A 71,908-nucleotide genomic window follows, 5' to 3' on the forward strand; every position below is an offset into this window, starting at 1 on the left:
CTCATTACTGTTACTGGGCAGATTGACAATGACTTCCTGCCAAAGCTCTGGCTTAGCTGCAATGTAAAACCTATGACTTCACTGGCTTTAATTCCTCTGGCGACATTGATCTTTTCATCTCACTTTACACCAGTGAATAGTTTATCAGATCAATTGTGATCCACTCATGACGTTATTGGATAATTATAAAAAATAAAATGTATGCTCCAAGTCAACATTGATATGGATGTGTGTTTAAATTATGTCTTTATTGATTCCTTCATCTGCAATAATACAAAATTAACTGAGAAAGCTGGTGTCTACAAAGCTAGATAAGCAAGCTGTCATATGACTCATTGACAATTAGTTGACTGACTTTGATGGAAGCATTGGCTGGGATGTTTCTTTTCAAATGCGATTTATTTCATCCTTTTCTATTTTCATTTGTCCTAATAGCATAACTTTCTCAAACGTTTGTCTACCAGGAGAAAACAATATGGCTCCCGAGTTTCGCAGCCGTCTAAGGCACTGCATCTTAGTGCTAGAGGAGTCACTACAGACCCTGGTTCAATTCCAGGCTGTATCACAACCGGCCGTGAGCGGGAGTCCCATAGGGAGGTCGTCATTGTAAATAAGAATTTGTTCTTAACCGACTTGCCTAGTAAAAAAAAATATGTTTGTAAATACCTCATCAAATCTATTGGAAGTACAACTACAGCACTTCTATAGATTATACTAACACTTTAAAATATTAAGTTTACTAAATTGTATTTGGCCAAAGTCTGCTGTATGTTCCTATAAATAGGAAACGTGTCTATGAATAAACCCGATTGTCTCGTGTTCAACGCCATTCTCTCAATATCCTTATACATGGGGACTTGTTTTCCAGTGCATGAGTGAATGGGTTGTTTTTAAGAGCGCTGTTGGGTACGGAGGGAGGGTGTTAAGCCTCTACCCACTTCCTCTCCTTCCACACAGAACTTAATAAAAGGAGCACAGGGGGAGGGAGAAAGAGGGAGGGAAAGGAGGATTTGGCCCAAAGCGCAGAAGGTGAGACTGCCTGTGCGAATTCACCGGACGCACAGGAAATGGAACCTGACAGTGAAAAGGAAGTGAGGTAGCTGTGGGGAAACTCAAACAGGAACAGAGAACAGTGTATGAAGTAGTGTGAGATTGGGACGAGACTGATGTTTAGAGTTTTGAGTACGAAAAGTGACAGAGAATTGCCGTTTTTTGGGGAAATCAGGCTTGACAGATCCCATCTAGGAAAAACAAGTCCAAAGTTTGATTGATTCAGCCTTTAAAAAGTGTTTTGAATCTAGAGAGAATTTACTGATGTTGCCACTTTACTTAGCATGCATCAATATCTGTTTTCAAGCCCTTGATTAGAAAAACATGTAATACTGTTCTCGGTTGTATACGGCGTAGCTGGTTAGTTTCAGATAGTATCTCCTTAGCTTGTGTTTTCAATGACCATATGGGGTATTATATCAACACACATTTGCAAACACACACACACACACACACACACACACACACACACACTTCTATATGATAAATGTCTCTGCATGATTCAAACAAATGTACATACATTTTGGATCCTTTAATCCCTAGTTTAACACATTATAATTTTATGATAACTTCATCCATCAATACAGCATGTTCCATTAATTGGGCTCTAAAACAGGACCTGTAGTGCAGTAAGTGCCGCAGTGGCTCAGTAGCCTGATGACTACCATCAGTCATTGTGTAAGATTCATTACAGAAGTCATTATTTGGAGGCCCGATATAAAAACAGCCCCATGTTACTTATTAACCAACAGCTCCAACTTCTCATGCTGAAAAACATTGATAAAGGCACTGTTATCTTGTTCCAGGCCCGATCCTATCTGCCGGCTGCCCCTAGTGTAATCAAGAAGCACAATGGGCCATAGATTTCCTTCATTCAGGCGATGGACTTTTGCTGAGCTCTGCCAAGACCAGGCCCTGTGTGTGTGTGTGTGTGTGTGTGTGTGTGTACAGTGGTATACATGCAGCCAAGGCCTCAGGCTGTTGCCTATACCCAATGTTTTATATTGGAACAGAGTCCATTGTGAAAGAGGGAGTGTTGTTGGTTTAAATATCCTCTAGAAACACCTTGAAGAGTGACAGGCAAGAGAAGCTGAAAAGCACATGGTGAGGACAGGAGAGAAGTCACTGGGAAAAATAAACTATTTTAGGGTAGATAAAATTGTCTATTTCTTGGGTGCAAAAGAGATTCCAATGTATTGGGCCCATAGTAAAATGGGTGATGCTGAGCAAAGGAACTCGTAATGACGAATATCCGGTCTACATTTAGTCTCATATGGTTTAGTTGGAAGTTTAGAATGCTCTCAACATTCAAAAACCTTTAACGATGATTTTTAAAATCTATTTTATCCATCTTTATTGGACAATCTGGAAATAGTAAGTGATACTTTATGGTTCCCAAACAAATTTACTTTCAAGTGAAATATATTTCTAGTCTGTTGTGATAAATTACAAATAGCTAACTATGGCCAGCCAGAAGTTTGTTTATGCAGTCATCCTGGCCGTGTCAAGTTTACACTAGTTATTGCAAAGACAATAGCTTCAGACTTTTCCCACATGTTGTTTCCACCAAACTACTACACCTACCACATCTTCAGTTTTTCCATAGGCACTTTCCCCCCCTCCCTAGTGAAGTAGGTAATGAATGTGTTGTCCTGGGCTCTTCCCCCATGGTTAGACTCTGGGCTGCTCAGACTAAAAGCATTATTATAGGTTGTTGAGATTACTGTGGTATCAGAAACAGCTGCTTGTAATAAAACACAAGATGGAGGATGAAATGTGCACAGGCTGGGTGAAACCTCTCGTAACAGTAAAAGTATCTTCCTGCAACTTTGCAGTGAAATTCGCTCAGACTGAAACAGGGGGACTTAAATTTGAGTTGAGTTCCTCACAGCAAATGTAACAGAAGTTGTTATCAACAGTGATTCCTTTAGAGATTTTTGCTGTCAATTTGAGTCTGAAGACTAATTCAAACTTGAACATGTTTGATTTCCCTAAACTCAGAAAATATTCTACAGTTAATTATCCCTAAACTGTTCAACTGGGTATAATTTGTCTGTGCAGGATTCCTTAAGTGACAGACAGACAAACTACTTTTTCATATACACTTGAGGATGTGCACCTTCAAAAGAAAAATGTCTCTTTCAAGTAAACAAACACATACATAAAATATTGACTATATTTTCAGGAGGGGAAAAAGGCCAGAAGCCGTGAAAACACTCAAAGGTTTGCGAAACACTTACTCTCCTCTCACACATCTGTACACCAACGTTCTCATAGGAGGACTGTGTAACACATGACCAATTAAAAACAGAGCAAAGAGGGAGACCCAGGAAAAGACTGCAACATTTAACACAGAGACTGAAAAGTAGGTGCATTGCATCCTGGAATCTCTACCGTCTGAGATTAGAAATCTTAAGCATATGAAACAAAACGTTAACAAAGAACTTTAAAAAAATCTGTCTTCAAAGCTGATAAAAATAAGGGCAGTCGTAAAACATTAAAAACAAATAATTATAATAATTTCTATGCAAACTCACTCATACTGCAAGCATTTGAACTGTAGTAGGCATCTAAATAGAATATGACAACAGTTGGTCCATTTAGCGGTCATGAGTCAAGACAACTTGTGACCTGTTATTTTTCGTATAACAAAAAAATAAAAATAAAATCAGCCATCACTTTCTCTGCAGTATTATAGGCTCTGCCATTTCCTCTAACCTGAATTGTAGATTGTCATTGAAACAGAAAGCCCATAAGGTTACCTTTCAGAATAGCTAAAAAGCTAATGAGCATGTCTCAGCTTAGAATGACAGGGGCCAATTCTAAGACTAACACTGTGCAATAGGAGACCCAAAGCCAAGTTGCCATGGTTTTTGATCAATTTGTGGCATTGTTGACATAACCCTGCTGAACTGACAGTCCAACTGGCTGAGAGCTTTTAGATAAAGCCAATTGAGATCGAGATTAGTTACTGCATCTTACGTTCAGCTTGCAAATGCTTAGAAGTGGACTGCTCAACAAGACTACTACACCCCCCAAATAAAAAGGAGAATTCGGGGTTGGGTCAATTCTATAAGTATTCAGTGTAGAATTGTGCACACCACACACATTTTCTTTAAACACCAACAGAGCAAGTCTATGGGACACTACAGAAGGTAATGAAAATATAAATAAAATGTTATGTCACATACCGGATAGGTGCAGAGAAATGTGTTGTTTTTACAGGGTCAGCCATAGTAGTACAGCATCCCTGGAACAAATTTGGGTTAAGTGCCTTGCTCAAGGGCATATTGGTAAGATCCCCCTTGTCGGCTTGGGTATTCAAACTAGCAACCTTCCGGGTTAGTGCCACAACTCCCTAACGGCTAGGCTACCTGCCAATGCTATCCAGTGTTCAGATTGGCTGGTGTTAAATCATGCATGGTAGTAAAAAAACAAAAAACACCTAATATATAAAAGGCATAACTTTGGCAATAACACTGAAGGTAGAAGTATGTACACGAGGGGGTGTCTATGAGAAACTTGGCGTGTTTGTAAGAAAGACCGTGACTAATGGTGGAATGTGTGAGATGATGTCTAAGAACTGTCCACGTGAAACATGCAAAGTGCCAAAACATTAGCACTGTAGGCCTACAAGTGATCACTCCCACCCCTGGATGTCTACAGTGCTGCTAGGATTGGATCTCAAACTACTACAGACATGTAGTGGGTGGAGCCAAGGTAGATGCCACATCCTGCTTGTCAATTGAGGAACTTCCCTTCCAAAAAACAAAAAATATAAATTTGGCCACTGGACTTTAGCAATACATATGAAAAATGCGTGCTTGTCAGGAAACAGATGGGCTCAATTTCCACCATGCACTACTTATAAAGGCATTATAATCGTTAAAGGCACAACACTTTTAAAAGGGCAAATGCACCACTTCCGAGTCAAGAATAAAGAAGACCTGTTTGTTTGCGTTATTGCAAGATCAGTATCACACTTGTGAGACGGTCTTGTTAGAGAAATATGAAATGTTCGGACAATCCCTTGCTTGAGACGGAGACAAAAATGGGAAAATCCGTATCCGCCAGTAGCTGATACCTCCTATGTTTAATCAAAGCAACCTAAAAGCCCACAAATAATCCCATCCAGTCCCCAGTGCTGAGTGAGAATCCAGGGTACTTTCCCCTCTTCATGGCAGGAGTCATGTCCCATTTTAAACTGGTGATGGAGGCTGAAAGGGATTCTGGGAAATAAAGTCATTGTTTTAGATCTTTGTTTTTTTATTCTGCCATTTGCGGTGGTCATTGTGGGCCTAAGTGCAATATGCAGAGTTGGTCCATGCAGGTTGGCTTGAGGCTGGGTCCGAGGAAGGGGGAAAATGAGGAACTCACATCGAGTCTCTGGATTGGTCCATATGTCTGAAACCGCAACAAAACCTCATGTCATTGGACAACAGCAGTTTCCGAATAAAAAGTCTAACCTTGTTGAATAATATCAGACCCCCCCCAAAAAATAATGATCTTAAATCCACAGAGTATGTAGTTAAGTGTTTAAAACACGTTTTCCTAGAACTGAGGATAAGTTCATTGTCAACTTTTGGGGAAGTACAAAAGATAGTGAAAGCCATCCATTCACATTGCTTGACAAACATCCACCCCATCTAAAATAAACAACACTTTCAGCTGGACTTGCCAAATTTTCCCCAGAATTTCGTCATTTATTTAACCCCTAAGTATTATCCAGAGTGAGTGTGTGTGCACAAGTGTGTGTACTGGAGTATATAGAAGGTACTTACTGGCTATAAGAGGCTGCTTCTGCCATTGGTGCTGGGTCCTTTGGACCTCATCTGTTCCTGGACTGACCCTGACTGCAGAAGAGACAAAGTCACACAAACATCACTCCCTGGTAGACTTCTGTAAAATACAGGGGAGTATCAGCCAGCAAGAATCGGGGATATTGACAATCTGACCTGCTTTCTGGTATTATATGACATGTAGTCAGTCGTGTCACAAAAGTGCTATTAAAAGAGTTGGTTGACAGCACCTTCATGATACTGTGACAACACTGTGGTTGCTAAGTAAGTGCCCTTTGTTCAATCACAACGATATGTTGATATTTCATATCCCGAATGGGAACACACTGTAGCCCCACAATCCCAAGCAGAAGTAAATAGTTGATGGATAAACTAGGTGTGTATCAAAGTATCAAAGCTTCATTAATGTTTTTGCATGCGTAAATACAAACTAACTTTGCAACATTCAAACTTAAAGCAAACCTGTAGTGGGAACACTGACGGCACAGAAGGTGAGGCAGTGTCAAGATTACACAGAGATGTTTCATAATGGCATTATGTAATCATGCTGCACAAGAAGATATAGGCAGCAGGGGGAAAAAAAGGTATACCCAAACGCACTTTAGCCCAGCTTAAACAAAAGGCAGCCGTGTTTGTCTACCACACCTGTTTGCACTGTTCCAGTGCATTGACTCCAATTAAAATGGGCCTTCTATCACTATCAGGGTTTTGACATTGTTTGCAATGAAGCCGCTGGCTTAGTGCAAACACAAAACATATACACGACTCTCATTTGGCATTAAAAGCTCATGAATGCGTTTAAAGGTAGTCAATGCTAAGCAAACAAGACTTGGTCACTGGTGAGTTGACTTGATTTTCAGCTGGATGTCAGAGTTCCATTTCATCCAGGCACAGGAAGTAGCTCTTGTTTTGGGTTCCTGTGCTAGACGATTGGGGGATCATTTACCAGTGTTGCGGGACACAGAGTGGGCCTTTCATTTAGCAGCCAAGGCCTTCCAGCTGAGTCCCCTGTCACTGTCCCTTCTCTGTGTGCCCTCTCCCAGGGAGGGAGGAGGGACTGAGCAATAGAACCTAGGGAACGTCACAGCATGAAGTGGTAGGAACACTTCTGCCTCTTGCACAGGCTGAGCCTTGTTCAAAAGTGGGCAGGTGGTTGGCTGGCAATGGGCCAGTTAACTGAATGTCTATTAGCCAACGAATGGGGGTGTGACTAGTGTAGCAGTTAATGTATCAAAGCTTCATTAGTGTTTTTGTATTAATTGTTGTCCAAAGAAAACCTCTGGACAAAACCAGTTACCTTGATTGTAACATGCTGCAATTATGTTTTACGCAATATCCTCCATTTCACTCGATGATACAATTTTGCTGCAGACAAGACTTGATCCAAGTGTTGAAATAACAGTTCAGGTATGGTGCAAATTAAACTAATTTGACATGTAATTTGTGTGTAAAGCAAAGAACAAATAACAGAAGTATTCACTATGGGCAGCCCAACGGCAATTGTTAACAGATTGATCGGTCAAGATCACTGACTGACGCATCATTCTTCTAAAACAATGATTACGAAATGTGTAAAAGGACGATTTTCATTAAAGGAGCCAAAACCTTATACATACCGGCGGCAAACCTTCTGCCATCTCCCCAGAGCCAATGTGTGTGAGGTGCATAAAGTTTGTGGGCTCTCCGATCATGCTGCGGTCAATCTTCCTCCTCCTCTTCTTCTGAAACAAATGCAGGAGGTCAGTGACCAGTGACCTATAGTAATTAAAAATATGGCTAGACAACTGCATAGGACAGTGGCTGTGCAACCAAAATGCAATTTTCATTCAGAAGATGCTCTGAAATTATAACAAACATGCAATTAACTGAACAATGATCTACCATTTTTCTGTCTCCAAATAAGCAGCTTGTACTATTAGAGATACAGGAGAGGAACGCTTATTTGGTTATATATGTATACCATGAGGTGGTTTTTGATCATGGGATGAAATACTATAGAACAAACAGAAGTTTATGCTGGATAGTAAACCATGTCGAAAAAGCCTCTGAGAAAAAAACTTCCAGAAGTAATCTAGCGGGAAAATTAAAAAGTCATTTAAACAAACAAAAAAATTAAACAAAAAGTGGCTTTATGTATAACAAGAATAATAAATTAATCTTCTTGCGATGCGTAAGCCATAAAAAAATTAAAGGCTTTTTAATTTGTCACTATATGAATTAGTTTATGCAGACTGGCAGATGCCATATCCATTGACCATCAACCTTTGGCTATTTTAAGTGCTACATAAGCAACTTTGACCGATGTTTACATCAAAAGAAACAAAAAACATGCTGCTGACCAAAGGTTAAACCCCAGTCATACCGTATTCTATGAGCTAGCGATGCAACTAAAACAAGGTAGACCACTGTGTGGGTGGCACGTGGGGGACTTTTCTTCTTGACGTCATCTTGAATTCTGAGGATCTGTTGGCGCATGCATACATACCCAATGAATCAGGCATTTCACCCACCCATTCTTGTTGCTACATCGTCATTGCAGAGGAAAATCAGGTGTCATTCCCACAGACTCAAAGACAGCCTTATGACCATCTTAGCAAGCATATTTTGCTACCAAATTGAGTCAGTGAACACCCAGCAATGCCAGCAATTGAAATCAATGAACATATGTAATCAAATCTAGGCAGCATAAGGTAAATCTATACTCTTTTGACATTCTTTGTTAAATCAAGTAGGAACATCTGTGTATATCGACTTCGAAGTATCAATACGGCAACATTACAAGGCATACCCAAATACCCAGCTGGTTGGCATCCACTGAAGTTGCAGCCATGCAGGCCATGAGTCATACCAAACCTCAGAAATAAGCCCTGGACTATAATGTCGCTTAATTGGGAGGAATGCCATCCCGTGGCTGATTGATGGATGTCTAGCTAAATTGGTCAGCTGTGTGTGCTGCAGAAGAGAAAGTCGCTTAGCAACTTATTTTAGGGGATGCCTTCAGCATATGTTGTGTATAGCAACCACTTGGTGTCAGTAACCCTTTGGCATAGGCTATGCTTAGAAAAGTGGGTAGCAATTACATGACTTACATGTAGGAAGTTAGGCATACCCCAACTACCAACATCTCATGAGAATATCAGTAAAAAGGGTCTCAATAGTCTTCTTCCAATATTGACACGCCCCTACCCTTTCGAGACAGTTACATGTAAATCCTTGCCTGTGTTTATTGAAAGCGATGTCTCTGTATTGTCCTCCCCCCACAATAGAACAAACACAGGCCCTAAAAATAAAAGAGGACATGGGACAGAGGCCCAGACCGCATCCTCTCTCCTGAGCCGCCGGGTTTCATTGTTGGTGAGTGGGAACGGACGGACACAACCCGCCATTACGCAACACTCCCTGCAAAACCTGGGCCAGGAAAGAGCGAGGGTCAGGAAGGGTACCGCCCTGAGGTCAAGGGTCAGTGGTCGCTTCTGGAGAGCGAAAGGGAAGTTCTTATACTTTCCAGTGAAACACTGATATTTTATGTCATCAATAGGACCTCTATTCACCCCTATAATGCGCTCTAGAATTCCATAAAATGTTTTGCTTTGAAACATCAAGCTACTATAGGTCCAGGCATTATACTTCTCTGGACAGATCAATACAATTGTTAGGATCTCCACATCAAACAAGAATGTAAGATAGTAAGGACATGCTTATCTATACAGTGCGTCCCCATATGATGCCTACATTACTGATGGACACAACTACGCATGGTCAATAGGGCATTCGGAAACTATTCAGACCCCTTGACTTTTTCCACATTTTGTTACATTACAGCCTTATTCTAAAATGGATTAAATAAAATAAAATATATATAAAAATAAAAAAATCAAACCTATGCACAATTCCCCATAATGACGAAGCGAAAACAAGTTTTCGAAATGTTGGCAAAAACAAAAAAAAACAAATCCCTTATTTACATAGGAATTCAAACTCTTTGCTATGAGACTCAAAATTGAGCTCAGGTGCAACCTGTTTCCATTTATCATTGTTGAGATGTTTCTACAACGTGATTGGAGTCCACCTGTGGTAAATTCAACTCATTGGACATGATTTGGAAAGGCACACCTGTCTATATAAAGGTCCCACAGTTGACAGTGCATGTCAGAGCAAAAACCAAGCCATGAAATCAAAGGAATTGTCTGTAGAGCTCCGAGACATCATTGTGTCGAGGAACAGATCTGGGAAAGGATGCCAAAACATGTCTGCAGCATTGAAGGTCCCCAAGAATATAGCAGCCTCCATTATTCTTAAATTGAATAAGTTTGGACCCACCTAGACTCTGAGAGCTGGTCACCTGGCCAAACTGAGCAATCGGGGGCTGAAGGGCCTTGATCAGGGAGGTGACCATGAACCCGATGGTCACTCTAACAGAGCTCCAGAGTTCCTCTGGAGAACCTTCTAGAAGGACAACCATCTCTGCAGCACTCCACCAATCAGGTCTTTATGGTAGAGTGGCCAGACAGAAGCCACTCCCCAGTAAAAGGCACAAGACAGCCCACATGGAGTTTGCAAAATGCACCTAAAGGACTCAGAACCATGAGAAACAAGATTCCCTGGTCTGATGAAACCAAGATTGAACTTTTTGGCCTGAATGCCGAACGTCACGTCTAGAGGAAACCTGGCACCATCTCTATGGTGATGCATGGTGGTGGCGGCAGAATCATGATGTGGGGATGTTATTCAGCAGAGGGACTGGGAGACTAGTCAAGATCAAGGGAAAGAGGGTTCCTTGATGAAGAACGCTCTGGACCTCAGACTGGGGCAAAGGTTCACCTTCCAACAGGACAACAACCCGAAACATACAGCCAAGACAACGCAGGAGTGGCTTCGGGACAAGTCTCTTGTCCTTGAGTGGCCCAGCCAGAGTCCGGACTTTAACATCTCCCCAAACGCAGGTGAAAGGGAGAGAAACTCCCCAAACGCAGGTGAAAGGGAGAGAAACTCCCCAAACGCAGGTGAAAGGGAGAGAAACTCCCCAAACACAGGTGTTTGAGAAAAGTTGAGGCTGTAGTTGCTGCCAAAGTTGCTTCAACAAAGTACTTTTAATTTAAAAAAAAAATATATATATACACACATATGCTTTTTCATTTATTGGGTATTGTGTGTAGATTGGAGGGGGGGGGGCTATTTATTTCATTTCAGAATAAGGCTGTAACGTAGGAAAATGAAAAAGTCAAGGGGTCTGAATACTTTCCAACTGCACTGTATAGCACAGGCAACGTCTTTGTTGAACATGTGCTATGGGTCAGATGGTCAGTGAATTTTAATGGCTGTAATTCACCCTAAGTATAGTGAGTGTGCAATAAATCAAAGATGGCACTCCTTCAAGATATCGCTCATGATGTGGATGCCACTGAACTGCAAGCTATAAAACGTCACCCGTTTAAAGACATCAGCCGGTAAGTGATTGCAGATGGAGTCTGAAAAACACCAGAAATACATCAGCCTTTGCCAACATATTTATTGGACTTTGATGCATTTAAAAAAGGATCCCCCATAACATCTTGGCGTAAAATCTAATGGGTAAAGAGGTCTTTCGGGCAGTGGTTCACTTTAGGCTGTTCTAAGCATGCATTTAAGACTCCAAAAATATTTGTTTTCAAGTTCTAGTGTGGTCAGAGTAAGCTTGCTTGGCTGCCTGGGATGCCCAAACCTTGCCTTTGGGTACTATACTTGCAAGGCTTGCCAGGGACCTCCACAACCTCAAACATATTGTGGCATGAGAGGGTTGAATAGAAGTGGTCAGGGTCTAATATAGAGCATGCTTGTGGAGTATAGTCCATAGTCTATTACTAGTCTCTATACAACTATTAGATGAGGAATTTTGTGAAACCTGACATAGAGAACGTTTTATACAAGACTCTACATGAGTAAATAAGAGGCAGCTGGCCCAGACTCACCGGTGGGGGTTTGGCCACCACGCAGCAGCCCATCTTGTGCCAGAACTCGCTCATTCCCGGGCTCCGCCGGTTCAGCGCCCTGCTCTCTGTCGCCGCCTTGCAGGCTGGTGAAGACAGGTAGCCCCTGTGACCCTCAATCTTGGGATAGTCCTGGTGCATCCAGATCCCTTGCATCAGATAGCCAAAGTGGGTCAATCCCCAAACCCAGCACCTGCAAAATATCAGGTCCTGATTCTCTCAAGACTCCCGGTGTCTTAATCCTTCTTCTGGTATCCAGTCAGATTACAGTCCTTAGGGTTTAATCTGTTGAGACAGGAGTTTATTAAAATAATAGCCAATGTAATGTGAACATGGTCCTACTAGTTCATTTTATTTTGATGCAACATATCACTGAACCTACTAAGGCAGCGCCGTACCGGCATACTTTTTACTTGATTCTGCCCAAACCAGCGTCTTGAACAGTGTTTTTCTTTTGCACCATGTTAAAATAATGCAATTCTTTGAGAGTAAGTCTTCCTCCTACTTGGGCCCCACCCCCCCCACCCTCTGGTCCAGGTTCCAACCGAAGGGAACACAATCAGGCATAACATGTCTAACATATTGCTTCACAAACAAGTGACAAGTACATTAGACATGGGAAAGACATTCCAAGGGTGGAAAACATCTAAGCATCCTCCATTCGCCTCAAGGTTGTTCCAGTCTCGTCCCATGGAAAAGCCAAAACAACACCCCCGGAGGTCCATCCCTGAAGCCATTTATATTCCCTCTGCAGTGTGAAAGAAAGTTCTGCCAAGACCATTACACTTCATAAAGTTGGTTTATACTACTTAGTGTCGTCGTTTATTGCTATGTTTAAGATCGTCACTGATGATCCGTTAAGCCAAATTAGAGCTGCAGCTTTTTTTTTTGAGAGTAGTGGTTACCGCTTGCTCTGACGATTCGGCTTCTTTCTACAGGTTGTTTTTCACCACTGGGTTTGGACTTCAGTTTCCTTTGGGCCCACTGCCGATCATTTGATTACCCTTTTCATAATGACATGGCTCTCGTCCAGCTCGGTTTTATCATGCCCAGAGGCTGTGTGAGACAGGGTGGAAACTGTTAAGGAATGTGTGTGGTGGAGTCTCTCTCTCTCACACACACACACACACACACACGATACAAAAATACTGTAGAAATAACCTCCTTCAAACATTAAAATTAGCACATTGTTCTGGAAAACATTTGGGCGGGGCAAAGTAAGATTAAAACTACACCGTGTGGATTGCTTGATGGCATATTGCTGGCATATGGGCACCACCGTGGTTTTAACAGGTAAGCTACTCGCTTGACACTACTTCGAGTCAACTGGCCGCTCACGGTATAGTTCCCTTACTAAAAAGACTATTTGGTTAACAGTCATCAGGGCAGTCAGAAAGTTAGTATCCTGAAGTACAGTAAAAGCATCGGGTTGTAGAAGATGGGTGTCAGTGGACGTGGAGAAGTTCTCAACCCCCATGGATGAGGTGGAAGTCTGCACACACACGTATGATGATATAAGGGGCGTGGATGGACGGCAAGGCAGGTACTGCCAAAAACACTGGCCCATCATTATAATCACCAAGGCCCTCCAGGCTGGCACAAGTCAAACAGGACACAGGCATCTGTAGAGTAGACACTAGTTGAGCCATCCTTGCTCTGTGGGGTTCAGACAGGCAAAGTCTGGGTCGAACTTCTCTCTACATTGACCTCTTATCGTATTCCCCTGAAGCAGGTGCACTTAATAATTATAGTGAGGACACACACAGCATTGTGAGAACACCGTACTCGGAAGGAGGGCTAGAACTGTGAACTGTCTGTAGGACAGAACTGGGGCTCAGAATATCTCCTGTGGCACACTATTTAAAAGGAGAGGAACCTCATGACCAAGCTTCCCATGATTCACAGGACGACAGAGGAAGAGGGTGGGGGGGGGGGGGGCAAACTCAGTGCAGTTGAAATACTTGTCCCGTGAGGTAAGGATTAACAGAAACTCCCGCTTTGGGCTCATCTGGTCTCTGACAGTATGCTCATCATCTTGTATAAATAAACCAGCTCTCCAGAGATCTGGAGCCATCTCGTTCTAATTTGAGGTTTCCCCCGAAGAGCAGCCTAACCTCTTCAGAAGAGTGCCAGTCCAGTTCTGTTGAATTACAGTACTGTACTACTGGAGTTGTACTACTGGACTTGGACAACTACCACTGGCAACCATGTGGGAACTGGGAATCCTTCTGGGTCCCCAGAAGAGATTGTTTCCCCCAACCCAACTTCTTGTCATCTTAGCATTAAAAATGGCCAAGGTGGTTTTTCAGACCATACAAAATGTACAAATGGTTGACAGTTTAAAACAGTTCATAACCCTGCCAGGATCCCTTGAGACAATGCCCCTTTGGTGGCAAAACCATCCATCAGCCAACCTTCTACGAACGCATGTGTCTTTGTATTGACAGAGTGAGAACTCAAAGTACAGTGAAAACTGAGGTTGTATTTCAAAGTCAACTCTGTCCAAAACACACACGATGGAATCCTCCTGCCCTCACTCACTGGACTCCGTGTCAGTCTACATTAACATGATCCTTAGTGCAGCCAAGGCGTCCCTGTTATCTGTGCTGAACAGGCAGAAAAGCCAAAACAAGAAGGATGACAAAAGAAGCACTGTGAGACTAACCTTATTAAATGACACTAAGCGTGACATGACAAACACCACAATATAGCTACAGTAGCATGTGATGCATCATGAATCCCATTTTCAGAAGTTCTCACCTAACCCAGTTTCTCTCGTGAAAGGGGAAATTGATTAAATTATTGCCTTCAAGAAAATACGTTTTCAGAAAAGTCAACAACTTGACCTTTCTAAGGCAGAATAACTGCTATTCTCAGTATAGGTTTGTTCATGTCATTTCCTCATGGGTAGGCTGACAGTGATGCTACTTCCTGCTAACAACACTGACATGGCAAAAAAAATTCCTCAGACCTGCCCACATACTCCCCATGTAAGATATATGTGGCTAAACACATTTCATTACAGCCCCTTCTTCCAAATAGTCAGAATGAACAGCAGATTTATATAAAAACACCAATGGCTACCACCATCCTATATTCAAAAGAGATCCTGCTATAACTTGCTGGGATTTAGTTAATTGAGAAACAATACAACAGACAAGCGATACTGATGAAAAAAGATGTTGAACCCTGACTAAAGACCAGCTCACAACACACACCAAGGCTAGTAGAGAGTAACCTAACAATGCGATAACCAATTAATTGATCCAGCTCTTAATAGCGCTACATGTGAGCTGGCAAAGGTACTGTAGGGTTTCATACACTGGTCGTGACCCTCAAACCTCAACTCGTTCGAACGATATCTAAAGCCTTGTTCAAACTGCAAGCCTTAATGCTCAAATCAGTTTTGGAATAACTGACTGTCCAAATAGTTAAATAAAAACAGCAAGTGTGTGTTCAAACAGCAGTCGTTTGCTGACATGGCTATGCTTGTTGTCATATACTGAACAAAAATATTTTAAAAAGCAACATGCAACAATTTCTACGATTTTACTGTGTTACAGTTCATATGAGGAAATCAGTCAATTGAAATAGATTCATTAGGCCCTAATCTATGAACGTCACATGACCGGGCAGAGGCACAGCCATGGGTGGGCCTGGGAAAGCATAGGGCCACCCACTTCGGAGGCAGGCCCAGCCAATCAGAATGAGTTTTTCCCCCACAAAAAGGGCTTTATTACAGACTGAAATTTAGGAGTATTTCTTCAGCTGTCCAGGTGGCTCTTCTCAGACGATCCCGCAGGTGAAGAAGCCGGATGTGCCAGCAGCATACCACCCTGCATACCACTGCTGGCTTGCTTCTGAAGCTAATCAGGGTTGGTCCAGGTCAGTTCCTGGATGGGGAGACCAGATGCTGCTGGAAGTGGTGTTTGAGGGCCAGTAGGAGGCACTCTTTCTTCTGGTCTAAAATAAATATCCCAAATGCCCCAGGGCAGTGATTGGGGACACTGCCCTGTGTAGGGTGCCGTCTTTCGGATGGGACGTTAAACGGGTGTCCTGACTCTCTGAGGTCATTAAAGATCCCATGGCACTTATCGTAAGAGTAGGGGTGTTAACCCCAGTGTCCTGGCTAAATTCCCAGTGTCCTGGCTAAATTCCCAATCTGACCCTCAAACCATCATGGTCACCTAATAATCCCCAGTTTACAATTGGCTCATTAATCCCCCTGCTCTCCCCTGTAACTATTCCCCAGGTCGTTGCTGCAAATGAGAACATGTTCTCAGTCAACTTACCTGGTAAAATAACCGATAGATAAAAATGTGGAGGTCCTGGGCTTGCGTGATTACATATGGTCTGCGGTTGTGAGGGCAGATGGACATACTGCCAAATTCTTGAAAATGACATTGAGGCGGTTTATGATAGAGGTTAACATTAAATTCTCTGGTAATAGCTCTGGTGGACCTTCCTGCAGTCAGCATGCCAATTGCACCTTCCCTCAAGACATCTGTGGCATTGTGTTGTGTGACAAAACTGCACATTTTAGAGTGTTGTTTTAATGTCCCAGCACAAAGTGCACCTGTGTAATGATCATGCCATTTAATCAGTTACTTGACATGCCACACAAGTCAGGTGGATGGATTATCTTAGAAAATTAGAAATGCTCACTAACAGGGATGTAAACAAATTTGTGCACAACTTTTAAGAGAAATAATTGCCGAGATCTTTTCTTTCAGCTCACGAAACATGGGACCAACACTTTCCATGTTGCATTTATATGTGTTCAGTGTAGTAACAACAGGTGTGCGCGCAGTGGTGTAGGCCGATTGGTGGTGGTGCTCGTGCTTCCTATCATTCAGAAGTTATGTAGCAAGCTAAGGTGACACCAATGCCGGTCATGGACGTTTACCAGTTGCATTGAATGTTCAAAATCATTGTGTAAGAACAACTTTAAAGCCTCAAAAAGGATAAGATCTAACTTTCAAAACTAGTCATTTTGGCTAACCACAGCAGACAACTAGCTAGCTGTTTAGCACATGCGCTAATTTGTTTGTAAACAATTAACAAGCTACCATCTCACATTCTTGTCAAACTGTCAGAGTAGCTAGCTAGCAAGCAACAAAATATGCCAAATAACTCTAAATCACATTTGACCGTTCAGACAAGTCGCATGGCCAGGAATCAGATTTTTAAAATGTGGACTTAAAACCACCTACGAAGGTGGTTTGAAATATGTTTTGAAATGTCAGATTCCATGTGGCTTTTGGCCGTTCATATTTCAGGAAAAATAACAGATTTGAATATGCACAAAAAAATTAGATTTGAGTTACTTCAAAATGCCAATGTGAACAAGGCTTATTAGCAACAACTGCATTGAGACTAAAATGCTCAGTATTATGCCCTTGTTAGCAGGTTCTCTGTTGTAAAGTGACAATCTGCAGTTGAAACAAAGCGTACTACCTGCCACTTGATCAGTAAAAAGCTGAGGGATGGGGCTGGAGTAAGGTAAACAATCAGATTTCATAGACAGAGCATCCATGTTATCCACAGGTAAAAATCTGTCGTTCTGCCCATGAGCAAGGCAGGTAAACCCACTGTTGCAAAGAAAAAGCCATATCTCGGATTGGCCAATAAAAAGAAAAGATGAAGATGGGCAAAATAACACAGACACTGGACAGAGGAACGAGAAGGCCAGCATCCCGGAGTCGCCTCTTCACCATTGATGTTGAGACTGGTGGTTTGCGGGTACTATTTAACAAAGCTGCCAGTTGAGGACTCAAGAGGCATCTGTTTCTCAAACTAGATAGTCATTTACTTGTCCTCTTGCTCAGTTGTGCACCGGGGCCTACGACTCTATTCTGGTTAGAGACAGTTTGCGCTGCTCTGTGAAGGGAGTAGTACACAGCGGTGTACAAGGTCTTCAGTTTATCGCATGGAATAGCCTTCATTTCTCAGAACAAGAATAGACTGACGGGTTTCAGAAAAAAGTTGTTTCTGGCCATTTTGAGCCTGTAATTGAACCCCCAAATGCTGATGCTCCAGATACTCAACTAGTCTAAAGGCCAGTTTTATTGCTTCTTTAATCATCACAGCAGTTTTCAGTTGTGCTAACAATTGCAAAAGGGTTTTCTAATGATTAATTAGCCTTTTAAAATTATAAACTTGGATAAGCTAACCCAACGTGCTATTGGAACACACGAGTGACAGTTGCTGATAATGGGCCTCTGTACGCCTATGTAGATATTCCATGACAAATCTGCCATTTTTAGCTACAATAATCATTTACAACATTAACAATGTCTACACTGTATTTGATCAATTTGATGTTATTTAAAAAAATGGACAAAAGTGCTTTTCTTTCAAAAACAAGGACATTTCTAAGTGACCCCAAACTTTTGAACGGTAGTGTATGTAGCAACTCCAGATGGCCCCTTTAATGGTCACAAACAGATGACATGCTCAATAGCTACACCCCTATAAAATAAACGTTTGCAAATTAACTAGTCCTGCCAGCTACCTACCTACCAACTAGGTCAAATATACACAGTGAGCCACATCCAAGAGAAGTGGAAAAGGAGGGGAGTGGTCTTTGACGGAGGAATTACAATGAGACCTTTCATGGGGTCTGGTTAAAACTTTCCAACTGGTTAACGGCACCTTTTTAAAAAATTGTCCGACGTCAGTTTTCAAGCAATGGCTTAAGAACAACATGGCTCTTTCACGGAATCCAGTGCACTGCCATCCACGATTATACAGATGGTTCAGGTGTTTATATTTTCTTTGGAACGCTGAGGTCTTTGGGACGGTTGCTTTAACAAATAATATATATTTTAAAAATTTGAAATGCATCTGTGTAGTGATACCCGCCTGGCAGTAAATTAAAAGCAGGTAGGCCTAAATTGATATAGTAGGTGATGATAGGTCTCTTCAAAATCAAGTTTGATGTTTTCAGGTCTGAAAGAGGTCTAGTGTTGATGTGTCCATTGTCCACATTATCTGTTTTGTAGTGTGCAACTATGTTTCAATTTCAAATGAATGGGGAGAGAACCATTAGTCCATACCAGGAGTTCTCATAGTGCTCTGTCCACCCATAATGAGTTACCGGTAGGCCTACTGAAAAAGGTCTCCAAAGTAGGACACTCCCCTCATGAAAAGGTTAAGTATGGTCTATGTGCACATGAAAGTTTCACTTACAGTATAATTTGAAACAAACAAAAAAATTAGGTAAGAAGTAGGTATTGGTCTGAAGCCAAAAAAAGGTAAGTCACATGAGCACTACATTGCCTACTTCACCCATGCTCTACCAAGGTTTTCCAGCAAACAGCTTTTACTTACGACAGTAGATCTGCTGATATATTGTACTTCAAACAATGTGCAGGCAAGTTGCTTTGGATTCAAACCTTCTCAAACAGCCTACTTCATACTCTTAGAGGTGCTCCCACAATAATGTGATTTGTACTACATACAAGATAAAGAATTGTATTCTTCCTCTACTTTATTATATGAAAGCAAGCTTTGCTTCTATACTTACAAGACCATCTGGCTTGATTGAGTGAGCTGTTTTGTCTTGTAGTAATGTATGTGGTACGTGCCTGTTATTTTCCATTTAAAGAAATGGTAATTTATTTAAGCAATACATGTCACTAAGAAAAATATTTCATAAACAATCACATAAATTTACAGTCAAAAGGTGTGCAACATAACAAGTGGTTGTGTGTTGGACTGTCACTCAGCTCTATTCGCCTCTATCTGCATTCCTGATGTCTGTAACCATTAGCTAATCTGTGTAATATTGATTTAGGCTCAAAACCACTTGTTTTGCAAACATGGTCCTGTTTTATCAATTGCTGTGCTGATCAAGGGACAGTTCAACGTCAAATAAATATGCATCTTAAAGTTGTTTGTATTTGTACTTATTTTTGTAGTAAAGATGGTGACACTACAATAAAACACATTTAGAACTACAATATGTATTTTTTGATATATGCCTACTGCCTAATGATAGATATACATTATGTTAATATCAGGACACTAAAGTAAATTATCCTGCTGAAGAGTATTAATTTGGCTGTTTGAGGAGGTTTGAATCCTGAGAAACCTGCCTACAAATTGTTTGAAGTATAATAGACCAACAGTTATTGTAGTAAGTTGTGGAAAATATTGGAGATCAAGAAAAAGAAGGAGCAAGCGCTGTGTGTATTATTGTGTGAAAAAAAAGCAGAATTTGAGAAATTGTTTATCCGACATGATTTGAACACTCAAACAGGCAACACAAGCTGGATCTGTCTTATTTCTGGATAGACAGAGATAGCCAGGCACATTTAACAGTTAGGCTATTGATTATAGACCTAATTAAGTTGGAGTTCACTCTCGCTCGCTTTTCTTAAACAATTAAGGCAACGGCGGTTCTCGTCTCCTGACTCCATTGCTGCCTCCACCCGCATTGTTCTCAACATCAATATGCTAAGTAACTTCGCTATTATGCACATTGCAACATGGTCTAGGAAAAGGCGCCAATTAAACACCGCACTGATGTTTCATAACCGCGGACAGCGTCCGCTATCCAATTTGTTATTCATTTATATTTTTATTAGTGTTGCACCATTGTGTAATATAATGATATACAATTTCAGTAGCACGTCTTAAGAGTGATGGACTGTGCCATCCCCACCGCAGGGTAGGTAGCCTAGTGGTTAGAGTGTTGGACTAGTAACCGAAAGGAACCCCAAGCTGGGGAATCCCAAAGCTGACAAGGTACAAATCTGTCGTTCTGCCCCTGAACAGGCAGTTAACCCACTGTTCCTAGGCCGTCATTGAAAATAAGAATTTGTTCTTAACCGACTTGCCTAGTTAAATAAAGGTAAACAATCGATTAGTACACTCAAACAGGCGCAAATCAGACCGATGTCTTGCACACCATGAAATGTAGATACTTTAAAAAAATGTTTAATTAAAAGTTGCTACTGCTCAACTGGCTTAGATATGATGGTATGGAGATTTGAATTTAACATTGAGCTTCAAATTGATTATAATACAGAAAAATGCAAAAAAATGTTCTCTTCACCCCCACTACCTGTCGCTAACATGACAGTGTACATTAATGTGTCCTAAACAAAGGAGCAACTTCAAACATTCCTATCTGCAACAAGGACAAAGTAAAAATGTACAGGAAAGAATGCAGTTAATGTCACAGTGGGATCCTCGACCTCCATGACTCAATGCAGCTAGTTTGACATTTCCTGCCATCTTTGTTGGAATTATCAACCCAGTGTGCGACAGGTCATAGGTTACACCAGAGTTCCACACTAGCAGGGCTAACGTAGACTCCCCATATGCCAGGCTCAGCTGTGCATGTTGGCTGTTCGGATCACCTCAGACATGAACTGAAAACCCTAACAAACTAAAGACACAGAATACTCATGGCTTTGCATAAAGTTTATATACTCTTTATACTTTACTGCTACCATATACTTAAAGTTTCCTATTATACCAAAGAGTAGAAACAACAGTAGAGACAACTTCAAATCCAGTGGTTGGAATTTGAGGTGACGTAAAGTAATAGTAAACATAACTGGATTCTGCACGGATTGATTAAGACATTTTTACAATCATCCACTGTGTAGCAATCCTCGCTATATGAGAAACGTTACAATTCCCACCAAGTGGACTATACCTATTGGAGCGATGCACTAGGTGTTTGTCTTTCACGCCAGCGACCCTGGTTCACGTTCCTGCCGTTCGCTACAATATTTTCATGCTGAAGAACTGAACATTGAGGTTGGAGCAGAGAGTACTGAAGGGGAGCCAAATCCAGCACTGACCAACGGGCTTTCCCATAATGGAGAAGCAATAGTCTGAAACCATTTCCAGTCTCATCCTAAAACTATGCCCTCCTGAAAATAGACCACAATGGCTTACTTTACCCCATGCATTCAACCGACTTTGAGCCACTGTCGCCAGCCTGACTTCCTTAAGTCTTAGACCTCTAATTTGGGACTGCCCAGAAATGTTTTGTCGAGTCATGCACAGGCTATGCAATTTGTCAAGCACTCTTCTTTTCAAGGAATGAATACTCAGTGTCTAGTTTAAAACATTCAAATGTAAGTCAACAATACACAACAGAACATTGAATGAAAGCTGAGAGAGGGCTTGAATTACTCAAGCCCTTGATCATTACTCCATTCCATTACACATAAGAGTCATTGGATGAAGGCATCTTCTGTATGGAGGAAGTTTTGTTAAGAGCCCTGACACTCAGTCTGAACATTAAACACACATAGTTTGTGGTACGGTTTGGAAGCATAAAAATGACCTTATCTTTCATATCAGCGACAAATAATAATAAACCACTACTGGTCAAAGGTTTTAGAACACCTACTCCAAAGGTTTTTATTTTTTTTAAAACTATTTTCTACATTGTAGAGTAATAGTGAAGACATAAATTATTAAATAACATATGGAGTCATGTAGTAAAGCAAAAAAAAGTGTTAAATCAAAATATATTTTATATTTGAGATTCTTCAAATAGCCACCATTTGCCTTGATGACAGCTTTGTGCACTCTTGGCATTCGCTCAACCAGCTTCACCTGGAATGTTTTTCCAACAGTCTTGAAGGAGTTCCAACATATGCTAAGCACTTGTTGGCTGCTTTTCCATCACTCCATGGTCCAACTCATTGCATACCATCTTCATTTGTTTGAGGTTGGGGGGGGATTGTGGAGGCCAGGTCATCTGATGCAGCACACCATCGCCCTCCTTCTCGGTCAAATAGCCCTTACACAGCCTGGGAGTGTGTTTGGGTCATTGTCTTATTGAAAAACAAATGATAGTCCCACTAAGCGCAAACCAGATGGGATGGCATAGCGCTGCATAATGCTGTGGCCATGCTGATTTAGTGTGCCTTGAATTCTAAATAAAATCAGACAGTGTCATGAGCAAAGCACCCCCACACCATAACACCTCCTCCCCATACTTTACGGTGGAAAAATACATATGCAGAGATCTGTTCATCCAAACCACATCTCACAAAGACACAGAGGTCGGGAACCAAAAGTCTCCAATTTGGACTCCAGACCAAGGGACAACTTTCCACCGGTCTAATGTCCATTGCTCATGTTTCTTGGCCCAAGCAAGTCTCTTCTTATTGGTGTCCTTTAGTAGTGGTTTCTTTGCAGCAATTCGACCATGAAGGCCGGATTCACACAGTCTCCTCTGAACAGTTGATGTTGAGATGTGTGTTACTTGATCTCTGTCAAGCATTTATTTGTCCTGCAATTTCTGAGGCTGGTAACTCTAATGAACTTATCCTCTGCAGCAGAGGTATCCCTTGGTCTTCCTTTCCTGTGGCGGTCCTCATGAGAGAGTTTCATCATAGCGCTTGATGGTTTTTGCAACTGCATTTGAAGAAACTTACAAAGTTCTTCAAATTTTCCAGATTGACTGACCTTCATGTCTTAAAGTAGTGATGGACTGTCATTTCTCTTTGCTTATTTGAGCTGTTCTTGCCATATGTAATTGGTCTTTTACCAAATAGGGCTATCTTCTTTATACCAACCCTACCTTGTCACAACACAACTGATTGGCTCTGAGACATTAAGAAGGAAATAAATTCCACAAATTAACTTATGCCAACACACCCGTTATTTGAAATACATACCAGCTGACTACCTCATGAAGCTGGTTGAGAGAATGCCAAGAGTGTGCAAAGCTGTCATCAAGGCAAAGGGTGGCTATTTGAAGAATCGCTACATTGTGGAAAATAGTAAAAAGAAAAGAAAAACCCTTGAATGAGTAGGTGTTCTAAAACTTTTGACCGGTAGTGTTGACACCATCTTTTTGGGTCAGTGTTCCCAAACAGCTAAATCTCCATGTTACAGCGGGTTTTAATTAAAGAATACCACCTATGCTAATTAGCTATCTAGCATGCGCCTAACACCTGTGTGAGTAATGGAAGAAGGCAGCCAGAAACGTGTTAACACTGAATAATACTGTCAGTTGCAACTGTGCTAAAGGCAGTTTAAACAGGGTACAGAAAGTGTATATTTTGAATGTGTTAAATTATTTTGAAGTGATATAAAAAGTCAAAGGCTTTAGGTTTCTAGAACCGTATCATAATTGAGAATCGATTCATGTTTAGAGATGGAGTATTTGGCTGTTTTTCCAACCAGAGCCAGTCTACCTCTGAAAATAACATTAGGTCCTTTGACCTTAACGAGTAACGGTAGGCTCTTTAAGTGTACATCTTGGCTTAGGCGACTAAACTCCACCGCGGAGGAAGTTTGATATACTTTACCAACACTTCCTTCCCCATGGAAAACATAATTTATCCTTCAAATAGCAACGACTTGAGTTTGATAGAATCAGGTATTTTAAAACAATGAATCAATGTTGAAAATATCAAAGTGCAGGCAGATCTAGATTCTAGGCAACATTAACAAAATTGTCTCTGGGTTTGGCCAACTACAACCCCAATCAGTTAGAGTAACAATGACCACGTACCCACTTTCATTGACATAGTTAGTAGGCTAGCCTACATGAAGAGGAAACTAAATAGCGGCATACGTTTGGAGCTATCTTACCTCCGTTCTTAAATGTGCCCAAACAATTTGGATAGACAGTAGCAAAAGTATCCGTTTGATGCCTTTTCAAACACCAACGTATAGCACCGACCGCACGTATGCTGTTTCTCTCCGTTTTTGAGGTGTGGTTCCAAGTTGTTCAATCAGGAAATTCAGATGTTTTAAAATACTTGTTCAAAGGCATATTCTTGCCGGTAAAGTCAAACAGCACCCCTTATGGACATAAACGCACTTTGCGTTTTGAAATTTCCTTCGTGTCATCATAAAGTCAACACTGCAACCTACAGGGCAATTGCAGGTATAGGCCTATTCTTACCATTCAATCCAATCCTATTTTCAATAAACCTACGCCGTATGTAGTGGACTGAACATGGACCCAGGATGTGCCTATTTATGCTTTTCATAATATCATATGATGATATAGCCCAACGTTTATCAGCAAATTGTCCAACTTTATTAGCCTAGGCAATTACATTATCGGTATTGCCTTGATCATTATTGGTCGATTTTCGCAAAAATGACTGTATTTTGCCGTAATTGAATAGCAACCCACATATTTTTTTTATGTACAAGAATTGCATTTTATTAATGCACAATAATTAGTTAAGGCCTATTTGATTTGATTTGAAGTTAATAAAACAGTAGGCCTATTTGATTTTACGTCACAAAAACCCAATGCACGCGCAGTATGTCGTCACAACGTGTGGGCGTGGCTGGTTCTGAAAAAGCAAGATTGTGCACGAGGATTTTACAGCGTCGCCACAGCACTCGCACGAGTGTACGGTTTTTTATTATACCCCAGTGGAGAGTACCCAACGACAAACAAAGAGGAGCCTTGTCAGCCAAGATTTCTCAAGACGTAAGATAATATTTTCTTTTCATTGCATTGTTGAAATGTAAATTGATATGTTTTTTAATTGCTTTTTCATAATTTTGCCGCTTTGTCAGTGACCTACATTAGTGATATGGTGTTGCATTTAGTGCACCTGTGCTGGATAGTGGATACAAAATTACATGTAGACTAAACTAACAATATTGAATGTTGATTTTTTTTTAAACAATTTTTATATAGCCTGTAATAGTAATGTTAGAATTTTTATTTATCTTTCCCAGTAGGCATAAGAAAGAAACTAAATACAATAGCCTATAACCTAATATTGCCCATGAGGCTGGCAAGGCCGGATAGCCTGATAAAAATCAGAAATGCACACAATTAAAAACGGGTAAGCTCCGAATTGAGTGTCAATGGATAGATAGATAACGCTCTACCGTGTTTTATTTTATGCTTGGCACATTATCTCAGATATTTTTAGGACTGCATGACCCAGTTTCTGGAATAGTCTCCATCGTTCGCACAGATGACATTCTGTCAAAAACGGAGATGTCATGTGTGAATCTATATTTACATGATTAAAGAATAACTGTCAAAATGGCTTGTAATTTCTCAAGCCCCATAGGCGTCAACCGCTCCGTTGAGGCTTTTATGTCTACTTAATATGGTGAATTTTATCTGTAGCATACTACTGTATCTCTTGATATGATATATATTGGTGTCTTATTGAGGACGGGTGACGCTCTCAGTCAGTATTTGACCGTTCTACACAATATTATGACCTAAATGTTGATTTCATGCTACAGTAATGGCATTTTAACAACAGGCTCTTGTCTGTTGTCCATTTTCACTATGTGCATTTTACATTGAATTGCTGTATAATTTTTTGTGTTTAACTGTGTTTAACCACAGAAAGTGTAGCCTTATTGTATAATACCATTAGCCTTTATTGTGTTATCATTTGGTTTAGGAAATTCACCATTCACATTTTCTTTCAGATCTGTTTTGCAGTTGTAAACAGGTAGCCCATTACTGTAAATATAATGTTGAGGGTGCCCCAAAGCCTAAAAATAAGATGTTTTAAAATAGAATATATGTGCCCTTGTTTGCACTCTTGGGAAACCTATATTTATGTGGTCACAATTAACTAGGTAATGTTCAAAAAGTATTACACATACAGTACCAGTCAAAAGTTTGGACACACCTACGCATTCCAGGGTTTTTCATTATTTTTTAAAAATTATTTTCTACATTGTAGATAATTGTGAAGACATCAAAACTATGAAATAACACATGGAATAATTTTAGTAACAAATCAAGATATATTTCGGATTCTTCAAAGTAGCCACCCTTTGTCTTGATGACCGCTTTGCACACTCTTGGCATTCTCTCAACCAGCTTCATGAGGAAGTCACCTGGAATGGATTTCAATTAACTGGTGTGCCTTACTTTGTGGAATTTCTTTCCTTAATGCGTTTGTGCCAATCAGACATGGTAGGGGTGGTATACAGAAGATGGCCCTATTTGGTAAAAGACCAAGTCCATGGCAAGAACAGTTGAAATAAGCAAAGATAAATGACAGTCCATCATTACTTAAAAACATGAAGGTCAGTCAATCTGGAAAATGTCAATAACTTTGAACGTTTCTTCAAGTGCAGTCGCAAAAACCATCAAGCACTGACAAAATTGGTTCTCATGAGGACCGCCACAGGAACGGAAGACCCAGAGTTCCCTCTGCTGCAGAAGTTCATAGTTACCAGCCTCAGAAATTGCAGGCCAAATTGCTTGACAGATTTCAAATAACAGACACATCTCGACATCAACTGTTCAGAGGAGATTACATGAATCAGGCATTCATGCTCGAATTGCTGCAAAGAAACCACTACTAAAGGACACCAATAAGAAGAGACTTGCTTGGGCCAAGAAACATGTGCAATGGACATTAGACCGGTGGAAATTCATCCTTTGGTCTGATGAGTGAAAATGTGAGATTTTTGGATCCAACCGCCATGTCTTTTGTGAGATTTCGAGTAGGTGACTAGATGATATCAGTATGTGTGGTTCCCACCGTGAAGCATGGAAGAGGAGGTGTAATGGTGAAGGGGTGCTTTGCTGGTGACACTGTCTGTGATTTTATTTAAAATTCAAGGCACACTTAACCAGCATGGCTACCACAGCATTCTGCAGCGATATGCCATCACATCTGGTTTGTGTTTAAGTTGGAATGCAGAGTGAAGGAAAAGCAGCCTTCAAGACTGTTGTAAAAGCATTCCAGGTGAAGCTGGTTGAGAGAATACCAAGAATTTGCAAAGCTGTCATCAAGGCAAAGGGTGGTTACTTTGAAGGATCTCAAAATATATTTTGATAACACCTTTTTTGGTTACTACATGATTCCATGTGTTATTTCATAGTTTTGATGTCTTCACTATTATTCTACAATGTATAAGAAATAAAGAAAAACACTTGCATGAATAGGTGCGTCCAAACTTTTGACTGATACTGTATATCACACAAACATTTCAAGATTAGATCAGATTATGAGGAATGCCAAATCAGGTCATGTTAACAAATGTGCGACTCAACATTATTGCATTCTAGACCTACAACTTGAACGTTAGTGTTCTATGTTTTAAAAACCTATCACCAGAAAGCTTATGTAACCTAGTTTGCTTCAGTTTGCCAACAGGTTTAAATGAGCAACAAGGATTGACCTAAATCTGTATCTCAAGAAAAAACAAGAAACAATTTGGTCCTGTGCCCATTTGTTCTAATGTAATGGCATAGACTTCTCTTAACCTGAACTCTACTATGGGAGAAAGCCAGTCAAGACAAAACGTTCTCCTAACCATGGCATCTACAGTATAGGGGCCCTTTGGAATAAAGAAAAAATATCAGGTAGCCATTTGAAATTATAGAGACATAGTACTGGAATGAAATACTGTATATGGGGGACTAAGATTAGAGCAGTATGTATGTATGTCTAATCTATTTTAAACTATGATCCCAAATCGCATTTTAATTTCCTCTTTTACATTCAGGTAAAAATGCTGGTGAAATCAAACAGCGAGTATGACTCCTTCCTCTACTGGAGACAGCCCATCTCAGCCCCGGACCTGTCCGAGCTGGAAGACCTGGGTGTGACCAACAGCAAGCCAACCAAGAAGAGCAAGAAGGCCATCAAGAAACAGAATGCTGCCTTAGCTAAGCCAAGGAAGCAGCAAGAGGCACCGGAGGCTGAATTGTCAGAGTACACCACCTTCAACTACTGGAGAGAGCCTATCCCCAGCATCGACCTCCTCGACTTCAACCTGCTTCTGTGAGAACCATCCCCATCTCAGCCTCCCAGTCATAAGACCCTCCCTCTCCTCACACTGACCCCATCTGGATAAACATGGATTTTGTTAAGTTTCTGGTCCCAAGAAGAAGTACTGAATCTGTATTAGTCTGTACTGTGCATTTTTGTTTAGGATCCCGCTCCCTTTAAAAAAAAACATTTTAGCCTAAAATGACATACCCAAATCTAACTGCCTGACCTGAAGCAAGGATATGCATATTCTTGATTCCATTTGAAGGGAAACACTTTAAAGTTTGTGGAAATGTGAAATTAATGTAGGAGAATATAACACATTAGATCTGGTAAAAGATGGTACAAAAAAATGCTTTTCTCTTTTTTGTATTTCAAATGCAAGAGAAAGGCCATACTGCATCATTCCAGCCCAGGCACAATTTAGATTTTGGACTCTAGATAGCAGCAGTGTATGTGCAAAGTTTGAGACTGATCCAAAGAACAATCGCATATCTGTTCAAAATGTTGTATCAAAACTGCCAAAATGTGCCTGATCAAGTTTATAATTGTGCACTCTCCTCAAACAATAGCATGGTATTATTTCACTGTAATAGCTACTGTAAATTGGACAGTGCAGTTAGATTAACAAGAATTGAAGCTTTCTGCCCATATCAGATATATCTATGTCCTGGTATTTTTTTTGTTTTGTTACTTACAACCTCATGCTAATCATATTCGCCTACTTAGCTCAACTAGGAGTGGCAGGGTAGCCTAGTGGTTAGAGCGTAACCGAAAGGTTGCAAGTCCAATTCCTGACAAAGTACAAATCTGTCGTTCTGCCTCTGAAAAGGCAGTTAACCCACAGTTCCTAGGCCGTCATTGAAAATAAGAATTTGTTCTTAACTGACTTGCCTAGTAAAATAAAGGTAAAACATTTTTTTTTAAACTGTCCCGTAGAGGATAACCTCCAAATAATACTGAAAGGGCATTCTAGGGAGTTCTGCTTAGGTTTTCTCCACATGAGGGCTACATGACTCGATCACTAATTTCAACAAACATAACTACCTAGAAATGGCAATAAGTTGAGCCTTTAAATTATTATAAATAGTTAAATTTCACACTGACTGCAAGGCTCCTGTCTCACATTAAGGACTTACACATTCATAATTTGTGAGAGAACTTGAGTATGCTACATCACATTTTTTAACAAATGCTAAGTGCTGTCGCATTTTTAGCCTCACCTAAAACAGGCTTGAAGGGTAGTGCCAACCCGAGCCTTGGAGAGTGTCCACATGTTGTATTTATAAGTAGTTATTTTTAAGTAGTAGAAAGTAAAGCACCTCCACACAGAACATATATTTTAGAAGCTCTTAGGGAGCCACAAGCATGACTGTCTTTTGCGCTTTGTATTGATTTGTTTCAGACACTGAACTGACTGGCTCAAACCCACCCAATTAATTAATTTAGTATGCTGCTTTTAGCCTACCATAAGTAGGCCTCAACAGAGTGCAATGACTGAGGATAAATGTTAGAGATTCCAATGCAGAGCTGATCAACTGTTTTCTTTACTTTCTGCATAGACCACCGGTACGTACCGTCTGAATGTCGAGGAAAGAATGGATTGAAATGTTTAATGAAATAAGGGAAATGAATGTTTTTAATTGTGCCAGACTGATGTTGCACATGGTCTTGAAAGTACGGTAGTACACACTCAAATTTTGGATACTTTTCATCATAAAGCTAACTTGTGCAATGAGCAGTAGATTCCCAAATGTGACTCAGATTAAGAGATTAAGATATGCACAGGATATCAATACACTTTGTTTACCATGAGAAATAATCTCAAACTAAAGGGCTAGAACATGCAGCATTTTTTGAGGAGATACAGTGCCTTTGGAAGTATTCAGGCCCCTAGACTTTGTCCACATTTTGTTACGTTGCAGCCTTATTCTAAAATTGATTAAATACAAAAAAACTCTAAATACACACTACCCCATAATGACAATGTGAAAACAGGCTTATTTACATAAGTATTCAGACACTTTGCTATGAGACTCAGGTGCATCCTGTTTCCATTGATCATGCTTCAGATGTTTCTACAACTTGATTGGAGTCCACCTGTGGTACATTCAATTGATTGGACATGATTTGGAAAGGCACACACTTGTCTATATGAGGTCCCACATTTGACAGTGCATGTCAGAGGAAAAACCAAGCCATGAGATCGAAGGAATTGTCTGTAGAGCTCCGAGACAGGATTGTGTCGAGGCAAAGAGCTGGGGAAGGGTACTAAAAAATGTCTGCCGCATTGAAGGTCCCCAAGAACACAGTGGCCTCCATTCTTAAATGGAAGAAGTATGGAATCACCAAAACTCTTCCTAGAGCTGGCCTCCTGGCCAAACTGAGTAATCGGGGGAAACGGGCCTTGGTCAGGGAGGTGACCAAGAACCCGATAGTGATTGTGATAGAGTTCCTCTGTGAAGATGGGAGAACCTTCCTGAAGGACAACCATCTCTGCAGCACTCCACCAATCAGGCCTTTGTGGTAGAATGGCCAGACATAAGCCACTCTTCAGTAAAAGGCACATGGGAGCCCTCTTGGAGTTTGCCAAAAGGCACCTAAAGACTCTCAAATCATGAGAAACAAGATTCTTTGGTCTGATGAAACCAAGATTGAACTCTTCTGCCTGAATGCCAAGTGTCATCTTTGGAGGAAACCTGGCACTATCGCTACTGTGAAGCATGGGGTCAGAATCATGCTGTGGGGATGTTTTTCAGTGGCAGGGACTGGGAGACTAGTCAGGATCGAGGGAAAGATGAACGAAGCAAAGTACAGAGATCCTTGATGAAAATCTGCTCCAGAACGCTCAGGACCTCAGACTGGGGAGAAGGTTCACTTTCCAACAGGACATTGACCTTAAGCACACAGCTAAAACAACGCAGGAGTGGCTTTGAGACAAGTCTCTGAATGTCCTTGAACCTGATCGAACATCTCTGGAGAGACCTGAAAATAGCTGTACAGCGACGTTCCCCATCCAACCTGATAGAGGTTGAGAAGATCTGCATGGAAGAATGGTAAAAACTCTCCAAATACAGGTGTGCCAAGCTTGTATCGTCATATCCAAGAAGATTTGAGGCTGTAATTTTAGCCAAAGGTGCTTCAACAAACTACTTTTGTAAATGTGATATTGCCATTTTTTTGTTTTTATACATTTGCAAAAATGTCTGAAAACGTGTTTTTGCTTTGTCATTATGGAGTATTGTTTGTAGATTGGGGGGGGGATGATTTAATCAATTTTAGAGTAAGGCTGTAACGTAACAAAATGTGGATAAAGTCAAGGGGTCTGAATTCTTTCCGAATGCACTGTACGCACATAAGCATTAAACAATATTTAAACGTTTTGAAATAAATTGAGAAGGGCTTCATTTTTCATGACACTTACAAAAACATGTCATAGGCGAGGTTGTTTCATCAAACCGGCTTCAGTGTAACAATGTCCATGCACCTTATATGCCTAAAATTGACAGTTTGTGAACAGGTTTTGTTAAATAAAGATGCTTCTTGAACACCTCCAACTGCCAGAGTAGGGTGTGGACTCATGTTTTGTCCATCAGACACCCAGTAAAATATATGGTTTAGTGGATAATTATTAGCTTTTTCAGGATTCTTATTCGAATAATATGAAACCACCTTACATACACAGCCAAATATATTTAAACTCAGTTTTTCACAATTCCTGATATTTAATCTTAGTAAAAATTCCTTGTCTTAGGTCAGTTAGGATCACCACTTTATTTTAAGAATGTGAAATGTCAGAATAATAGTAGAGAATTATTTATTACAGCTTTTGTTTCTTTCATCACATTCCCAGTGGGTCAGAAGTTTACATACATACACTCAATTAGTATTTGATAGCATTGCCTTTAAATTGTGTAACTTGGGTCAAATGATTCGGGTAGCCTTCCACAAGCTTCCCACAATAAGTTGGGTGAATTTTGGCCTATTCTTCTGGACAGAGCTGGTGTAACTGAGTCAGGTTTGTAGGCCTCCTTTCACGCACACACTTTTTCAGTTCTGCCCACAAATGTTCTATAGGATTGAGGTCAGGGCTTGGTGAAGGCCACTCCAGTACCTTGACTTTGTTGTCCTTAAGCCATTTTGCCACAACTTTGGAAGACCCATTTGCGACCAAGCTTTAACTTCCTGACTGATGTCTTGGGATGTTGCTTCAATATATCCACATATTTTCCATCCGCATGATGCCATCTATTTTGTGAAGTGCACCAGTCCCTCCTGCAACAAAGCACCCCCACAACATGATGCTGCCACCCATGTGCTTCACCGTTGAGATGGTGTTCTTCGGCTTGGAAGCCTCCCCCATTTTCCTCCAAACATAACGATGGTCATTATGGCCAAACAGTTCTATTTTTGTTTCATCAGACCAGAGGACAAGTACGATCTTTGTCCCCATGTGCAGTTGCAAACCATAGCCTGGCTTTTGTAGGGCAGTTTTGGAGCAGTGGCTTCTTCCTTGCTGAGCGGCCTTTCAGGTTATGTCGATATAGGACTCATTTTACCGTGGATATAGATACTTTTGTTCCTGTTTCCTAAAGCATCTGCTGTTCTATAATTGATTTGTACTTTTTGCACCAAAGTACGTTCATCTCTAGGAGACAGAACGCGTCTCCTTCCTCAGCGGTATGATGGCTGCGTGGTCCCAATAGTACTTGAGTAGTATTGTTTGTACAGATGAACGTGGTACCTTCAGGCGTTTGGAAATTGCTCCCAAGGATGAACCAGACTTGTGGAGGTCTACAATTTTTTTCTTGGCTGATTTCTTTTGATTTTCCTATGCTGTCAAGCAAAGAGGCACTGAGTTTGAAGGTAGGCCTTGAAATACATCCACAGGTACACCTCCAATTGACTCAAATTATGTAAATTTGCCTTTCAGAAGCTTCTAAAGCCATGGCATACTTTTCTGGAATTTTCCAAGCTGTTTAACGGCACAGTCAACTTAGTGTATGTAAACTTCTGACCGACTGGAATTGTGATACAGTGAATTATAAGTTAAATAATCTGTCTATAAACAATTGTTGGAAAAATTACTTGTGTCATGCACAAACTAGATGTCCTAACCGACTTGCCAAAACTATAGTTTGTTAACAAGAAATTTGCGGAGTGGTTGAAAAACAAGTTTTAATGAAATTGTCTTCCTTTTATTTGTTCATTTTCTCGAAATCTAAAGGCACAACGTAGATTCAAGCATTTTTTTGGGGCGGGGGAGTTTGCCTGTTATAGATGTTATTTTGGATGTCACATATCAGTTGGCAAACAATGTAAAAAATAAAGAAAATCTTTGAGTCAATAAAGCCTCCATACAAACATGGTCTCTTTTTTGGTTTCTTGAGTAAGGCAGCTCCAAAATGCAGGTGTTTCAGCCTAGCTTAGCGTTTTCTGTGGTGGTGGGGCAGCCAGTGGAAAATATGGAGTGTAGGGGTTGGTAATGTTCTCTAGTTGCATTGTGATTAACTAAATGTTCTGTCACTCATGGGGACACTATGTTACTGCCAAATCTAAGGTTAGAGCTAAAAAAAATCACGCCCCCTGGGTGCTGCCATAGTTACATTAGAAGTGCCCATCTAAGAAGGCTCAAGGTTATTGGCCAGAACTTTACGTCAAATCCCGTTATATCTACAGTAGCTTTGATTGGACGGATGGCAACATCATACTTTCAAAATATTAGATAGCAGTCCTCCTCATGAATCAAGTCAACAATCTACTGGCAAATCCTTTTTAATCTTTGTCATATGAAGAGAAATAAGAGATAAAACGTATCGATGCTCATCTGCCATTGGACATAAACATTACACAACAACTTGGAAATCACAAATTCAACAATGAGTGGTTTGTAAGGAATTAGTGGCTATCTGCTAGCATGGCAAAGCAATCACTAGCCTGCTATTCAGTGGAGTGGGAGTGTGGTCCCAATTCTCGGTTTAAGGGTCTCTTTTCCAAGCTTAAAATTATAAACATTCAACATTGGCCATGCTGTCAATCCAGCATGATTTCTGCACTGCTCAAAACAACTGTTAACTCAGAACTGGGAAATCTGACTTCAGTGAGTTAAAGACAACTGGGAACTCAGGAAGAAACGAGCTCCGACTGGGTAAATACATGTTTAACGGTCATCCAACTCGGAATTGTAAGTGGGGAACTCTGGCCTTTTTAGAGCTTCGACCTGAAGATCATGGACGTCATCATGATTCGACCTTGGTTTTTTTTCAGGGTTCCCAGTTGTCTTGAATGCACCGTACATCCAGAGAATGCCAGACTTTGATAAAAGTTTGATGACAAAATATGCCCACAAGACTGTTGCGCCAGCTTCCTGTCAAGTGAGCACAAGGTGAGTCCAAAAATGCCTTGTATGCTGCTGCATAAATGATGTAATAATAATAATAATATAATAATATATGCCATTTAGCAGACGCTGCATACAGTCATGTGTGCATACATTCTATATGGGTGGTCCAGGGATCGAACTACTACCCTGGCGTTACAAGCGCCATGCTCTACCAACTGAGCTACAGGGAGATATGTATACTGTAGCTAAGAAAGCAATACTATGTGTATGTTGTATAGTAAGCTGTTATGTAGTAAGCTGTTAGTAGCCCATGTACCTCACCCTAATAATTTGATATATTTTCCCCTCTTAATTTCGCCTACTGTTCTGACTTGGTGGTGCACATGTAGCCATTAATGGGGGGCAGCAGGTACCCTAGTGGTTAGAGCGTCGGACTAGTAACCGAAAGACTGCAAGATCAAATCCCCAAGCTGACAAGGTAAAAATCTGTCATTCTGCCCCTGAACAAGGCAGTTAACCCACTGTTCCTAGGCCGTCATTGAAAATAAGAACTTGTTCTTAACTGACTTGCCTAGTTTTAAAAAATTACCTGTTTTATAGAAATGTAATCATTGAATATTGTAAGAGCTTTCATTGTCTGCTTATATGCCCCCTTTATTTATCCTACGGTTCTGACTTGGTGTTCAGGAAGAACACTGTAAAAATGGCCCGTGTTCTGAATTCTGTTGCTGTACATTTCAAAAGTGCTAAACAAATAGTTATATTGACTACATCCGTCCTAGCTCACTCATCAATGTCTTAATCAAAATGATGGATTGCCTCTTATCCTCTTGTTATCCCCTTATTCCAGTTAGTACATCTCAATTGTCAGTAGAAATCACATTTGTTTAAACAAGTCTGCCATATCAGCTATGTTTTTTTAAAGGCAGTAAATGAGGCTGAATTAACTGTTTTGCTGCAAATAAGGTTCCACTGATAGCCAGGGGTAGAAGCGGTAAGGCGTTGGGGACTGCTGTTGCATCCCCAATTATTATTGTATTTTTTTGCCCCACCAATATTTACATGGTAAAATTGCCACTGGATATATACAGAACCAGTCAAAGGTTTGGACAAATCTACTCATTTCAGCATTTTTCTTTATTTGTCCTATTTTCTTCATTGTAGAATAACAGTGAAGACATTAAAACTATGAAATAACACATATGGAATCATGTAGTAACCAAAAAAGTGTTGAACAAATCAACATAAATTTTTTATTTGAGATTCTTCAAAGTAGCCACCCTTTGCCTTGATGACAGCTTTGCACACTCTTGGCGTTCTCTCAACCAGCTTCATGAGGTAGTCACCTGGAATGGATTTCAATTAACAGGTGTGCCTTGTTAAAAGTTAACTTGTGGAATTGCTTTCCTTAATATGTTTGAGACAATCAGTTGTGTTGTGCAAGGTATGGGACTATACATAAGATTCCCCTATTTGGTAAAAGACCAAGTCCATATTATGGCAAGAACAGCTCAAATAAGCAAAGAGAAACGACAGTCCATCATTACTATAAGACATGAAGGTCAGTCAATCTGGAAAATTTCAAGACCTTTGAAAGTTTCTTCAAGTGCAGTCGCAAAAACCATCAAGAACTATGATGAAATTGGCTCTCATGAGGACCGCCACAGGAAAGAAAGACCCAAAGTTACCTCTGCTGCAGAGGATAAGTTCATTTGAGCTAACTACACCTCAGATTGCATCCCAAATAAACGCTTCACAGAGTTCAAGTGACAGACAAATCTCAACATCAACTGTTCAAAGGAGACTGCGTGAATCAGGCCTTCGTGGTCAAATTGCTGCAAAGAAACTACTAAAGGACACCAATAATAATAATAAGAGACATGCTTGGGCCAAGAAACACAAACAATGGACATTAGACCGTTGGAAATCTGTCCTTTGGTCTGAGGAGTCCAAATTTGGGTTGTTTAGTTCCAATCGTTGTGTCTTTGTGAGACGCAGAGTAGGTGAACGGATGTTCTCTGCATGTGTGGTTCCCACCGTGAAGCATGGAGGATGAGGTGTGGGGGTGCTTTGCTGGTGACACTGTCAGTGATTTATTTAGAATTCAAGACACACTTAACCAATATGGCTACCACAGCATTCTGCAGCGATAAGCCATCCCATCTGATTTGCGCTTTGTGGCATTATCATTTGTGAGAACTCCTTCAAGACTGTTTGAAAAGCATTCCTCGTGAAGCTGGTTGAGAGAATGCCAAGGGTGTGCAAAGCTTTCAGGGCAAAGAGTGCCTACTTTGAAGAATCTAAAATAACAAATATATTTTGATTTGTTTAACACTTTTTTGGATACTACATGATCCCATATGTGTTATTTCATAGTTTTGATGTCCTCACTATTATTATACAACGTAGAAAACAGTGAAATAAATAAAAACCATTGAATGAGTAGGTGTGTACAAACTTTTAACCGGTAGTGTGTGTGTGTGTGTGTGTGTGTGTGTGTGTGTGTATATGTGTATATATATATATATATATATATATATATATATATATACAAAATATAAAACACAACATGTAATGTGTTGGTCCTATGTTTCATGAACTGAAATAAAATATTCCAGAAATGTTCCAGAGGCACAAAAAGCTTATTTCTCTCCAATTTTGTACACACATTTGTTTACATCACTGTTAGTGAGCATTTATCCTTTGCCAAGACAAGATATCTTCCTGACGTGTGGCATATCAAGAAGCTGATTCAAACAACACCTCAGATGAGTTGAAGTTGAGGGAGCATGCAATTGGCATGCTGACTACAGAAATGTCCACCAGAGCTGTTGCCAGATAATGTTAATTTCTCTATCATAAGCCACCTCCAACCTTATTTTCGAGAATTGGGCAGTACGACCAACCGGCCTCACAACCGCAGACCACATGTAACAACGCTAGCCCAGGACCTCCAGATCCGACTTCTTCACCTGCAGGATTGTCTGAGACCTTCTACCCGGACAGCTGATGAAACTGACAAGTGTTTCTGCATGTAATAAAGCCTGTTTTGTGGGGAAAAACTAATTCTGATTGTCTGTGTCTGGCTCAGGAGGCTGAAGAAATTTGGCTTGTCACCAAAAGCACTCACAAACTTCTACAGATGCACAATCGAGAGCATCCTGTCGGGCTGTATCACCGCCTGGTACGGCAACTGCTCCGCCCACAACCGTAAGGCTCTCCAGAGGGTAGTGAGGTCTGCACAACGCATCACTGGGGGCAAACTACCTGCCCTCCAGGACACCTACACCACCCGATGTCACAGGAAGGCCATAAAGATCAAGGACAACAACCACCCAAGCCACTGCCTGTTCACCCCGCTATCATCCAGAAGGCGAGGTCAGTACAGGTGCATCAAAGCTGGGACCGAGAGACTGAAAAACAGCTTCTATCTCAAGGCCATCAGACTGTTAAACAGCCACCACTAACATTGAGTGGCTGCTGCCAACACACTGAATCAAATCCAGCCACTTTAATAATGGGAATTGATGTAAAATATATCACTAGCCACTTTAAAAGATGCTACTTAATATAATGTTTACATACCCTACATGATTCACTGACCATCTCGAATCCCACCGTATCTTCTCCGCTGTGCAATCTGGTTTCCGAGCCGGTCACGGGTGCACCTCAGCTACACTCAAGGTACTAAACGATATCATAACCGCCATCGATAAAAGACAGTACTGTGCAGCCGTCTTCATCGACCTCGCCAAGGCTTTCGACTCTGTCAATCACCATATTCTTATCGGCAGACTCAATAGCCTCTGTTTTTCGGATGACTGCCTTGCTTGGTTCACCAATTACTTTGCAGACAGCGTTCAGTGTGTCAAATCGGAGGGCATGCTGTCCGGTCCTCTGGCAGTCTCTATGGGGGTGCCACAGGGTTCAATTCTCGGGCCGACTCTTTTCTCTGCATATATCAATGATGTTGCTCTTGCTGCGGGCGATTCCCTGATCCACCTCTACGCAGACGACACCAATCTATATACTTCTGGCCCGTCCTTGGACACTGTGCTATCTAACCTCCAAACGAGCTTCAATGCCATACAGCACTCCTTCCGTGGCCTCCAACTGCCATACAGCACTCCTTCCGTGGCCTCCAACTGCTCTTCAACGCGAGTAAAACCAAATGCATGCTTTTCAACCGATCGCTGCCTGCACCCGCATGCCCGACTAGCATCACCACCCTGGATGGTTCCGACCTTGAATATGTGGACACCTATAAGTACCTAGGTGTCTGGCTAGACTGCAAACTCTCCTTCCAGACTCACATCAAACATCTCCAATCGAAAATCAAATCAAGAGTCGGCTTTCTATTCCGCAACAAAGCCTCCTTCACTCACGCCGCCAAGCTTACCCTAGTAAAACTGACTATCCTACCGATCCTCGACTTCTGCGATGTCATCTACAAAATGGCTTCCAACACTCTACTCAGCAAACTGGATGCAGTCTATCACAGTGCCATCCGTTTTGTCACTAAAGCACCTTATACCACCCACCACTGCGACTTGTATGCTCTAGTCGGCTGGCCCTCACTACATATTCGTCGCCAGACCCACTGGCTCCAGGTCATCTACAAGTCCATGCTAGGTAAAGCTCCGCCTTATCTCAGTTCACTGGTCACGATGGCAACACCCATCCGTAGCACGCGCTCCAGCAGGTGTATCTCACTGATCATCCCTAAAGCCAACACCTCATTTGGCCGCCTTTCGTTCCAGTACTCTGCTGCCTGTGACTGGAAAGAACTGCAAAAATCGCTGAAGTTGGAGACTTTTATCTCCCTCACCAACTTCAAACATCAGCTATCCGAGCAGCTAACCGATCGCTGCAGCTGTACATAGTCTATAGGAAAATAGCCCACCCATTTTCACCTACCTCATCCCCATACTGTTTTTATACTGTTTATTATTTATTTACTTTTCTGCTCTTTTGCACACCAATATCTCTACCTGTACATGACCATCTGATCATTTATCACTCCAGTGTTAATCTGCAAAATTGTATTATTCGCCTACCTCATGCCTTTTGCACACATTGTATATACTGCCCATTTTTTCCTACTGTGTTATTGACTTGTTAATTGTTTACTCCATGTGTAACTCTGTGTTGTCTGTTCACACTGCTATGCTTTATTTTGGCCAGGTCGCAGTTGCAAATGAGAACTTGTTCTCAACTAGCCTACCTGGTTAAATAAAGGTGAAAAAAAAAAAAAATAAAAATCTCATATGTCTACGTATATACTGTACTCTATATCGTCTACTGCATCTTTATGTAATACATGTATCACTAGCCACTTTGAACTATGCCACTTTGTTTACATACTCATCTCATATGTATATACTGTACTCGATACCATCTACTGCATCTTGCCTATGCCGCTCTGTACCATCACTCATTCATATATCTTTATGTACATATTTACATTTACATTTAAGTCATTTAGCAGACGCTCTTATCCAGAGCGACTTAAATATTCTTTCTCCCTTTACACTTGTGTGTATAAGGTAGTAGTTTTGGAATTGTTAGTTAGATTACTCGTTGGTTATTACTGCATTGTCAGAACTAGAAGCACAAGCATTTCGCTACACTCGCATTAACATCTGCTAACCATGTGACAAATAAAATTAGATTTGGGCATTGACCCCAGTCATGCGAAATCCATAGATGATGGTATAATTAACCTATTTCAATTGATTGATTTCCTTGAACTGTATCTCAGTAAAATCGTTAATTATTGCGTTTATATATATATATATATTTTTCAGTATATATTATAGCTTGGGCAAGGGGTGCAGGTCTCATCATGTGCTCTGATATTGGTTCAGTTTCGTCTTTTTACCGTAAAGCGTTAAAGTGGGCATTGAAGGAGGAAAGGCTGATCTCGCATCTGGACTTGCTACTTTTTTCCAAGTCATGCGCCCGCCCACAAGAGGGTTCAAAAGGCTCGGTTTTCACCTCCGGTGTCGAGTAGCCGCCATCTTTGTATCCGTTCAAATACAAAAATAATATTTATTTTCATTCACTAAGTTGAGAAAATAATTTGGTATTCGAACTTATGTCCTCAGCCTGAGAGCATTCATTCGAAGCCTTATCGAGGTAAGAACTACACAACGTTCGCTTGCTTCCATTCGGGATTCCGCCTGCAGCTAGCTAGCTAGCATTTGCTGTTATTAAAGTTAGCTAGGCATTAGCTAACTATGTGGAGCACATCTTCAATCTGACTGGCAACGAGACCGAGTAACTCCGCAACGTGGTAGTTTCGAAGTTGGCACATTGTGCGAAAATCCATCCACCACGCGCACAAAAGTTTGTAGAACTTTCTCATTTCTTAAAAGTGCATGTTCATACTTTTTAAAGTATCGTTAACGTTGCTAACTGACGTTACTGTAGCCAATGTAGGTGTAGTTATTACTTGCTAACTTTAGCTAGCTAGCTACATGGTTGGTTAGATAACAAACCTGGCGCCATCAGGCTCATAGGTGGTTGAAAAACTCGTACATAAAGGTAATTGCGTGTCACGTCTTTGACAAACGAGCAATTCTAAATAAATCGAACGTTCAAATTTGAAATTGCGCGAAACCATTTGAGGCATACGCGAAAGAATGCCGTTAACCGGATGTGGAAGTAGTTTTTTCTCTTCGTGTAAAATAGGAATTTCTCTACTGACTTCCCCCGGAAAAACAACAACTTAATATCAGTGTTTCCTGTCATGTATTTAAACGTCTTTGTTGGTGGTTGTTAAATAATGTGAGTGAAAGAATTAACGGATAATGTGACACATGGCCGCCTCTTGTTCGTTTTCACCACGGAGGCGCATAAGATGGCTACTCGTCTTCTCCATCAATGATGGCATCATCATCATCACGCTTTTGCAATGAAGAGAGCCTCATGTTAGTGGGCTTTCATGATTGTAGCAATAATTAGTCACCTATAACCAATCAGCGAACTACTATGTAACGACAACTAAAAAAAATGCACATCTGCTATTCTTACTTTGTGCTGGGTCATTGTTTTCCCATGCCACAGATCATAACGTTTTTCAAATGTAGAGTTAGCCTATTATCCGTTGGACGTTACGGATAACTACCTTCACTTATGTCAGCAATGAATGATAAAGGATTTTGAGTGATGTATGTTATATGTAGCATAACTGACTTCCGTATTTTTACAACATTCATTGTGTCATGCTCAAATGGAAGCATGTATCGGGAATGGCTACTCATTCGCCTGTATTGCACGAGTCTATGCAGCAGTATTATAAACAAACCTGTGTTGTCTCCGGAGTAGTGTCACACATGCATTCCACAGAACGAAAGAGCGTCTTTCACTATTGATTTCTTACAATTAAACGCCAAATTGAAAATCAAATCACATTTTGTATTTGTCACATACTTCGTAAGGAACAATGCAGAGAGAGAAATGCATATTGAGTCCATGTGCAGCGGTACGAGGTAATTGATGTAGATTTAAGCAATAATAAACAAGGGGGTGTGGTATATGGCTTTTCTTATACTCGAGCCAGGCATTTGTCAAGTGTACCGAATACAACAGGTGTAGACCTTACAGTGAAATGCTTACTTACAGGCTCTAACCGACAGTGCAAAAAGGTATTAGGTGAACAATGGGAAAGTAAAGAAACAAAAACAACAGTAAAAAAAGAGTGGGGAAAAAAACAGTAGCGAGGTTATATACATGTACCGGTTAGTCGGGCTGATTGAATGTAGTATGTACATGTAGATATGGTTAAAGTGAAAATTCATATATGATAAACGGAGAGTAGCGGTAGTGTAAAAAGAGGGGTTGGGTGGCGGGACACAATGCCGATAGCACAGTTAGCCAATGTGTGGGGGTACTGGTTGGTTGGGCCAATTGAGGTAGTATGTACATGAATGTATAGTTAGTGACTATGCATATATGATAAACAGAGTAGCAGCAGCAGTAAAAGAGGGGTTGGGTTGGGGGGGGCACACAATGCAAATACTCTGGGTAGCCATTTGATTACCTTTTCAGGAGTCTTATGGCTTGAGGGTAAAAACTGTTGAGAAGCCTTTTTGCCCTAGACTTGGCACTCCGGTACCGCTTGCCAAGTGGTAGTAAACAGAACAGTCTATGGCGGGGGGTTGCTCTGTAGTGCCTTGCGGTCGGAGGCCGAGCGATTGCCGTACCAGGCAGTGATGCAACCACTGCTCTCGATGTTACAGCTGTAGAACCTCTTGAGGATCTGAGGACCCATGCCAAATCTTTAGTTTCCTGAGGTACAATTGGCTTTGTCGTGCCCTCTTCACGACTGTCTTGGTGTGTGTTCTAGTTTGTTGGTAATGTGGACACCAAGGAACTTGACGCTCTCAACCTGCTCCACTACTGCCCTGTTGATGAGAATGGGGGCGTGCTTTTCCTGTAGTCCTTTTCCTGCAGTCCACAATCATCTCCTTAGTCTTGGTTACGTTGAGGGACAGGCTGTTATTCTGGCACCGCCAGGTCTGACCTCCTCGATATAGGCTCTCTCTGCGTTGTCGTCTGCAAACTTTTTTTTTTACCTTTATTTAACCAGGCAAGTCAGTTAAGAACATATTCTTATTTTCAATGAGCTCAGGGGTTTGAACTCGCAACCTTCCGGTTACTAGTCCAACGCTCTAACCACTAGGCTACGCTGCCGCCCCTAATGATGTTGGAGTCGTGCCTGGCCATGCAGTCGTGGGTGAACAGGGAGTACAGGAGGAGACTGAGCACGCACCCCTGAGTGGCTCCAGTATTGAGGATCAGCGTGGCAGATGTGTTGCTACCTACCCTCACCTCACCACCTACGGGCAGCCTCTCAGGAAGTCCAGGATCCAGTTGCAGAGGGAGGTGTTTAGTCCCAGGATCCTTAGCTTAGTGATGAGCTTTGAGGGTACTATGGTGTTGAACGCTGAGCTGTAGTCAATGAATAGCATAGCATTTGTCACATAGGTGTTCCTTTTGTCCAGGTGGGAAAGGGCAGTGTGGAGTACAATAGAGATTGCATTATCTGTGGATCTGTTTGGGCGGTATGCAAATTGGAGTGGGTCTAGGGTTTCTGGGATAATGGTGTTGTGAGCCATTACCAGCCCTTCAAAGCACTTCATGGCTATGGACGTGAGTGCTACGTGTCTAGTCATTTAGGCAGGTTACCTTAGTGTTCTTGGGCACAGAGACTGGTGGTCTGCTTGAAACATGTTGGTTTTACAGACTCAATCAGGGACATGTTGAAAATGTCTGTGAAGACGCATGCCAGTTGGTCAGCACATGTCCAGAGCACACGTCCCTGTAATCCGTCTGGCCTCACATGCTTGTGAATGTTGACCTGTTTAAAGGTCTTACTCACGTTGGCTATGGAGAGCGTGATCACAGTCGTCCAGAACAGCCAATGCTCTCATGCATGCCTCAGTGTTGCTTGCCTTGAAGCGAGCATAGGAGGGATTTAGCTCATCTGGTAGGCCCGTGTCACTGGGAAGCTCGCGGCTGTGCTTCCCTTTGTAGTTTGTAATAGTTTGCAAGCCCCGCCTGGTGTTGGAGCCGGTGTAATACGATTCAATCTTGGCCCTGTGTTGACGCTTTGCCTGTTTGATGGTTCGTCGGGGGACATAGCATGATTTCTTATAAGCTTCCAGGTTAGAGTCCCGCACCTTGAAAGCGGCAGCTCTACCCTTTAGCTCAGTGCGACTGTTGCCTGTAATCCATTCAGGGCTCAAACCACCCAGTTGATAAATTAACGCTACATGACCAAGAGTATGTGGACACCTGCTCGTCAAACATCTCATTCCAAAATCATGGGCATTAATATGGACTTGGTCCACCCTTTGCTGCTATACCAGCCTCCACTCTTCTGGGAAGGCTTTCCACCATATGTTGGAACATTGTTGCAGGAACTTGCTTCCATTCAGCCACTAGCATTAGTGAGGTCAGACACTGATGTTGGGTGATTTAGGACTGGCTCGCATTGTTTCAATTTAGCCCAAAGGTGTTCAATGGGGTTGAGCTCAGGGCTCTGTGCAGGCCAGTCGAGTTCTTCCACACCAATCTCGATGTACCATTTCTGTATGGACCCCCCTTTGTGCACTGGGGCAGTGTCATGCTGAAACAGGAAGGGGCCTTCCCCAAACTGTTACCACAAAGTTGGATGCACAGAATAGTCTAGAATGCCATTGTATGCTATAGCATTGAGGGGCTGAGCCGAACCATGAAAAACAGCTCCAGACCATTATTCCTCATCCACCAAACTTTACAGTTGGCGCTACGCATTGGGGCAGGTAGAGTTCTCCTAGCATCCGCCAAACCCAAATTTGTACTTCGGACTGCCAGATGGTGAAGCGTGATTAATCACTCCAGAAAACACATTCTGAGTCCAATGGCGGTGAGCTTTACACCACTCCAGCCGATGCTTGGCATTGTGCATGGTGTCCTTAGGCTTGTGCTCGGCCACGGAAACCCATTTGGAAGCAACTGTTCGTCTGGAGCTTCATGAGAGGTAGTTTGTAACTTGGTTTTGAACGTTGCAACTGAGGACAGACTATTTCCTACGCACTACAGCACTCTGTAAGCTTGTGTGGCCTACCACTTTGCAGCTGAGCTGTTGTTGCTCCTAGATGTTTCCACTTCACAATAACAGCATTTACAGTTGACCAGGGAAGCTCTAGCAGGGCAGGAATTTAACAAACTGACATGTTGGAAAGGTGGCAATCCTATGACAGTGCCACATTGAAAGTCACTGAGCTCTTCAGTAAGGCCATTCTACTGCCAATGTTGTCTATGGAAATTGCATGGAGGTGTGCTTGAATTTATACACCTGTCAGTAAGGGCTGGGTGATATGGCCAAAATCTCATATCCCCATATAGGTAATTTCATATCCCGATTACAACGCATATCATGATTATAGCACATTTTCTGTAAATTCAATGAATAAATAGTTTATATAAAATGACACGTAAAGGCCTATTTCTTATTACATTTTGAATTATACTCAACAAAAAGGTACTTATTCATATTGGATTATTTCTCCTTTTATTTAAACCTTTGTACACTTTTTATTAAGCATGTAACAAAATATAAAATGTATGTATCAAATCTAAAAAGGTAAATGGGAAAACACTAACTATAGTTTCAATCAAATATAGGCCTAAAATCTATTTTTGGGGGCTTGCCTGTTTTGCATGTTATTTTGGCATTAAAACAAGTCACATATCAATTTGCATTTGGTACTTTGGGTCGAGTGTTAGTACCAACTCATAAAACCCCTGTTTCTCGACCGTGTAAATTGGGACTATGTCTTTGCAGATAGATGTAAGTTGTAACGCCAGCTGTTATCTCCTATCTTCGTGATTCTTTGCCATATGGTGTGCGGTGAGCAAAAGCCTCTTGCAACATCTGAGTCGGGGGTTTGTTTTGAGCACTCGACTACTTTTTTGGGTCTCATCTGTAGACTCTCTCCGTACTGTTTCACATGATTCTTACATAGCTGGTAAAAGAGGTTAGTGGTGTTTTGAGCCTGTTGTCTGGACCGGCCTGCGGCATATTTTGCAGAGGACGGTTTTCTGGTCCGTGTCAGACTTTTCATACCCAAACCATGTCCATGCGACCGAAGTAGCCCCTCTTAGGCACGGTCTCTGTGCTATGTGTCACGTTCACTCTCTTCCATGTTTGTTTGTGTTGCAAATTTCCACGCGAAGTGTCATCCAATTGATAAAAACTATTGCCGTAAAGAGTGATTTGCAACACAATGAAATAAATGGTAGACGTTTTTCTATCGTTACACTATATATATCGTGCAGCCCTACCTGTCAGCAACGGGTGTGGCTGAAAGGGCAATATCCACTAATTTGAAGGGGTGTCCACATACTTTTGTGTGTCTGCCTATAGGTAGGGGTAAAGTGACTAGGCAGCAGGATAAACGGTAACAGCAGTATGTGAGGAGTGAAAGTTGTCATTTCCATTACTACTAGAATACTTCCATGATGACTGCTGTTAAAAAAATGTATCTAACATAACTAATAACTTAACTTTATGTATGTAAGATCTGAAGTATGATTTAAACACATCTAGCTGTTCATTTGTAAATATCTGCTAGGGCAGAGTCCTCTTATTTGATTAAGCTAGAGAACCCTAACCCATTATTGAGTTTCAAAAGCAGGCATAAAAGTACATACTGTAACAAAACAGCAGGGAGCAGGTCTCGAACCCTCGACCTTTGAGCCTGAGGTCCTGCGCGCTATCGACTGTGCCGCAAAAGCATGTTCAAGCGGCAGAGTCGATTTTCGCGCTTATAAACCCAGGGTCGTTACAATACTTTATCAAGTAGGGCCCTGTGTTTTGGTTAATCATGTCACATGGCCTGGATTTAAACTTTATTTTAAGCCTTTCCAGAAATGAGAATTGGACCAAAATTGAAATCAGTTGTCTGAGGATGGTGCCGGACCATCTCACATAAAAAGAAAAGGGGACAGTTTGATGAAAAAGCATCAAATAAAGGTTCAAATCCAGATCAGGGAAAATATACTGCAACAGTTGTATACGTGTACAATCACATGGGGACAAATACTGCAACCTTTGTAATTGTGTTGTCTCAGATGTCGCTGGTGGATTTGGGGAAGCGGCTACTTGAGGCTGCACGGAAAGGCCAGGACGATGAAGTCAGGACACTCATGGCCAACGGGGCTCCCTTCACCACAGACTGGGTAATGATTCCTCTCTTAACTTCTCTATCCGGGCAATTTTTATTATCTGCTTCAGTTTAACTACTTTTACCCACCCCAGGGTTTTGGTTGGTTTGTGTGATCTAAATGCAAAACAAGATATGCAAATTCATAAGTAAAAAAGTGCCAGTCAAATTCACCTATATGGTCTTTTGACTCTTTGTCCCTCTTATTCTTTGGCACTCTGAGCAGCTGGGCACATCTCCGTTGCACCTGGCCGCCCAACACGGACACTATTCCACCGCAGAGGTGCTGCTCAGAGCAGGTGTCAGCAGGGACGCCCGAACCAAAGTGGACAGGACCCCTCTGCATATGGCTGCTTCAGAGGGCCACACCGTCATCGTGGATCTATTAGTCAGGGTACACGCGTCTCTAAGGTTTTAGCTGTTTATTCTGTGTTTAGGCCTGATATCTAGGTTGGGTCTGACCTGGCACCCTATTCCTAATATAGTGCACTGCTTTTGACCAGATGCCAATTTCAGATGCAGACCTAGTCTTTCTCTGACCAAAATGTCTTCCATCTAAGTACACTAGAAAACGTGGATACATGTGTGAAGAAAGCAGACAAATGTCCAAATCTGCCAGGTGCCTTCCCCTCTCCTTATTTCTCCTGGGTCACCCTCTACAGAGTGGAGCAGACATTAATGCCAAAGACATGCTGAAGATGACTGCTCTCCACTGGGCCGCGCAGAACGGCCACCAAAGGGTAGCGGAGACGCTCGTCAAACATGGCGCAGATGTTCACGCTCTCAGTAAATTCGATAAGACGCCGTTCGACATCGCAGGAGACATCCAGAATGCAGACCTTATGCTCCTACTACAGGTGAGACCTTAAGTTGCATGTGGAGTCTAATTGAAAGGTCCATGCAATATTATTATGGACTCCAAAAATAATGTACCAAAGGACTTGCACTCAAAAATAAATTATTTTGAACTTCTTTGACAGTATGCTCCTTTAGGATTACAATGCATTTACATAATTATCCAGATACAGACATTTTTGCATTACTACTTATTTCAATGCACAACTTCCTCTCTTTTGTTTGTAGGAACTCTTATGATTTCTATCTTGACGGTCTCCCCTGTCTGTGGCGGTGTTGTATGTATGCTCTGATAGTGTTGACGATGTGTCTGTCTATAGGAAGGAATGCAGAACCAGGTGAACATGAACGCAGAGGCTGGCATGACGGGGAGCTCGGCCCAGCCTCAGTTTATCATCCAGGGCATCCCAGGGCTCCAGGGTGGCGTGGTCAACCTGGCGGACCTCCTCAACAACGCTGCCAAGGCCAACTCTGGTAGGCTCCAGGGGGGCGTGGTCAACCTGGCCGACCTCCTCAACAACGCTGCCAAGGCCAACTCTGGTAGCTACTGGGTTTATACACACAGACTAGGCTAGGGTTCATACTATTGTCAGAAGACAAAAGGTTTTGTGGCTGAAACGTGTCCATCTTACTGCTTTTATGTTATGGAAACTGTGTCTCCAGTTAATAGCCGCATAAGAGTTCAAGGATCCCACTGCCTCAGAGCAATATGCCCCAAGCTCCTTTGTTTTCTCTAATCTAGTGCCTGGCCTTTATCACTCTGATCTTATAAGCTGATAAAGTCTGCTGATGCTGTGTTGGACCCACACAAACGGGTAGCTACCACCACAATATGCGATATGTGGGAGTAAAAGGTCATGCAGAAAATAAACATTCATTCTCAGCGTTCAGATGTAAATACTTTCTCACAGCTTGAATTCCTTTGAGCTTTAGCATGTTACTGTATGTAATGCTTATTTAAATGAGAATATTGAGTCGACATGTTGACTGCCACAAACTATAGTGTATATAGGCTTATGAACTATTTCCTAGGACAAGAGCTGCAGTCGACAGTTAACTTGAACTTTTCCCTCCTCTCTCTCCCGCTTTGACCCCTTGTCTGACAGCAGTTGAATCTGAGGAAGCCATAGCAGCCAATTCTTTGGACCCCGGCAGCATCCAGCACATGGTGAACGAGCAAGGTCAAAGGGTTATCACCATAGTGACCGACCAACACGGCAACCTGCAGACTGGAGGGCTTGGTCAGCCATTCTTTGTCACCATGCAGCACGGACAACAGAGTAAGCGAACGTCTCCCTTTTGGTCACTTAACAGTGACCCTGTTCCATTTCAGCCTGTAGCCACTTCCCATAGCCCCTATCCATTTGGGAACAGTTTCCCAGATCCTACTCCTGGACTAAAAAGCACACTCAGTGGAGAATCTCAATTGAAAGCTCTTTTTAGTCTAAGGGTAGGCTTTCTCTGAGTCTAGGAAACCTGCACTTGGTTTTCTAATGCTGTGTTCATAACCAAGTGGGAAGGTGGTATTTACCGCATATGACAGGGAAAAATCTACTATCGCCCCTCTAACTGGTACTACTATTACTAGTGGAAAACTCATCCATCATCCCTGAGCTCCAACCTCTCCCATATGCTGACCTACTAAGGAAATTACCTCAAACAGCATTTTCGGCTGTTAAATACAACAAAACATTATTTATAAAAAGCAATGTATTAGTATGGTTGACGCAGCTTGTTGGCCATTAGCCAATCTGTGTTTCTCAACGAGTTCAAAGAACGTGAATGCATCCAACTGGTATTTATGATTTCTGAACTGGTATTTACCCCCTTCTCACTTGGTTATTAACGCAATATTAAAGTAGTAAGTTTAGCAATATGGTGGAATGGCCACTTAACCCACAAGAAACCTTATTGTTGTTACAATGTGAATCTTGAATTTGTAGACAACATATTTTAGCTTTCTGGCAGATTGTTTTGTGCAAGTTGCTTTGTAGAACTGTGTGTTCTACTTCATCATTAATGTACAGTGCAATCGGAAAGTATTCAGACCCCTTCCCCTTTTCCACATTTTGTTACGTTACAGCCTTATTCTAAAATTGATGAGGAAAATGATTTATTTATTCAATCTACACACAAAACCCCATAATGACAAAGCAAGGAAAGGTTTTTAGATTTTTTTGAAAATGTATAAATAAATTATTTACATAAGTAAGCAGACCCTTTGCTATGAGACTTGAAATTGAGCTCCGGTGCATCTTGTTTCCATTGATCATCCCTGAGATGTTTCTACAACTTGATTGGAGTCCACCTGTGCTAAATTCAATTGATTGAACATAATTTGGGAAGGCACACACTTGTGCCCACAGTTGACAGTGACAGTTGACACAAGGTCCCACAGTTGACAGTGCATGTCAGAGTAAAAACCAAGCCATGCGGTTGAAGGAATTGTCTGTAGAGCCCTGAGACAGGATTGTGTCGAGGCACATATCTGGGGAAGGGTACCAAAACAGTGGCCTCCATAATTCTTAAATGGAAGAAGTTTGGAACCGCCAAGACTCTTCCTAGAGCTGGCCACCTGGCCAAACTGAGCAATCGGGGGGGCGGGCCTTGGTCAGGCAAGTAACCAAGAACCCGATGATCACTCTGACAGAACTCCAGAGTTCCTTCCAGAAGGACAACCATCTCTGCAGGACCCCACCAATCAGGTCTTTATGGTAGAGTGGTCAGACGGAAGCAACTCTTCAGTAAAAGGCACATGACAGCCCGCTTGGAGTTTGCCAAAAGGCACCTAAAGGACTCTCAGACCATTTAAAAAAAATAAAAAATAAAGATTATCTGGTCTGTTGAAACCAAGATCGAACTATTTGGCCTGAATGATGAAGCATGGTGGTGGCAGCATCATGCTGTGGGGGTGTTTTACAGGGACTGGGAGACTAGTCAGGATCGAGGGGAAAGATGAACGGAGCAAAGTACAGAGAACCTGCTCCAGAGCGCTCAGGACCTCAGACTGGGGCGAAGGTTCCCATTCCAACAGGATAACGACCCTAAGCACACAGCCAAGACAACGCAAGAGTGGCTTCGGGACAAGACTCTGAATGTCCTTGAGTGGCCCAGCCAGAGCTCGGACTTGAACCCGATTTGAACATCTCTGGAGAGACCTGAAAATTGCTGTGCAGCAACGTTCCCAATCCAACCTGACAGCGCTTGAGAGGATCTGCAGAGAGTGGGAGAGAGACCCCAAATTCAGGTGTGCCAAGCTTGTAGCGTCATACCCAAGAAGACTGCAGGCTGTAATCGCTGCCTGAGATGCTTCAACAAAGTACTGAGTAAAGGGTCTGAATACTTGAGGGGGGGAAATGATTGCATACATTTTAGAATAAGGCTGTAATGTAACAAAATGTGGGAAAGGTCTAGGGGTCTGAATACTTTCCGAATGCACTATTTTAATAAGTGACCTATAGTCACTTTTGAGACTGTATGATCCTCCAGGCTCTGAACTGTTGTCTGTTGATTTGCAGTGTTGGCGATGCCAGCCAATCAGGTGACAGAGGAGGTGGTTGATGAGGAACCCCAGCCCCCGCCCTCCCGCAAGAGGAAACTGGAGGCCTCGGCCAACCACATGGAGTCTGGAGACACGGTCAGGGGCGGACCACTTCTTAGATAATTTTTTTCTCGCAATACATTGAACTGATATTCTTCTGCCATTTTAACTTATTTAACCAGTTTTATTTAATATTGCTCTAGAGATTTTACAATCGGCTGTGAAAATGTTTTGGCATAGATTATATGAAACCCTTAGATTGTTTTGGTACTTTGATACTGTGGAGTTGGCACAAGTGGGGTGCAAGTGTCTGTGTGACCTGCAGTCTGACATTTCGGTCTCCTTTTCTCTATCCATCCATCCATCCCTCTATCCAGGAGCAGTTACAGAGGCAGCTGCAGGAGGCCAACCGGAAGGCCCAGGAGTACCGGCAGCAGCTGATGTGCAAGGAGCAGGAAGCAGAGCAGTACCGCATGAAGCTGGAGGCAATGTCGCACAGCCATACCAATGGCACCTCGGAGCAGGAGGAGGTGGTTGGGGGTGAGGAGGAGGTGCAGGAGGAGGTGATGCTCCAGGAGGGAGACATCATCATCAAGACGGAGGGGCTGGACTCGGCCGAGGAGCAGGTGACGCTGGTGGACTCGGCGCCCTCCCACACCGAGGTCATCTCATAATGTCAGACAGACTGATGTCACTGACTGAAGGAGAAATGGACACGTGGACTCAGGCGACAGGCCAGCCTGTTGGTGTTTTCATAGCTCTTTTGTTAATTATTTTCCTGCTATGTTTTGTTTTTGTACAATATTTACTTTTTCTGGCGTTTTATTTTCCTCAACTGTGTTTATTTCTGTTTTATTTTTTACAAATAGCGAAGCGAGGAGCTGAATATATTGATTGAGGAGCAGGAACGGGACCTGCTCAGCCTGTGAGTCGGTAAGGTTGCCTAGCTGAAGAACGTCTATGCTCCCTGGGAAAAACGTGGCCTCGGGCGCTCGCTCTCGGATATCTATGGTGTCTGAGACATGTCAATGTTGTGTGGGGAAATGCATTTTTCATGGTTCCAACAGCATGTCCTAAGGTGACCAAGATGCAGATCCAAAGTTTATTAGACACGTCCATCCATAGAACCAGAGGACAGGTCTGTTGGAGAGAACACTGTTTTGTTCAACTCCTTCAGGTCTCAAAAGTCTCCCTCTGCCTCAGTCTTCCATCCAACCACCCACCACCATGGGCAATGGGAATGGTACTTAAGCATGCCCATTTCCTATTTCAAAATAATCCTCTTACATGAGAAAAGACAGCGCATGTAGTTGGCAACAGTCATTCTCCGCATGTATTGGGCTCATCATTCACAGTGTAATAATGAATTGTTTCAAAGTTGTGAATGGCAGTGTTTCTCCTTTCGTGGCACCACGTTAAGCTTTCTCCTCTAGTTGTCGTCGGTGCCACTTCCATAGTGCGGTAGTGATTGTAGGTTTACTGTTGCACAAGCCACAACTTTCCTCCCGCTGGTGTTGACACAAAGATGAACTTCCCATCGTTTTAATGCCCCTGTGGCTTTAATCACTAGTAGCCCCACTCCCCAGAGACGGACAGGAATAAGAGTGTCTCATAAAATTAACGATGTTGATACACCATAAACAAAAGTATGTGGACTCCACTTCAAATGAGTGGATGCGGCTACTTCAGCCACACCCGTTGCTGACAGGATATAACATTGAGCACAGACATGCAGTCTCTATAGACAAACATTGGCAGTAGAATGGCCTTACTGAAGAGCTCAGTGGCTTTCAATGTTTCACTGTCATAGGATGCTACCTTAACAAGTCAGTTCATCAAATGTCTGCCCTGCTCGAGCTGTCTCGGTCAACTGTAAGTGCTGTTATTGTGAAGTGAAAAAATCTTGGCGCATCAACGGCCTAGCCGCGAGGTGGTAGGCCACACAAGCTTACAAAACGGGACTGCCAAGTGCTGTAGCTCGTAAAAATCGCCTGTCTTCTCTTGCAACACTCACTACCGAGTTCCAAACTACCTCTGGACGCAACGTCAGCACAAGAACTGTTCGTCTGGAGCTTTGTGAAATGGGTTTCCATGGTCGAGCAACCACGCACAAGCAAGTCTAAGATCACCATGCGCAATGCCAAGCTTTGGCTGGAGTGGTGTAAAGCTCGCCGCCATTGGACTCTAGAGCAGTGGAAATGCGTTCTCTGGAGTGATGAATCATACTTCACGATCTGGCAGTCTGGGTTTGGCGTATGCCAGGAGGATGCTACCTGCCTGACTGCATAGTGTCAACTGTCAAATCTGGTGGAGGAGGAATAATAGTCTAGGACAGGCTAGGCCCCTTAGTTCCAGTGAAGGGAAATCTTAACGCTACAGCATCAAGTGACATTCTAGATGATTCTGTGTTTCCAACTTTGTAGCAAAGTCCATATTAATGCCATGATGCCCAACTCTATATTAATGCCCATGATTTTGGAATGAGCTGTTCGACAAGCAGGTGTCCACATACTTTTGGTAGTGTGTGTGCGTGTGTACACACATTACCAAAAGTTTTTGAGATGAGTTTTCAGTTTGAGAGGAGCGTGCATCTTGTATAATTGATTTTTCACCATGGCTAACTGGGCGGATGAAATACACCACCAATTTTTGGTTTCAGAATTGAAACCCCCTCCGATAACCCCTTTACTTACCTGCCCCAATACCTCTACTGCCCCTTTTGAAGTTATTGGAGGAAGAGGCCTGCTGTTTTGCTGGAATACCGTTCCTCTGGCCTATTGCGCTCTCCACTCACCTATTGTAAACAAAGACCTGTCTCTTCCTTTGTTCAGAAGTCAATATTCTTCATGACTAATAGTTATATTTTATAAGCTCTCCACAAGCCTTTTTCTTATGTACATATAAAATTGTATTTTTTTAAGTGTATCTGAATGCTATGGGATGTAAACTGCCTATATATGAAATATAAGCACATCTTTCATTTGGCATCTCTTTGCTAGATTGTATAGTTGAACATGTTTAGTAAGCACCAATTTGATGAATATTTACCATGATTTGACTGTTGTAGCTTTACCTGTCGTTTCGCTACTGCTTTCACAGTTGTGGCCACTTGACCGAGCCATGAATGACTGTGTGTACTTTGATTGATTTGATTAAAAAAACGATAAACTGTCTTTAAAATGTTAGAACTGCTATCTGCCACGTGCTTTACCGTGTGTGTTGGATAACCTCAGTCTTCTCAGAGATGGAGAACTCGTGGCTCAGTACAATTTCCTCTGTTTTATACATTGTTCCATATGTTGACCAGCAGGTGGCACTACACTAACGGACTGAGGTCTGTGAAATGACATTGAACAGGGATCATATCTATATTTCTTTCCCTCAATCCAGTTGTTTTGCTACTAATACAGAATGTGGAACAACTGTAGAGTATCCCACAGTGAAATTGAAGCTTTATTAAATACTTATTTTATAACTCTTATCGCTATGACAAGTTGTCATTTATGTAAGAATGCATTTGTACTTTCTATCGAGATAATATAAAATACAAGCTCAAGCGATGTGGATCTTTGGTTCAAAGGCCCAGCCACATTTTAAAGGAAAACTCCACTCAAACTACCTTTTTGGTGTTTCTATCAACAACGGACTGATTGTTTTTGGGGGGTAATTTCCCTTCAACTTCCCTCATTTGATGCGTGCATGCCAAGTTCTCCAACTGTTTTGGATTTGCAATGTTACACTGCTGCTCATGGCACTGCAGTGAAGTAACCTCTTGTGAAGTCTCAAAAAGTTTAATCATTTGACTTTTATCATAAAGCATCTCACCAAAGCATATTATAATAGAATATACCTGATCCAGAATTCTTACTTGATCTCTATTGGGATACAATATAGCGGTGTTTCTGTGATAACAAACATCACAGCTGACACCATTTTGAAATCAACAGAACACTATTAGGGACTTTCCTCTTGATAAGGAATGAGGATCTTGCCACAAGTTGTGTAATGAATAATGTAGGATGGTTTTGTATAATTGTTTTGTTATTTCAAGAGAAGTGTATGGACTATTTTTAAGCATCAAATAAATGCAAACTCCTTTATGAGAACTGATTTTTCTTCTAACACCATGCGGGTTACCCTACAATAACCTGTGTAATAGATGCTTCTATTGTAGTAGGTCATTTCTGCCTGCTGCTGTAACCCCCTGTTCACATCTGTGTTAAAGGAAAATTCCACCCAAAAATGATATTTTGGTATTTGTTTCATTAGTCCATTGTTGATATCGTCCCAAAATGTTTTGCATGTCAGCAATCAAGTTGTCAAGATATATACATTTCACAATACAGAAATCCCTCGAAGGAGTTAGACTTATTTCCCTCCGTGGCTCTTTGGCTTCATGTTTTTTTAGCCCCTTTTTGTCCCTAAGGGGCTACAGCACAGAAATGGCATCAGTGGATAATGAAGAGAAGTAAATAATTGTGTTCCTCTTGTTCATCGCTCATTCTCCTATTATTCACACATTAAGTTGAAATTGATTCGAACATGTTTGGATCGTGCCCAAAGAGACTACGTGAGGGATTTAATGGGACTCCATGTTGCTCCTAATAGCACCTTGAATTCCCATGATTTTGGAATGAGATGTCGATGAGCAGAAACATCTTCTATTCTTATTATCTATTCTTAAAATGACAATGTTATTTACCATTCATTTTTATTTCGCACAAAATAATCTGAAACAACCAAAACAAACAGCAAATGCATCCAACAAGTGTGTAGAGTCACAAGCTTGATGTAGTCATTGCGTGCTAGGAATGTGGGACCAAATTCTCTAAACTTTTCACTACTTTAATACAGAAATAAGTGAATTTGTCTCAATAGTTTTGGTCCACTAAAATGGGGGGGACTATTTACAAATGGTACTGTAATTTCTCAATTTCACCCAATATGGATGAAAATACTATCAAATTAAAGTTGATAGTCTGCCCTTTAACCCCAGTTAAAGTGCTGGAGTACAGAGCCAAAACAAAAAATGTGTCACTGTCCCAATACTTTTGGAACTCACTGTATTTCTCTTGTTTCTCTGTGACAATGGACAATAGAGTAATCTTCATCTACATAGACATTATGTAGCGGTATGCCAATGTAGTTGTGCTGTTCAGCTGTACTATGGTGGTTCCCAGAAGTCCTACTTTTTCTTGTGACCACCAGATAATCAAAACTTTTTCTAGCCACAGGTCAATCTATGTATAAAGTCATGTATGACTATGTGAATGAACATGTCTGTAAATAATCTTGGATCACAGTGTTCTCACACCTATTTTCTTGTAGTCCGTAAGTAAGAGTGTATGAGAGATGGATAGCCTACACTCTTAGAAAAAAGGGTTCCAAAAGGGTTCTTCGGCTCTCCCCATATGAGGGAACCCTGTTTGGTTCCAGGGAGAACCTTTTTGGCTCCATGTAGAACCTTTTTGGGTTCCATGTTGAACCCTTTCTGGAAAGGGTCCTATATGGGTCCCAAAAGAGTTCACTTGGAACCAAAAGAGTTCTTCATGGAACCAAAAAGGTTTCTTTAAAGGGTTCTCGTATGGGGACAGCTAAAGAACCATTTTGGGTTCTAGATAGTGTACTGTGTACAAAACTGCCAATTCTGTGCAGTATCTAGATGCAGTATTTCTTGTTGACAGAGTTGGGGAAAAAATCACTTGTGTACAAATTATCTGAGATGTCTTCACCTTATTTTTCCCATAGACCACTGTGAAAAACTATTTGGTGCTTGCCTACGAGGCAAAGTGAAGGGAACCATTCTCTCAAATAATATCCTTGAACTCATAATCTGATGCCAGTCACAAAATATGTTGCATGAGATCATAACTGATCTCCCCGCAGGAGCAGGGTTCTTTGTGGAGAATGTCAAAACCATGTGCCCGTGCATCGACTACCGGGGTCTCAACGACATCAGTGAAGAACCGGTACCCCTCATCTCCTTGGCCTTCGAGCCGTTCCAGGGGACCACCGTGTTCTCAAGCTGGACCTACGGGCTATCCTGTCCCCGCGTTCTGCCCTGGACCTCAAGTTACATCCTTGCACCGCCTTCTCCCACCGCCCCAATGCCATGGAGAGGAACTAAGACGTGGGGAATCGTGAGCTTCTCACGGTGAAGATGGCGTTGGAGTGGAGGCACTGGCTGGAAGGGGCAGAACATCCGTTCGTTGTGTGGACCGACTACAAGAAATTGGAATATCTCACCTGAGGTATAGGGAAGCAGGTTCGTCAGGCGCAGCGATCCCAGCCGAACCCCGGGGGGCCCAGATAACCGCATGTTCGTTCCTGACGCGGTCCGCTCCTCAGTCCTGGAGTGGGCCCACTCCTCCAGTCCTCCAGTGTTGCCTGCCACCCGGGCGGTGGGCCCTGGCCTTTAAGCGACAAAGCTTTTTGTGGACTACCATGGTTCCTGACGTCTCCGCGTTCGTCGCCGCATGCACGATCTGTGCAAAGGACAAGACTCCCTGGCAAGCTCTAGCTGGTCTCCTTCAACCTCTGCCTGTCCCTCACCGGTTCTGGTCTCTACTTTGTCACGGGTCTTCCCTTGCCTGATTGCAACACCGCCATCCTGACTGTAGTGGATCGGTTTTCCAAAGCCGCCCACTTCATTCCTCTCCCCAAGCTACCCTCAGCCAAAGAGACGGCCCAGCTCATTGTGCTTCACGTCTTCCGGATCCATGGACTGTCAGTGGACATGGTCTACAACCGGGGTCCTCAGTTCTCATCATGGTTCTGGAAGGCGTTCTGCACACTCATTGGGTCGTCGGCCAGCCTGTCTTCCGGGTTCCACCCCCAGTCCAACGGCCAGTTGGAGCAAGCCAACCAAGACCTGGAGACGACTCTGTGCTGCCTGGTCTCCGCCAACCCCACCACCCGGAGCCAGCAACTAGTATGGGTCGAATACACCCACATCACCCTTCCTTGCTCTGCCACAGGTCTATTTCCCTTTGATTGTTCCCTGGGCTATCAGCCCCCGCTCTTCCCTGAGCAGGAGGAAGAGGTCGGCATTCCTTTGGCCCAGATGTTTGTCCGCTGCTGTCGTCGTACCTGGAAGAGAGCCCGGTCAGCCCTTCTCAATACCACCTCCAGATATCAACGACAAGTGGATCGCCACCGGACCCTGACTCCCCGGTATCGTCAAGGGCAGAAGGTATGGCTGTCCACCTGGGATCTGCCCCTCCGGTTGGAATCCTGCAAAATCTTCCCCCGGTTGATCTTCCCCTTTCCCCATCTCCAAGGTCATTAGCCCCTCTGCTGTTCGTCTTCTGTTATACATCCCACTTTTCATGTTTCCAGAATTAAACCCATGTCTCACAGCCCTTTGTCTCCTGTTTGCACCCTATCTGGATTACTTTTGTTACTTTGACACGGTCTGCATCTGGGCCTTACCTGAAACGTGATAGTATGATACAGAAGATATCAAGCACCTTCAGATGAGCGGGTTCCTGAATTGATTGATAAATCGATTTAGTCAGTTCGTATATAACTATGTATGTGATGTAATCTGTATGCTTTCTGTACCAGCCCCCTCAGATTTGGCCACTGGGTAAAGTAAAATATCTTTGTTGATTTAGGCCAGATTTAACCTTTATATTTATCAGGTAGTCATACTGAGCACAATGTCTCTTTTACAGATGAGCCCTGAATTACAGAAATGCACACACAAAATGCAAGTAGAAAGAAAACACAGACAGTCATAAAAAAAGAAAGAAAACAATCAGTTAAGGTCCTCAATCAGCTTTCTGAATTGCCCTAGATTTAGAGGCACCAAAAGGTCACATTTAAGAATTTTAAAGATTGTTCCACAAATAGTTATGTCTCTGCTGTTAGGCTACCATTCTCTCAACCATGCTTCATAGTTCACAATTGTATAAACTATCAGTAGAAGTCTATGGTATTCTGCTGGTATTCTAGTAGATACCCATAGACTTTGTCATTTCGTTAACACTAGTTAGCATTGGCTCGCAAAACTACCTCTAACTTCCTTCATATTGGACACAGAGACATACAGATGGTATCCCCAAGTTTATCTGACTGGGGAAGTAGATAATTCCTGAAGTATCCATTTAATATATACGTATGTTCAACCTGCCCAGATAGCAGACGATTCTGGGCCATTTGCAGCAACTGTTTGGCACTGCTGGCTTTGCCTCGGCCAGTCCTGTGTGGACCAACAGTGGGCCAAATACGTCAAACAATTTTGTATTCATTGTGGGAGGCCAAATGTTGGCCTCCCACAATGCACTCAACTTTTTATCCCTCACATATGTACATCTAAATTCTCCTTGTTTTATTAAATTTATTTTAGCTGCCTGTTTGCACATTCTCTGTACCCTTTGATCCATTGTTAATCATCTTTTAGATTGGGTGTTTCTATATTTTGCACTTGCTGAATACTTTCTCTTTATTCACCTCCTCCATCTTGCTCTCTTTCTCTGCTCTGCCCTCCTCCAGACCACCTCATCTGCCCTGAAATGTGCCATCCAGTTGGGCATCATCCACACATTTGGCAGCCTGTGCCAGAGGCAAAAGAGAGATGTACTATTCAAGGACTTTGAAGATGTGGAGAGCATCTCTTTCCCCGTGTGTGTGTGTGTGTGTGTGTGTGTGTGTGTGTGTGTGTGTGTGTGTGTGTGTGTGTGTGTGTGTGTGTGTGTGTGTGTGTGTGTGTGTGTGTGTGTGTGTGTGTGTGTGTGTGTGGTTGGTTGGTTGGTGGAGAGGGAGGTATAGAGGGAGTGGGATATATTCTCAGAAGCAAACTTGTATGGGTTTCTATTATGTTTTTATGTCAATATTGCATTCTGAACAAGTGTAGAATGTGGGCTTGGCCGGTATCCAGATTTTCATATGTCATACTGTCTTTCTCTCATTCCGGGATTTACGGTACTACCCGCATAAGGGGGCTCTAAAAATACAAGAAAAGCCCATTGGGCCTCTATTACCAGAATGCTAACAGAATTAGCACAAACTAATAACAAAATCACATGGATGCTGTTAGTTAAATGCTAATGAGCAAAAATGAACATAAACTAATTGCAATGACAGGCAAATCCTGCTCATAACGTTATACAAGCATAACTAGTCGCTACCGAATGTCATTTTCACTGTGTGTGCACATTTACAAGCGGAAGTGAACAAGAGAATTTGTGCAAAGGAACAACATTTTGATGGATTCTTTTCTGGAACGTGTACATGGAGCAGATGGGAGAACAGAGAAAGAAAAAAACGCTAGTAGGAAGCACAGGGAAAAAATGGCAGCTGTACAGATTACTCATCCAGAGCTCTTTGACTTCTGGCAGAATTCCTTTAGAAGATATCTGATGGGAAACATTTAGTAGTGAATTGCATAATTTCCTCACCTCATGTGCACTGCACAACAGAGACTCGCTGATAGAAAGTAGAATGCCATGGACTCACCAGCTCGCTTTCTCCTATTGTGCCATTTACAAACAAACACCCGACTGGCACAGCTGTTCTGGGGAACTACTGTGAGCTTCATAATGTCAAATAATGTGACAGTTGAAATGAAGAACGCAATCTGCTTTATCTCCTGACGTATTGCTCAAGTTGACTAGAGGTATTAGCTTAAAGTAGCAACAATATTCAAAATGTATTGAAAAACATCAATGAAATAGTATTGGCGGTATTGAAAAATCATCCTGTGGCTTTTTCCAAATACATTAAAACAACAGTGGAGTATAAATTATATCAATGGAGAAATCATTGATGGGAATGTAATTGTGTAATTAATCACTGTTTTGGTTCCAGTACTCTCTGTGTGATGAGGAACTGATTGAGCTGTCCAACTCTGAACTCAGTGGATCTCAGTTCTGTCTCCAGCGATGACCAGTTCCTCATTAAGACTGTGCATCACAAAGAGGCTGAGTCCTTACAATAACTACTGCCTGGCTACTTCGTGGTAAGAGAGAGAGTTTGTTAGCTAGTGTGTGCATGTTTTTGATCCAATGTGTACCTTATGTTTTGTGTTTTGAGTTACCAAGTTAATCCCGTTACTCAATTCAAGCATTGGCTTCACTGTCTTTCTGGTTTATTCTCTATGTTTTGTTCTACACTAATAGACCAGTTCTAAAGTGGATTTGATTGATATACTTACACCCTCTCTCGTTTCCCCCTCTCCTCCTCTCTAGAACCTACACCAGAATAAGAGAACATTGTCTAATGCCTGGCGAGGCAGACCATCAGGAGAGACTGCCTGGCGAGGGAGACCAGCAAGAGAGACTGCCTGGTGAGGTAGACCATCAAGAGATACTGCCTGGTGAGGGATACCATCAGAGACTGCCTGGTGAGGGAGACCATCAAGAGAGACTGCCTGGTGAGGGAGACCATCAAGAGAGACTGCCTGGTGAGGGAGACCATCAAGAGAGACTGCCTGGTGAGGGAGACCATCAAGAGAGACTGCCTGGTGAGGGAGACCACCAAGAGAGGCTGCCTGGTGAGGGAGACCATCAAGAGAGAGTGTCTGGTGAGGGAGACCATCAGGAGAGACTGCCTGGTGAGGGAGACCATCAAGAGAGACTGCCTGGTGAGGGAGACCATCAAGAGATGCTGCCTGGTGAGGGAGACCATCAGAGACTGCCTGGTGAGGGAGACCATCAACAGAGACTGCCTGGTGAGGGAGACCATCAAGAGAGACTGCCTGGTGAGGGAGATCATCATGAGAGACTGCCTGGTGAGGGAGACCATCAAGAGAGACTGCCTGGTGAGGGAGACCAAGAAGAGAGGCTGCCTGGTGAGGGAGACCATCAAGAGAGAGTGTCTGGTGAGGGAGACCATCAAGAGAAACTGCCTGGTGAGGGAGACCACCAAGAGAAACTGCCTGGTGAGGGAGACCACCAAGAGAAACTGCCTGGTGAGGGAGACCACCAAGAGAGACTGCCTGGTGAGGGAGACCATCAAGAGAGAGTGTCTGGTGAGGGAGACCATCAAGAGAAACTGCCTGGTGAGGGAGACCATCAAGAGAGACTGCCTGGTGAGGGAGACCATCAAGAGATACTGCCTTGTGAGGGAGACCATCAACAGAGACTGCCTGGTGAGGGAGACCATCAAGAGAGACTGCCTGGTGAGGGAGACCATCAAGAGAGACTGCCTGGTGAGGGAGACCATCAAGAGAGACTGCCTGGTGAGGGAGACCAAGAAGAGAGGCTGCCTGGTGAGGGAGACCATCAAGAGAGAGTGTCTGGTGAGGGAGACCATCAAGAGAAACTGCCTGGTGAGGGAGACCACCAAGAGAGACTGCCTGGTGAGGGAGACCAAGAAGAGAGGCTGCCTGGTGAGGGAGACCATCAAGAGAGACTGCCTGGTGAGGGAGACCATCAAGAGAGACTGCCTGGTGAGGGAGACCATCAAGAGAGACTGCCTGGTGAGGGAGACCATCAAGAGAGACTGCCTGGTGAGGGAGACCAAGAAGAGAGGCTGCCTGGTGAGGGAGACCATCAAGAGAGACCAAGAAGAGAGGCTGCCTGGTGAGGGAGACCATCAAGAGAGACTGCCTGGTGAGGGAAACCACCAAGAGAGACTGCCTGGCGAGGGAGACCATCAAAAGAGACTGCCTAGCGAGGGAGGCCATCAAGAGAGACTGCCTGGTGAGGGAGACCATCAGGAGAGACTGCCTGGTGAGGGAGACCATCAAGAGAGACTGCCTGGTGAGGGAGACCATCAAGAGAGACAGCCTGGTGAGGGAGACCATCAAGAGAGACTGCCTGGTGAGGGAGACCATCAAGAGAGACTGCCTGGTGAGGGAGACCATCAAGAGAAACTGCCTGGTGAGGGAGACCACCAAGAGAGACTGCCTGGTGAGGGAGACCATCAAGAGAGTGTGTCTGGTGAGGGAGACCATCAGGAGAGACTGCCTGGTGAGGGAGACCATCAAGAGAGACTGCCTGGTGAGGGAGACCATCAAGAGATACTGCCTGGTGAGGGAGACCATCAACAGAGACTGCCTGGTGAGGGAGACCATCAACAGAGACTGCCTGGTGAGGGAGACCATCAAGAGATGCTGCCTGGTGAGGGAGACCATCAACAGAGACTGCCTGGTGAGGGAGACCATCAACAGAGACTGCCTGGTGAGGGAGACCATCAAGAGAGACTGCCTGGTGAGGGAGATCATCAAGAGAGACTGCCTGGTGAGGGAGACCATCAAGAGAGACCAAGAAGAGAGGCTGCCTGGTGAGGGAGACCATCAAGAGAGAGTGTCTGGTGAGGGAGACCATCAAGAGAAACTGCCTGGTGAGGGAGACCACCAAGAGAAACTGCCTGGTGAGGGAGACCACCAAGAGAAACTGCCTGGTGAGGGAGACCACCAAGAGAGACTGCCTGGTGAGGGAGACCATCAAGAGAGAGTGTCTGGTGAGGGAGACCATCAAGAGAAACTGCCTGGTGAGGGAGACCATCAAGAGAGACTGCCTGGTGAGGGAGACCATCAACAGATACTGCCTTGTGAGGGAGACCATCAACAGAGACTGCCTGGTGAGGGAGACCATCAAGAGAGACTGCCTGGTGAGGGAGACCATCAAGAGAGACTGCCTGGTGAGGGAGACCATCAAGAGAGACTGCCTGGTGAGGGAGACCAAGAAGAGAGGCTGCCTGGTGAGGGAGACCATCAAGAGAGAGTGTCTGGTGAGGGAGACCATCAAGAGAAACTGCCTGGTGAGGGAGACCACCAAGAGAGACTGCCTGGTGAGGGAGACCAAGAAGAGAGGCTGCCTGGTGAGGGAGACCATCAAGAGAGACTGCCTGGTGAGGGAGACCATCAAGAGAGACTGCCTGGTGAGGGAGACCATCAAGAGAGACTGCCTGGTGAGGGAGACCAAGAAGAGAGGCTGCCTGGTGAGGGAGACCATCAAGAGAACCAAGAAGAGAGGCTGCCTGGTGAGGGAGACCATCAAGAGAGACTGCCTGGTGAGGGAAACCACCAAGAGAGACTGCCTGGTCAAAAGAGACTGCCTAGCGAGGGAGGCCATCAAGAGAGACTGCCTGGTGAGGGAGACCATCAGGAGAGACTGCCTGGTGAGGGAGACCATCAAGAGAGACTGCCTGGTGAGGGAGACCATCAAGAGATACTGCCTGGTGAGGGAGACCATCAACAGAGACTGCCTGGTGAGGGAGACCATCAACAGAGACTGCCTGGTGAGGGAGACCATCAAGAGATGCTGCCTGGTGAGGGAGACCATCAACAGAGACTGCCTGGTGAGGGAGACCATCAAGAGAGACTGCCTGGTGAGGGAGATCATCAAGAGAGACTGCCTGGTGAGGGAGACCATCAAGAGAGACCAAGAAGAGAGGCTGCCTGGTGAGGGAGACCATCAAGAGAGAGTGTCTGGTGAGGGAGACCATCAAGAGAAACTGCCTGGTGAGGGAGACCACCAAGAGAAACTGCCTGGTGAGGGAGACCACCAAGAGAAACTGCCTGGTGAGGGAGACCACCAAGAGAGACTGCCTGGTGAGGGAGACCATCAAGAGAGAGTGTCTGGTGAGGGAGACCATCAAGAGAAACTGCCTGGTGAGGGAGACCATCAAGAGAGACTGCCTGGTGAGGGAGACCATCAACAGATACTGCCTTGTGAGGGAGACCATCAACAGAGACTGCCTGGTGAGGGAGACCATCAAGAGAGACTGCCTGGTGAGGGAGACCATCAAGAGAGACTGCCTGGTGAGGGAGACCATCAAGAGAGACTGCCTGGTGAGGGAGACCAAGAAGAGAGGCTGCCTGGTGAGGGAGACCATCAAGAGAGAGTGTCTGGTGAGGGAGACCATCAAGAGAAACTGCCTGGTGAGGGAGACCACCAAGAGAGACTGCCTGGTGAGGGAGACCAAGAAGAGAGGCTGCCTGGTGAGGGAGACCATCAAGAGAGACTGCCTGGTGAGGGAGACCATCAAGAGAGACTGCCTGGTGAGGGAGACCATCAAGAGAGACTGCCTGGTGAGGGAGACCAAGAAGAGAGGCTGCCTGGTGAGGGAGACCATCAAGAGAGACCAAGAAGAGAGGCTGCCTGGTGAGGGAGACCATCAAGAGAGACTGCCTGGTGAGGGAAACCACCAAGAGAGACTGCCTGGCGAGGGAGACCATCAAAAGAGACTGCCTAGCGAGGGAGGCCATCAAGAGAGACTGCCTGGTGAGGGAGACCATCAGGAGAGACTGCCTGGTGAGGGAGACCATCAAGAGAGACTGCCTGGTGAGGGAGACCATCAAGAGAGACTGCCTGGTGAGGGAGACCATCAAGAGAGACTGCCTGGTGAGGGAGACCATCAAGAGAGACTGCCTGGTGAGGGAGACCATCAAGAGAAACTGCCTGGTGAGGGAGACCACCAAGAGAGACTGCCTGGTGAGGGAGACCATCAAGAGAGTGTGTCTGGTGAGGGAGACCATCAGGAGAGACTGCCTGGTGAGGGAGACCATCAAGAGAGACTGCCTGGTGAGGGAGACCATCAAGAGATACTGCCTGGTGAGGGAGACCATCAACAGAGACTGCCTGGTGAGGGAGACCATCAAGAGAGACTGCCTGGTGAGGGAGACCATCAAGAGAGACTGCCTGGTGAGGTAGACCATCAAGAGAGACTGCCTGGTGAGGTAGACCATCAAGAGATACTGCCTGGTGAGGGATACCATCAGAGACTGCCTGGTGAGAAGACCATCAAGAGAGACTGCCTGGTGAGGGAGACCATCAAGAGAAACTGCCTGGTGAGGGAGACCACCAAGAGAGGCTGCCTGGTGAGGGAGACCATCAAGAGAGAGTGTCTGGTGAGGGAGACCATCAGGAGAGACTGCCTGGTGAGGGAGACCATCAAGAGAGACTGCCTGGTGAGGGAGACCATCAAGAGATGCTGCCTGGTGAGGGAGACCATCAACAGAGACTGCCTGGTGAGGGAGACCATCAACAGAGACTGCCTGGTGAGGGAGACCATCAAGAGAGACTGCCTGGTGAGGGAGATCATCAAGAGAGACTGCCTGGTGAGGGAGACCATCAAGAGAGACTGCCTGGTGAGGGAGACCAAGAAGAGAGGCTGCCTGGTGAGGGAGACCATCAAGAGAGAGTGTCTGGTGAGGGAGACCATCAAGAGAAACTGCCTGGTGAGGGAGACCACCAAGAGAAACTGCCTGGTGAGGGAGACCATCAAGAGAGACTGCCTGGTGAGGGAGACCATCAAGAGATACTGCCTTGTGAGGGAGACCATCAACAGAGACCGCCTGGTGAGGGAGACCATCAAGAGAGACTGCCTGGTGAGGGAGACCATCAAGAGAGACTGCCTGGTGAGGGAGACCATCAAGAGAGACTGCCTGGTGAGGGAGACCAAGAAGAGAGGCTGCCTGGTGAGGGAGACCATCAAGAGAGAGTGTCTGGTGAGGGAGACCATCAAGAGAAACTGCCTGGTGAGGGAGACCACCAAGAGAGACTGCCTGGTGAGGGAGACCATCAAGAGAGGCTGCCTGGTGAGGGAGACCATCAAGAGAGACTGCCTGGTGAGGGAGACCATCAAGAGAGACTGCCTGGTGAGAGAGACCATCAAGAGAGACTGCCTGGTGAGGGAGACCAAGAAGAGAGGCTGCCTGGTGAGGGAGACCATCAAGAGAGACCAAGAAGAGAGGCTGCCTGGTGAGGGAGACCATCAAGAGAGACTGCCTAGTGAGGGAAACCACCAAGAGAGACTGCCTGGCGAGGGAGACCATCAAGAGAGACTGCCTGGTGAGGGAGACCATCAAAAGAGACTGCCTAGCGAGGGAGGCCATCAAGAGAGACTGCCTGGTGAGGGAGACCATCAGGAGAGACTGCCTGGTGAGGGAGACCATCAAGAGAGACTGCCTGGTGAGGGAGACCATCAAGAGAGACTGCCTGGTGAGGGAGACCATCAAGAGAGACTGCCTGGTGAGGGAGACCATCAAGAGAGACTGCCTGGTGAGGGAGACCATCAAGAGAAACTGCCTGGTGAGGGAGACCACCAAGAGAGACTGCCTGGTGAGGGAGACCATCAAGAGAGTGTGTCTGGTGAGGGAGACCATCAGGAGAGACTGTCTGGTGAGGGAGACCATCAAGAGAGACTGCCTGGTGAGGGAGACCATCAAGAGATACTGCCTTGTGAGGGAGACCATCAAGAGAGACTGCCTGGTGAGGGAGACCATCAAGAGAGACTGCCTGGTGAGGGAGACCATCAAGAGAGACTGCCTGGTGAGGGAGACCAAGAAGAGAGGCTGCCTGGTGAGGGAGACCATCAATAGAGAGTGTCTGGTGAGGGAGACCATCAAGAGAGACTGCCTGGTGAGGGAGACCATCAAGAGAGACTGCCTGGTGAGGGAGACCATCAAGAGAGACTGCCTGGTGAGGGAGACCAAGAAGAGAGGCTGCCTGGTGAGGGAGACCATCAAGAGAGAGTGTCTGGTGAGGGAGACCATCAAGAGAAACTGCCTGGTGAGGGAGACCACCAAGAGAGACTGCCTGGTGAGGGAGACCAAGAAGAGAGGCTGCCTGGTGAGGGAGACCATCAAGAGAGACCAAGAAGAGAGGCTGCCTGGTGAGGGAGACCATCAAGAGAGACTGCCTAGTGAGGGAAACCACCAAGAGAGACTGCCTGGCGAGGGAGACCATCAAGAGAGACTGCCTGGTGAGGGAGACCATCAAAAGAGACTGCCTAGCGAGGGAGGCCATCAAGAGAGACTGCCTGGTGAGGGAGACCATCAGGAGAGACTGCCTGGTGAGGGAGACCATCAAGAGAGACTGCCTGGTGAGGGAGACCATCAAGAGAGACTGCCTGGTGAGGGAGACCATCAAGAGAGACTGCCTGGTGAGGGAGACCATCAAGAGAGACTGCCTGGTGAGGGAGACCATCAAGAGAAACTGCCTGGTGAGGGAGACCACCAAGAGAGACTGCCTGGTGAGGGAGACCATCAAGAGAGTGTGTCTGGTGAGGGAGACCATCAGGAGAGACTGCCTGGTGAGGGAGACCATCAAGAGAGACTGCCTGGTGAGGGAGACCATCAAGAGATACTGCCTTGTGAGGGAGACCATCAAGAGAGACTGCCTGGTGAGGGAGACCATCAAGAGAGACTGCCTGGTGAGGAGACCATCAAGAGAGACTGCCTGGTGAGGGAGACCAAGAAGAGAGGCTGCCTGGTGAGGGAGACCATCAATAGAGAGTGTCTGGTGAGGGAGACCATCAAGAGAGACTGCCTGGTGAGGGAGACCATCAAGAGAGACTGCCTGGTGAGGGAGACCATCAAGAGAGACTGCCTGGTGAGGGAGACCAAGAAGAGAGGCTGCCTGGTGAGGGAGACCATCAAGAGAGAGTGTCTGGTGAGGGAGACCATCAAGAGAAACTGCCTGGTGAGGGAGACCACCAAGAGAGACTGCCTGGTGAGGGAGACCAAGAAGAGAGGCTGCCTGGTGAGGGAGACCATCAAGAGAGACTGCCTGGTGAGGAAGACCATCAAGAGAGACTGCCTGGTGAGGGAGACCATCAAGAGAGACTGCCTGGTGAGGGAGACCAAGAAGAGAGGCTGCCAGGTGAGGGAGACCATCAAGAGAGACCAAGAAGAGAGGCTGCCTGGTGAGGGAGACCATCAAGAGAGACTGCCTTGTGAGGGAAACCACCAAGAGAGACTGCCTGGCGAGGGAGACCATCAAGAGAGACTGCCTGGTGAGGGAGACCATCAAAAGAGACTGCCTAGCGAGGGAGGCCATCAAGAGAGACTGCCTGGTGAGGGAGACCATCAGGAGAGACTGCCTGGTGAGGGAGACCATCAAGAGAGACTGCCTGGTGAGGGAGACCATCAAGAGAGACTGCCTGGTGAGGGAGACCATCAAGAGAGACTGCCTGGTGAGGGAGACCATCAAGAGAGACTGCCTGGTGAGGGAGACCATCAAGAGAAACTGCCTGGTGAGGGAGACCACCAAGAGAGACTGCCTGGTGAGGGAGACCATCAAGAGAGTGTGTCTGGTGAGGGAGACCATCAGGAGAGACTGCCTGGTGAGGGAGACCATCAAGAGAAACTGCCTGGTGAGGGAGACCATCAAGAGATACTGCCTTGTGAGGGAGACCATCAAGAGAGACTGCCTGGTGAGGGAGACCATCAAGAGAGACTGCTTGGTGAGGGAGACCATCAAGAGAGACTGCCTGGTGAGGGAGACCAAGAAGAGAGGCTGCCTGGTGAGGGAGACCATCAATAGAGAGTGTCTGGTGAGGGAGACCATCAAGAGAAACTGCCTGGTGAGGGAGACCACCAAGAGAGACTGCCTGGTGAGGGAGACCAAGAAGAGAGGCTGCCTGGTGAGGGAGACCATCAAGAGAGACTGCCTGGTGAGGGAGACCCATCAAGAGAGACTGCCTGGTGAGGGAGACCATCAAGAGAGACTGCCTGGTGAGGGAGACCATCAAGAGAGACTGCCTGGTGAGGGAGACCAAGAAGAGAGGCTGCCTGGTGAGGGAGACCATCAAGAGAGAGTGTCTGGTGAGGGAGACCATCAAGAGAAACTGCCTGGTGAGGGAGACCACCAAGAGAGACTGCCTGGTGAGGGAGACCAAGAAGAGAGGCTGCCTGGTGAGGGAGACCATCAAGAGAGACTGCCTGGTGAGGGAGACCATCAAGAGAGACTGCCTGGTGAGGGAGACCAAGAAGAGAGGCTGCCTGGTGAGGGAGACCATCAAGAGAGACCAAGAAGAGAGGCTGCCTGGTGAGGGAGACCATCAAGAGAGACTGCCTGGTGAGGGAGACCATCAAAAGAGACTGCCTAGCGAGGGAGGCCATCAAGAGAGACTGCCTGGTGAGGGAGACCATCAGGAGAGACTGCCTGGTGAGGGAGACCATCAGGAGAGACTGCCTGGTGAGGGAGACCATCAAGAGAGACTGCCTGGTGAGGGAGACCATCAAGAGAGACTGCCTGGTGAGGGAGACCATCAAGAGAGACTGCCTGGTGAGGAAGAGTGGTTGTGTCCCAAATGGCACCTATATTCCCTAAATATTGCACAACTTTTGACCAGGACCTATAGATCATTTTTTTATGGGATAGAAATGTTGCTGAGAAGTGCCATAGATTTTTTAAGTAACAATCCAGTGTTTTCAGATTTCTATGAAAAATGACCTATAAATTACAATTAAGTGCAATAGTTTTCCTTCTAAAATGGTTTATTATGTTAAAAAGCAGCTTTTCTGTTTTGGAATGGTGTGGGCGTAACCCAACAGCAGAATGGTGTGGGCATATACCTGTCATTTGCCAGCTCAGCCAATGAGCCAACATGACCTGATGTTATATGAAGGAATAGCAAGCATTTCTGAAACAGTCTGTTTGAGATACAAGTTAAAGGTGTTGTTTTTAAGTGTTTTTTTCTCTAACTTATGCTTTGGCCTCAAATATGAGTATAGGATGAGTCAACAACATTATTTGGGTATGAGTTTATAGAATATGCACTTTTAAAATTTAGATTTTCACCTGATAGTTACTTTAATGATTGTGATAACATATGTTCATCACGTATCATTTTGTATGTCAAAATTGTAGTGGAGTTGACTTGAACTTAGTCCCCTAACATTGGTACATGCGCTATACACTAACCCTACTTAATTTCTCTTGTCTTCCCTGAGATACTTCACCACCACTTGTTTGTTTGTCTCAGTCCAGGGGCCATATGTATCAAGTGTCTTAGAATAACAGTGCAGATTTAGAGTCAGATCCCCCTGTCCATATAATCTTATTCCAATGACTGTATATGAATGGACAAAGCCATCGATCACCTGACACCATTCATGCCTATGTGAAGGATAGCATTTCAATAGCATTTGAAGCCAAGGAAGTCAGTTAAGATGGTGCCTCATGGAGACATAGCATACGCAGACTGAGCAAGTCCAGGAAATGATGTTGCAGTCTAGCTCAGTGCTAT

At 43.7% G+C, this 71,908-nt stretch overlaps 3 protein-coding genes across 9 annotated transcripts; 2 read left to right on the forward strand and 1 right to left on the reverse strand.

Annotated features, from left to right (window-relative positions):
- Positions 1-3,208: 3,208 nt before the first annotated feature.
- Positions 3,209-40,776, reverse strand: LOC124043492 (CDC42 small effector protein 1-like). 3 transcript variants are annotated; one of them, XM_046362147.1, is made up of 5 exons: positions 40,752-40,776; positions 11,798-12,100; positions 7,466-7,570; positions 5,832-5,903; positions 3,209-5,454 (listed from the first exon to the last, which is right to left on the reverse strand). In XM_046362147.1, the coding sequence occupies exons 2-4, from the start codon at positions 11,969-11,971 to the stop codon at positions 5,835-5,837; spliced, it is 348 nt and encodes a 115-aa protein (XP_046218103.1). In that variant the 5' UTR covers positions 11,972-12,100; positions 40,752-40,776; the 3' UTR covers positions 3,209-5,454; positions 5,832-5,834. The 3 variants fall into 3 exon arrangements, with proteins under 3 accessions (XP_046218103.1, XP_046218104.1, XP_046218102.1); XM_046362148.1 differs by lacking the exon at positions 40,752-40,776 and adding an exon at positions 24,392-24,570; XM_046362146.1 differs by lacking the exon at positions 40,752-40,776 and adding an exon at positions 12,721-13,017.
- Positions 25,117-30,516, forward strand: LOC124043493 (protein AF1q-like). The gene is made up of 2 exons (XM_046362149.1): positions 25,117-25,250; positions 28,262-30,516. The coding sequence occupies exon 2, from the start codon at positions 28,268-28,270 to the stop codon at positions 28,541-28,543; it is 276 nt and encodes a 91-aa protein (XP_046218105.1). The 5' UTR covers positions 25,117-25,250; positions 28,262-28,267; the 3' UTR covers positions 28,544-30,516.
- Positions 40,777-40,846: 70 nt separating the features above from the next.
- Positions 40,847-53,716, forward strand: LOC124043490 (GA-binding protein subunit beta-1-like). 5 transcript variants are annotated; one of them, XM_046362139.1, is made up of 8 exons: positions 40,847-41,008; positions 47,495-47,602; positions 47,813-47,980; positions 48,249-48,443; positions 48,762-48,981; positions 49,551-49,721; positions 51,960-52,078; positions 52,360-53,716. In XM_046362139.1, exons 2-8 carry the CDS (start codon positions 47,495-47,497, stop codon positions 52,654-52,656), a joined length of 1,278 nt encoding a protein of 425 aa, XP_046218095.1. In that variant the 5' UTR covers positions 40,847-41,008; the 3' UTR covers positions 52,657-53,716. The 5 variants fall into 5 exon arrangements, with proteins under 5 accessions (XP_046218095.1, XP_046218093.1, XP_046218097.1 ...); XM_046362137.1 differs by having other exon boundaries at positions 40,848-41,008; positions 49,548-49,721; XM_046362141.1 differs by having other exon boundaries at positions 40,849-41,008; positions 48,762-48,915.
- The last annotated feature ends 18,192 nt before the right edge of the window (positions 53,717-71,908 follow it).

The sequence above is a fragment of the Oncorhynchus gorbuscha genome, linkage group LG09, assembly GCF_021184085.1.
Source record: "Oncorhynchus gorbuscha isolate QuinsamMale2020 ecotype Even-year linkage group LG09, OgorEven_v1.0, whole genome shotgun sequence".
Lineage (NCBI taxonomy): Eukaryota > Metazoa > Chordata > Actinopteri > Salmoniformes > Salmonidae > Oncorhynchus > Oncorhynchus gorbuscha.

Excerpts from the sequence above, each read along its gene's own strand:
- LOC124043492 (XM_046362147.1), bottom strand. The coding sequence starts at position 11,971 with ATGCAAGGGATCTGGATGCACCAGGACTATCCCAAGATTGAGGGTCAC. Across the intron at positions 7,571-11,797 it reads TGGTGGCCAAACCCCCACCG|AAGAAGAGGAGGAGGAAGAT; the intron begins GTGAGTCTGGGC and ends CATTTGTTTCAG. Across the intron at positions 5,904-7,465 it reads TGGCAGAAGGTTTGCCGCCG|TCAGGGTCAGTCCAGGAACA; the intron begins GTATGTATAAGG and ends TCTCTTCTGCAG.
- LOC124043493 (XM_046362149.1), top strand. The coding sequence starts at position 28,268 with ATGCTGGTGAAATCAAACAGCGAGTATGACTCCTTCCTCTACTGGAGA.
- LOC124043490 (XM_046362137.1), top strand. The coding sequence starts at position 47,495 with ATGTCGCTGGTGGATTTGGGGAAGCGGCTACTTGAGGCTGCACGGAAA. Across the intron at positions 47,981-48,248 it reads TCGTGGATCTATTAGTCAGG|AGTGGAGCAGACATTAATGC; the intron begins GTACACGCGTCT and ends CACCCTCTACAG. Across the intron at positions 49,722-51,959 it reads CATGCAGCACGGACAACAGA|TGTTGGCGATGCCAGCCAAT; the intron begins GTAAGCGAACGT and ends GTTGATTTGCAG.